Below are 71893 nucleotides of genomic sequence, written 5' to 3' on the forward strand. Positions count from 1 at the left end.
ATTTACTAGTATAAAGCCTGTCAAAAAGGACGGGTTGGAACAGTTTTTGAGGGTACAGCCATGTGAGCATGCCAAAGTCTGAAGTGTGTGCCCAGTTTCAGAGGTGCTTATTAGTCCCCTACCGATGTACACCGGAGGGGCTTAGGTTTGCACGCCGTCCCTCCATCTGTCAGTCTGTCAGTCTGTCCTTCCGTCAGTCCGTCACGCAAAGAACAGTTTTCCGGACTTTTTTCTAAACGCTTAATGGTAATGATTTCAAACTTGGTACATGGTTTCCTCATGATAAGTTACAGATCAAGTTCGAACTTCACGACGTTTCGATCATTTTTGACAAAGTTAGGGCACTTTGAATTTTGGGAATTCTGATAATTCTGATGATCCTTAACTCAGTGCCATTTAAAGTTTTAATTTCCTTTAAAAAAGATTTTCTCTGCAATAATAGGACCGATTGAGATCAAATTTTCACCTTAGGGGGGACTCGGTCTGTAGAATATTTTAATGGTAACTATGACATCACAGGTCACGTGGTTCGGCCGCCATATTGTTTCTCTCTCGGCTGGCGAGGTTTCGTTTATTCGCAGCTCTCCACTCTCTCCATCGAAATCGAAGTTAAGTAATTGTTCCCATTTGTATTTTCGTTATAACTGTATTTATTTTATGGTGTTGTACGTATAGTGTGTCCCGTGGAAGATTTCAGTGCAAATCTTTCATACCTGTATAGAAAATGAGTTAATTTTGTCTTTTGAGGCCTTGTACAGTGTCCAACCTTGAGGCTTTGTTTTTCTCTCAGCGGTCCGTCGTTTTGTGTTCCAATAACTTTTGTTCTCTGTTTTCCCAGTCTTTTCACCCCATAGCCTACTTCCTTGTTAAAAATCTCATCTAAAAAAACAACTAAAAAAAAACAAAAACATTTCCTTCTCTGTTCTTATTTGTTGTTCTCATTCGTTTATTTGTTCTTATTCGTTCGTTCGTTCTTCGACCACGTGTTTCTCCCCCATTTCCCCAGATAGTTTTCACTGTCAAACTTAAAAATGTTTACACTTTCCCCTCAAGTTCTGTATTCCGTCGTATATTATAACACCTTTTTCTTCTTCTTCTTTAAAAGGCTGCTTTCGACTTGCTCACCAAATCTATTCATCCCCAAAAAAAATTCCATCTCTTACAGTGCCTGTTTTCTACATTCCCTAAACTCTCCTGCACTCCATCCTCCCTCCAGCGTCCTTAAACTTATTTTTGACTCGAAGGTCACAAGAAACTCATTTTTGCAATAAATGTTCGTTTCCCATTAATCGTACACTTTCAAAAATCCAATCTCACCCCTCCCCTCCAAATCGTCCCCATCACCCCTCCCCTCCAAATCTTCCCCATCACCCATCCCTTTCAAATCTTCCCCCTTGCCCCTCCCCTCCAAATCCTCCACATCACCCATCCCTTTCAAATCTCCCCCCTTGCCCCTTCCCTCCTAAACTCCCCCCACACCCCTCCCCTCCAAGACTCCCCCTCGCCCCTCCCCTCCTAGACTCCCCCCTCACCCCTCCCCTCCAAATCTCCCCCATATCCCATCCCTTTCAAATCCCTCCCCTTGTCCCTTCCCTCCTAAACTCCCCCCTCGCCCCTCCCCTTCAACTCTCCCCACCCTCATTTCTTCTCAATTTCCCCCCTCTCACTCCCCCTCCTCAAAGCGTCCTCCCCGCTTCTTCCCCCTTCCAACTCTCACCTCCATCTCCCCCAACCTTCTGCCTCGCTCTTCCCCCTCCTCAAATAACACCTCATTGTGCCTCACCCAATCACCATCAAACCTTTTGTCCGCCCCATCCTTCCCTTTCTCCGAGCTATTCTGAAATCTCTGACACACCTTCAACAGCTCTCCCTACCTCTTCCACCTCTTCCACATCTTAGCCTAACCCTCCTCCCCCCTGTTCTGTATCCGATGCTCCCCCCTACCTCTTCATTAACGGTATGGACCTCAAACATCCTGGGCCTTCGTTCAAACTTAACTGATTTTTCCATACAGGTTGCTTCTGACAAACCAGACGTGATCTGCTTAACAGAAACTTTCCTCCTTCATGATGTCTCTGATTCCTTAGTATCTCTCCCGGGTTACTCCCTCCTCCGGTATGATAGACCTGAGCCTCGTCCTGGAGGTGGGGTTGCTATCTTTATCAAAAACTCTCTTCCTCACTCGCCCTGCACTGCACTCTCTCCACCTCACCCCCAGGAATACCTCTGGCTACGGCTTCCCCTTCGCCCCCACCTCTTGTTCATATGTGTGTTGTACCATCCACCAAACAGTGATGACTCCATCTACATCTCGCTGTCTGATAATATGGACCAAGTTCTATCGACTCATCCCAACTCTCTCTTCCTCATATGTGGTGATTTCAATTGTCACCATGCCAGTTGGCTGGGTGTGGGTACCTCTCTCACCAGCCATGGCTCCTCAGCAAAGGACTTCTGCGACTCACTGGGACTGACACAATCTGTCAATTTCCCGACCCGGATCTCAGTCAACGGAGCATCTTCTCTTCTGGACTTGGTTATGACTAACTTCCCTGAAAATGTCTGCTGCTCTTCTTCTGCTCCAATCGGCTCATCTGATTGTGTGCTTGTTAAAGTGGACATCTCTCTGACCATTCTCAGCGAGCCTGCTCACTGCTCAGCATCGCCGAGTCTGGCATTTCACTCAGGCCAACTGGCACGGTCTTCAAGCAGCCATCAATCATCTGGACTGGTCTCCCATCTCTTCCACCTCTGACATCAATTCATCCTGGGAATTCTTCCAAAGTAAATTGCTCTGTCTCATGCACAGATTTATCCCATCTCGTCTTCAGTTGTCATACCCTTCCTCCTGTCCATGGTACACGGAATCTTGTGGTGAGGCTGTTGCCCAGAAACAACTTGCCTTCGTCTCCTGGAAAGCAAATCCAACGGAAGGAAATCTCATTTCCTTTCACAAAGCCCGAAACAAGTGTGTGTCCACCCTCATGAGAGCCAGGAAACAATATCTCTCCATTCTCAAGACCGAACTCTCTTATCTGTCTCCCTCTTCCAAATCCTGGTGGCATCTGGTCAAATCTGTTTCTGGTGTTTGTTCCCCCTCCATCCCCTCCCTTACCTCAAACGGCTACACAGCTGACTCCGCACGTGAAAAAGCTGAATGCCTCAACTCTGTGTTTGCCTCTAAATCTTGTGTCCCAAACCCATCCCTCTCTGTACCCACCATACCCAGTCGTACCCAGCTGCTCCTGGACTCCGTGTCCTTTCCTCCTGACAAGGTGGACAAAAGTTTCTGTCAACCCTCGACTCTGATTCTGCAACTGGACCTGACGGCATCAGCCCACGGGTCCTAAAATCCTGTTCTTCTGCTCTTTCACTCCCTCTTTCTGTTCTCTTCACCCTCTCATTTGCTCAAGGTCAACTGCCATCTGCTTGGAAATCAGCCAACATCACTGCTTTGCACAAAAAGGTGCAAAAACAGATCCTAGCAACTACAGACCAATCAGCCTTCTCACAATTATCAGCAAAGTCATGGAATCCATCATTGTTTCGGATATGAAATCTTTCCTCTTCTCCAATGGCTTGATCTCTGATCATCAATTTAGTTTCAGACCAGGTCACTCTACTCTGGACATGCTGCTTCTGCTGTCTCAACAATGGATGGAGGTCCTCAATGCCAAACAGGAAATTAGAGCTGTCTCCCTCGACATATCATGTGCCTTCGATACGGTCTGGCACCCCGCTCTGCTCACCAAACTCTCCTCCTTTGGTATCCATGGAAATCTCCACGCATGGCTGGCGGACTTCCTCTCTAGTCGTAGTCAACGTGTGGCCCTGAATGGGTTTCTCTCATCTCCTCTTCCTGTTCAGGTTGGAGTTCGCCAAGGCAGTGTTCTGGGCCCTGTGCTTTTTCTGGTCTTCATCAATGATCTCTCTGACTCTCTTGAAAATCCTCTCTATGTCTTTGCTGATGACTCCACTCTCTGTCGCTCCATTCCTCATCCCTCAGATCGGCAGTCTGCAGCCTCCTCACTCTCTGCAGACCTGGACAAAATCACAGACTGGGCAAACAAGTGGAACATGTCTTTCAATCCTGACAAATCTCACACTCTTACGATGTCTCTCCGAAAAGACCGACTGGACAACCCTCCCATCTACTTTCTGAATAATCCTCTCCAAGAAGTTCTGTCACTCAAGCTTTTGGGTCTCACTATCTGCCATGATCTTTCCTGGGAAAACCACATTTCCAAACTGGCCTCCAAAGCCAGTCGCCGACTGGGCATCCTCCGTCGTGCGAAGTCCTTCCTTGGCACACCTGAGCTCCTCACCACATACAAGGCTTTCATCCGCAGCTCAATGGAGTACTGCTCTCCCCTCTGGGCTGGTGCTCCTGCCTCACACCTAGCTCATCTTCACGCTGTTGAAACCAAAGCATTCAGAATCATTGGAATCTCCCGCGATGACGCTATCTCCGAGGGCCTTTCACGTACTCACCGCAGGCAGGTTGGTGGTCTTTCCGTCTTCTACCGACTCCTCTCTGGCCTTGCTCCCCCAGCTCTCTCTGGGCTCTGGCCCCCAAATATTCCTACAGGTCGCACAAGATCTGCCTGCAACCCTCTTATGGTTAAACTGCCAAAATCAAGACTCTCTGCTCACCTTCACTCCTTCATTCCTCTTTTCTCCCGCCTCTGGAACAAACTCCCTCACTCTCTTCAATCCCACTCCTCCCTCCAAGTCTTTAAAACGGCTGTTCACCACCATCTCTTATCTTCCCTAATCCAAAACCTTGATCTTTTCTACCCCCGCTAATTTCACCCCAAATCCACTTTTTGAGGTGCCGACCTCTTTCCTGGAAGTCCTTGGTGTCCTTGCGTTTTATACCTATCATGCCCCCCCCCCCGGCCCTCTCCCTCCCACACACCTCCCGATGTCCCTGCTCTCAAATGTTGTGGTTGTGTGCTTCCTCCCCTTCTCTCCCCATCTTGTCGACCGCTCCCCTTTTTATATACTTTGTTTGCTTGTTTGTTTGATTTGTTTGTTTGATAAATGTTAGCTTTTTCACGAGCCTCGAATCTGTATACAACAACAACAACAAAAAAAACACGAAAACCCCTTTTTCTCTGCAACGGCTGAACAGATCGAGGCCAAACTTTGCAGGTAGAATCACATACCCATGACGAACAAAAAAGTCAATTAGCATGACGTCATGCGTCACATGGTTTCAGAGTTATGACGTTTTTAAGCATGAACCTTTAAAACCGAGCTACTCCCTCATTTTTGATCCAATCGAGGGGAAACTTCACAGATCTGTTCAGCACTAAAATGTCCTTTTGGAATTTGCGATAGGGCACGTGGTTTGGCAGATATCGTTTATTAAACGAAAATATTTTAAAAAATGGATATCTCTTGAATCGCTAGTACCTCAGACTCTGAGTTGTTAATAATTTATATAATTCACACAGTGCAATACGTGTAGGCCGTTCCACGGAGCGACCTTGTGGGCTTATCAACGAGGCGAGGCATGACACACGTGTCTCAGCACACCTCAGATCAAGTTTGAAAACCAGCATCAATCGTGCATAAATTTGCATATTCGATCATTTTTGACAAAGTTATGGCACTTTGAACTTTGGTATTGGACATGTATTGCAGCGCAATACTCAGAATGCTTGTTTTGATTAAACAAATACCGCCTCTGTACACTGACCTTGAGGCTCAGTTTGCAAGCCACCGTCTACAATTCCAATCTAAGAGGCATAATTACTCTTCTTTTGGGTCTTCGGAGTCCTTGGGGTCTTTTGTGTCCGTGGGGTCTTTTGTGTCATCTGGGTCATTTGGGTCCTTGGAGTCTTTTGGGTCTTCAGTGCCTTCAGCATATTTTGTGTATTTTGGGTCTTCTGGTTCATGGGTGTCTTTTGGGTCATTTGAGTCTTTTGGGTCCTCCGTCTGGATCTTTGGGGTATTTAAGGGTCTTTGGTGTATTTTGTGTCTTTCGGGTAATTTGGGGTCCACTGGGTCCTCAGGGTCTTTAAGGGGCTCTGGGGTCTTTTCCCTCTTTTGGATCTTTTCAATCTTTTTGGTCTTTGGGTTTTTTGGGACTTCTTTGTCTTTAAGGGTCTTTTGGATATTTTGGGTCTTGGGGTCTTTTGGGGTCTTTTCAGTCTTCTGGGTCTTTTTGATCCTTACAGTAACCGGGATATTTTGGGTCTTCAGGCTTTTTTCGGTCTTCAAGGTTATTTGGGTCCTTTGGATCCTCGGGGTCTTTTCGGTCTTCAGGTTCTTTTTGATCTTTTCGATCTTTAGGGTATTCAAAGTTCTTTGGGGTATTTTGTGTGTTGATACCGGATCATATGTCATGATCCTGGGGCCAGCTTCCTGTTGTTGTAATTGTTGTTGTACTATTTTCCTACTCTCGCGAGATTCAATAAAGCGGTAGTGAGACTTGGCACGATCATGGCGTACGGTTACTGAATACGATCGCAACCTTTTGGGTTTTTGGAGTATTTGGGTCTTCGTGGTCGTTTGGGTCTTTAACAGTCTTCAGAGTCTTTTGGGTCTTTGGGGTATTTGGGGTTTTCAGGGACTTGTTGGTCTTTTAAGTCCTCTTGGTCATTTGGGTTCTTCAGGGTCTTTTAGGGCCTTTGGGGTATTTTGGGTCTTCAGGGTATTTAAGGGTCTTTGGGGGTATTTTGGGTCTTTGGGGGTATTTTAGGTCTTGGGGGTATTTTGGGTGTTCAACCGTCTTCACGGTATTTTGGGGTCTTTGGGGTATTTTGGGCCTTCGGGGTGTTTATGAGTTTTTGGGGTCTTTAAGGGTCTTTAGAGTTGGTTGAAGTCTTCAGAGTCTTTGTGGTATTTTGGGTCATTTCGGTCTTTAAGGATTTGGGGCCTTTTTGGGTTTTTGGGTCTTTTGAGTATTTTGGGTCTTTAACAATCTTCAGTGTTTTCAGGGCCTTCAGGGTATTTTGGGTGTTTGGGGCCCATTGGGTCTTTTTTTTTTTTTTTTTGTATACAAAATCGAGGCTCGTGAAAGAGCTAACATTAATCACACAAAAAGTCAAACCGACACAAACCGACGCATAAAACACAAAATAAGGGGAGCGGTAGACAAGATGGGGAGAGAGGGGAAGGACACAAACACAACATTTGAGAGCAGGGACATCGAGAGAACTATGGGAGGGAGAGGGCTTGGGGGGAGGTGGGAGGGGTATAAAACATATGGACACTGTAAGGACTTCCAGGAAAGAAGTTGGAATTTCGCAAAAGTGTATCTGGGATGAATTAGCGGGGGTGAAAAAGATCAAGGTTTTGGATGGGGGAAGATAAGAGATGGTGGTGAACAGCTGTTTTAAAGACCTGGAGGGAGGAGTGGGATTGAAGGGAGTGGGGGAGTTTGTTCCAGAGGCTGGAGAAAAGGGGAATGAAAGAGTGAAGGTGAGCAGAGAGCCTATATTTTGGCAGTTTAACCATAAGAGGGTTGCTGGCAGATCTTGTGCGAACTGGGAACAGAGCACAGAGAGAGCTGGGGGAGCAAGGCCGGAGAGGAGTCGGTAGAAGACAGAAAGACCATCAACTTGCCTTCGGTGAGGGAGCGAAAGGCCCTTCGAGATAGCTTCATCGCAGGAGATTCCAGTGATTCTGAAAGCTTTGGCTTCAACAGCGTGAAGCCGAGCTAGGTGTGAGGCAGGAGCACCGGCTCAGAGGGGGGAACAGTATTCCATTGAGCTGCGGATGAAAGCCTTGTGTGTGGTGAGGAGCTCAGGTGTGCCAAGGAAGGACTTCGCACGATGGAGGATGCCCAGTCGGCGACTGGCTTTGGAGGCCAGCTTGGAAATGTGGTTTTCCCAAGAAAGATCATGGCAGATAGCGAGACCAAAAAGCGTGAGCGACAGAACTTCTTGGAGAGGATTATTCAGAAAGTAGATGGGAGGGTTGTCCAGTCGGTCTTTTCGGAGAGACATAGTAAGAGTGTGAGATTTGTCAGGATTGAAAGACATGTTCCACTTGTTTGACCAGTCTGTGATTTTGTCCAGGTCTGCAGAGAGTGAGGAGGCTGCAGGCTGCTGATCTGAGGGATGAGGAATGGAGCGGCAGAGAGTGGAGTCATCAGCAAAGAGATAGAGAGGATTTTCCAGAGAGTCGGAGAGATCATTGATGAAGACCAGAAAAAGCACAGGGCCCAGAACACTACCTTGGGGAACTCCAGCCAGAACAGGAAGGGGAGATGAGAGAAATTCATTCAGGGCCACACGTTGAATACGACCAGAGAGGAAGTCCGCAGGCCATGCGTGGAGATTTCCAAGGATACCATAGTAGGAGAGTTTGGTGAGCAGAGCTGGGTGCCAGACCGTATCGAAGGCACGTGATATGTCGAGGGAGACAGCTCTGATTTCCTGTTTGGCATTGAGGACCTCCATCCATTGTTGAGACAGCAGAAACAACATGTCCAGAGTAGAATGACCTGGTCTGAATCCAATTTGATGATCGGAGATCAAGCCATTGGAGAAGAGGGAGGATTTGATATCCGAAGAAATGATGGATTCCATGACGTTGCTGATAATTGGGAGCAGGCTGATTGGTCTGTAGTTGCAAGGATCTGTTTTTGCACATTTTTTGTGTAAAGCGGTAATATTTGCTGATTTCCAAGATGCTGTCAGATGACCTTGAGCAAAAGAGAGGGTGAAAAGAACAGGGAGAGGATGAGATAGAGCGGCAGGGCAGGATTTTAGGACCTGTGGGCTGATGCCGTCTGGTCCAGTTGCAGAATCAGAGTCGAGGTTTGACAAAAACTTCTCCACCTTGTCAGGAGAGAAGGACACAGAGTCCAGGAGCAGTTGGGTTCGACTGGGTAAGGTGGGAGCAGAGAGAGATGGGTTTGGGACACAGGATTTTGAGGCAAACACAGAGTTGAGGCATTCGGCTTTGTCACGTGCGGTGTCAACTGTGTAGCCATTTGAGGTGAGGGAGGAGATGGAGGGGGAACAAACACCAGAAACGGATTTGACCAGACGCCACCAGGATTTGGAGGAAGGAGACAGGTTTGAGAGTTCAATGTTGAGTGTGGAGAGATAGTGCTTCCTGGCACTCCTGAGGGTAGACACACACTTGTTCCGAGCTTGGTGGAAGGAACTGAGATTAACTTCAGTTGGATTTGCCTTCCAAGAGGCAAAGGCAAGGTGTTTCAGGGCAACTGCCTTCCCACAATATTCAGTGTGCCATGGACGGGAGGAAGGGTAAGACAACTGAAGACGAGATGGGATAAATCTGTGCATGAGAGAGAGAGAGAGCAGTTTGCTTTGGAAGAATTCCCAGGAAGAATTGATGTCAGAGGCAGTCGAGATGTGAGACCAGTCCAGATGATTGATGGCTGCTTGCAGCCCGTGCCAGTCGGCCTGAGTGAAATGCCAGACTCGTCGATGCGGAGGAGGCTCTCTGAGAATGGCCAGAGAGGTGTCCACTTTAACAAGCACATGATCAGAAGAACCGATTGGAACAGAAGAAGAGCAGCAGACATTTGCAGGGAAGTTAGTCATAATCAAGTCTAGAAGAGAAGATACTACATTGACTGAGATCCGGGTCGGGAATTTGACAGATTGTGTCAGTCCCAATGAGTCGCAGAAGTCCTTTGCTGAGGTGCCATGGCTGGTGAGAGAGGAACCCACACCCAGCCAGCTGGCATGATGACAGTTGAAGTCGCCACATATGGGGAAGAGAGAGTTGGGATGAGTTGATAGAAGTTGATCCATGTTGTCAGACAGCGACATGTAAATGGAGTCATGACTGTTTGGAGGACGGTACAGAACACATATGAACAAAACGTGGGAGCAGAGAGGAAGCCGTAGCCAGAGGTACTCCTGGGGGTGGGGTGGAGAGAGGGCAGTGCAAGGAGAGTGAGGAAGAGAGTTTTTGAGATAAAGATAGCAACCCCACCACCAGGACGAGGCTCAGGTCTATCATACCGGAGGAGGGAGTAACCAGGAAGAGATATTAAAGAATCAGAGACATCTTGAAGGAGGAAAGTTTCTGTTAAGCAGATCAAGCCTGGATTGTCAGAAGCAACCTGAATGGAGAGATGAATCAGGTATGAGCGAAGGCCCCGGATGTTTGAGGTCCATATCGTTAATGAGGAGAGAGGGGGGGGGCATCGGGTGCAGGAGAGGGGAGGGGTGGGGTAGGGGCAGATGAAGGATGGGCGGGGGAGGTAGGAAGAGCAGTTAATAGTGTGTCAGAGATTACAGAAGAGTTACAAGAAAGGGAAGGATGAGGACGAAAGGTTTGATGGTGATGGGATGAGGCACAGTGAGGGGTTCTTTGAGGGGTGGCAGAGGAAAGTAGAAGGTTGGGGGAGGTGGAGGTGGAGGTATGAGATAGAAGGGAGACGAAGTGGGGAGGAGGCAGCTTTGAGAAGGGAGGGGGGGAGAATTGGAGAGGGATGGTAGGGAGAGAGATTTGAAGGGGAGGGGTTGGGGGGAGTTTTGAAGGGGAGGGTTTAGGGGGGAGTTTAGGAGGGGAGGGGCAAGGGGGAGTTTAGGGGGGGAGGGGCAAGGGGGAGATTTGGAGGGGTGGGGCAAGGGGGGAGTTTAGAAAGTGGATGATTCATGAAAGACAAACATTTATAACAAATTGGGTTTATTGTGATTTTCAAGTTAGTGATCTGTTTAAGAACGATGGAGGAGGGTGGAATGAATGTGAATTTAGAGCATGTCGTGATTTAGAATTATAAGAGATTGAATTTTTTTTGAAGTGGAATGAGTTGGAGAGGAAATTGAAAAGAGCCTTTTAAATAGGAAGAAAAACAGCATGTTGTAATATACCACTGAATAAAACACTGCAGGGGAAAGTTTAAACATCTTTAAACAGAACCGTGAAGAACAATCTTATATTCACAAAAATACCAACGGGGAGAGGGAGCACAGAGGGACAACCACGAGTCACGTGAACAGGGCAAAAGATGTCAGCAAAAAGAACAGGGCAAAACAGATCTGGGGAATGGCGTGAAAATGGGGGTGAAATGGGGGTGAAACATGTGGTCGAAGAACGAACGAACGAAAAGAACAAAGAAGGAAATGTTTTTGGTTTTTTTTGTTTTGTTTTTTGTTAAGATTTTAAAGAAGGAAGTATGGGGTGAAAAGACTGGGAAAAAACTGAGAGAACGGGAGTAGCAGGACCACAATCGACCGCTGAGAGAAAACAAAGTCTCCAGGTAGGAAGCTTAAAGAACAACAAGGTTGCAATATGTCGCGGCACGAAATACTCGACCACTCTATACACGTATGAAAGATTAACACCGATTAATCTTCCAAGGGACGCACTATAGGTACACACACGTAAGATAAATACAGTTTCGACAAAAATACAATTGTGAACAATTACTTAAATTCGAGCGTGCGTGAAGGTCGGGAAAGCTTCGAAAAACCGTCAACCGTCAACGGAAAACCGTCATTTTGGGTTTTCGGGCATCTTCAGGGTCTTTTGTGTCTTTGGGGGTATTTTGGGTCTTCAGAGCCCTTGGGGGGTCTTCCAAATCCTTGGCGTCTTTTGGGTCCTCTGTTATTTGGGTCCTTGGGGTTGTTTGGGTCTTTTGGATCTTTGGGGTCTTTGGGGTATTTTGGATCTTCAGGGTATTTTGGGTCTTCAGAGTCCTTGGGGTCTTCTGGGTCCTTGGGGTCTTCATGGTATTTTGTGTCTTTAACAGTCTACAGGGTATTTTGGGTGTTTGGGGTCCATTGGGTCTTCAGGGTCTTTTCAGTCTTTTGGGTCTTTGGGGTATTTTGGATCTTCAGAGTCCTTGGGGGTCTTCTGAGTCCTTGGCGTCTTTTGGGACCTCTGTCATTTGGGTCCTTGGTGTTGTTTGGGTCTTTTGGATCATCGGGGTCTTCTGGGTCCTTGGGGTCTTCATGGTCTTTTGTGTCTTTAACAGTCTACAGGGTATTTTGGGTGTTTGGGGTCCATTGGGTCTTAGGGGTCTTTGGGGTATTTTGGGTCTTCAGAGTCCTTGGGGTCTTCTGAGTCCTTGGAGTCTTCATGGTCTTTTGGGTCTTCATGGTCTTATTGGTATTTAACAGTCTTCAGGGTGTTTTGGGTCTTTGGGGTATTTTGGTTGTTTGGGGTCCATTGGGTCTTTGGGATATTTTGGGTCTTTGGAGTCCATTGGGTCTTCAGGGTCTTTTCAGTCTTTTGGGTCTTTTGGATCCTCAAGGTCTTTTAGGTTTTTTTTTTTTTGTATTTTTTTGTATACTAGATCGAGGCTCGTGAAAGAGCTAACATTAATCACACAAAAAAATCAAACAGACAGGGGTATTTTGGGTGTTTGGGGCCCATTGGGTCTTCGCGGTCTTTTCAGTCTTTTGGGTTTTTGGGTATTTTGGATTTCAGAGTCCTTTGGGGTCTTCTGAGTCATTGGCGTCTTTTGGGTCATTTGGGTTGTTTGGGGCTTTGGGATCCTCGGGGTCTTATGGGTCCATTGGGTATTTTCAGTCTTTTGGGTCTTTGGGGTATTTTGGTCTTCAGGGTATTTTGGGTCTTCAGGGTATTTTGGGTCTTCAGAGTCCTTGGGGTCTTCTGGGTCTTTGGGGTCTTCATGGTCTTTTGGGTCTTCATGGTCATTTGGGTCTTTAACAGTCTTCAGGTTGTTTGGGGTTTTGGGGGTATTTTGGGTGTTTGGGGTCCATTTGGGTCTTCGGGGTCTTTTCAGTCTTTTAGGTCTTCGGGTATTTTGGATCTTCAGAATCCTTGGGGGTCTTCTGAGTCCTTGACATCTTTTGGGTCCTCTTTTATTTGGGTCATTGGGGTTGTTTGGGTCTTTTGGATCCTCTGGGTCTTTGGGGTATTTTTGGTCTTTGGGGTATTTTGGGTCTTCAGAGACCTTGGGGTCTTCATGGTCTTTTGTGTCTTCAACAGTCTACAGGGAATTTGGGTGTTTTGGGTCCATTGGGTCTTCAGGGTCTTTTCAGTCTTTTGGGTCTTCAGGGTATTTTGGATCTTCAGAGTCCTTGGGGGCCTTCTGAGTCCTTGGCGTCTTTTGGGTCCTCTGTCATTTGGGTCCTTGGGGTTGTTTGGGTCTTTTGGATCCTCAGGGTCTTTGGGGTATTTTGGATATTTTCAGTGTTTTGCGTATTTTGGGTATTTTGGGTCTTCATGGTATTTTGGGTCTTTAACAGTCTTCAGGGTGTTTTGCGTCTTTCGGGTATTTTGGGTGTTTGGGGTCCATTGGGTCTTCAGGGTCTTTTCAGTCTTTTGGGTCTTCGGGTATTTTGGAATTTCAGAGTCCTTGGGGGTCTTCTGAGTCCTTGGCGTCTTTTGGGTCCTCTGTCATTTGGGTCCTTGGGGTTGTTTGGGTCTTTTGGATCCTTAGGGTCTTTGAGGTCTATTGGGTCTTTTCAGTGTTTTGGGTATTTTGGGTATTTTGGGTCTTCATGGTATTTTGGGTCTTTAACAGTCTTCAGGGTGTTTTGGGTCTTTCGGGTATTTTGGGTGTTTGGGGTCCATTGGGTCTTCAGGGTCTTTTTAGTCTTTTGGGTCTTCAGGGTATTTTGGATCTTAGGAGACCTTGGGGGTCTTCTGAGTCCTTGGCGTCTTTTGGGTCCTCTGTCATTTGGGTCCTTGGGGTTGTTTGGTTCTTTTGGATCCTCGGGGTCTTTTGGGTCTATTGGGTCTTTTCAGTGTTTTGGGTCTTTGGGGTATTTTGGGTCTTCGGGCTATTTTGGGTCTTCAGAGTCCTTAGGGTCGTCTGGGTCCTTGGAGTCTTCATGGTATTTTGGGTCTTCATGGTATTTTGGGTCTTCATGGTCTTTTGGGTCTTTAACAGTCTTCAGGGTGTTTTGGGTCTTTGGGGTATTTTGGGTGTTTGGAGTCAATTGGGTCTTCGGGGTCTTTGTAGTCTTTTGGGACTTCGGGGTATGTTGGATCTTCAGAGTCCTTGGGGGTCTTCCAAATCCTTGGCGTCTTTTGGGTCCTCTGTCATTTCGGTCCTTGGGGTTGTTTGGGTCTTTTGGATCTTTGGGGTCTTTGGGGTATTTTGGGTCTTCAGGGTATTTTGGGTCTTCAGAGTCCTTGGGGTCTTCTGGGTCCTTAGGGTCTTCATGGTATTTTGTGTCTTGAACAGTCTACAGGGTATTTTGGGTGTTTGGGGTCCATTGGGTCTTCAGGGTCTTTTCAGTCTTTTGGATCTTTGGGGTATTTTGGATCTTCAGAGTCCTTGGGGGTCTTCTGAGTCCTTGGCGTCTTTTGGGTCCTCTGTCATTTGGGTCCTTGGTGTTGTTTGGGTCTTTTGGATCATCGGGGTCTTCTGGGTCCTTGGGGTCTTCATGGTCTTTTGTGTCTTCATGGTCTTTTGGGTATTTAACAGTCTTCAGGGTGTTTTGGGTCTTTGGGGTATGTTGGTTGTTTGGGGTCCATTGGGTCTTTGGGGTATTTTAAATCTTTTGGGTCTTTGAGGTATTTTGGATCTTCAGAGTCCTTGGGGGTCTTCTGAGTCCTTGGCGATTTTTGGGTCCTCTGTCATTTGGGTCCTTGGGGTTGTTTGGGACTTTTGGATCCTCAGGGTCTTTGGGGTATTTTGGGTCTTTGGGGTATTTTGGGTCTTCAGGGTCCTTGGAGTCTTCTGGGTCCTTGGGGTCTTCATGGTCTTTTGTGTCTTTAACAGTCGACAGGTTATTTTGGGGGTGTTTGGGGTCCATTGGGTCTTCTGGGTCTTTTCAGTCTTTTGGGTCTTTTGGGTCCTCAGGGTATTTTGGGTATTTTTGGTATTTTGGGTCTTCGTGGTCTTTCGGGTCTTAAACAGTCTTCAAGGTGTTTTGGGTCTTTGGGGTATTTTGTGTGTTTGGGGTCCATTGGGTCTTCGGGGTCTTTTTAGTGTTTTGGTTCTTCGGGGTATTTTGGATCTTTGGAGTCCTTGGTTGTCTTCTGAGTCCTTGGCGTCTTTTGGGTCGTCTGTCATTTTGGTCCTTGGGGTTGTTTGGGTCTTTTGGATCCTGGGGATCTTTGGGGTATTTTGGGTGTTCGGAGTAATTTGGGTCTTCAGAGTCCTTGGGGTCTTCTGGGTCCTTGGGTTCTTCATGGTATTTTGTGTCTTTAACAGTCCTTGGAGTCCTTGGGGTATTTTGGGTGTTTGGGGTCCAATGGGTCTTCTGGGTCCTTGGGGTATTTTAGGTCTTCTAACCGGTTGACACAGTCGTGTGTTGGCATAAAGATTGCCCCTTAAACCCCTCCCCCTCCCACTCAAATCCCTCCGAAAGCACTATTCAAATCCTTTAAAACCTGAAAACTAGCCTTATGAAGGGGGACAGACAGACACAGACACACGCACAGAGACGCACACACACACACACACACACACACACACACACACACACACACACACACACACACACACACACACACACACACACACACACACACAGACAGACAGACACACACACACACACACACACACACACACACACACACACACACACACACACACACACACATACACACACACACACACATTGTGTTTTATATGGTTGATTTTAATTACGAAATTAATCAATCAATTATTGCACACTGCTCCCTCCCGATACCGGCTCCATGTGGTGCACGCTGGATGATATGTTATTTATTTATTTATTTGCCTTGGGGACGGGGTACTTTGATTGCATCTGTACTTGTTCGAGTCTTGGTTTGAAATTGAAAGAATTAAAGATTAAGATGTCGAACTGACAGCCTCATTTTGGTTGGGTGATGTCGATCTTTTTGGGAGAAGTTTCACACTTTGGATCAATGGCCGCCCCCTTCCTTCCCAAACAAACGTGCGTGATCTTCCTGAGACATCGTTGAATCCTTCGCGCCGATGTGGGTGGAGTCGTAATACCTTGAGCCCTCCAGATGCCCACGTCTAGCCGTCTCATACCAGGCAATGACGTGGCGATCATTTCATGGGGTATTTGAAGAAAATTTCGATATATATTGTGGTATTGTAAGTGAAAGACCATGGTGGAGCATGTTGAGCAATCACGCGGAGGAAACATCCACGAGCCATTGTTACGAGAATGTGAATTATATTGAAATTCGGAGATAACGAACAGAAATATCTTGGTGTGTGTCGATCCTGGGTTCCCTTGTGCAGATAATACCACGACCCTTGTTTGACGAAACATTATTTCTCAAAGGAACCGTTTTCTCGTGTTTGAATAACTGCAGGAGCGGAAAACGTCTGGAGGTCGCCAGGCACGTGCTGCTCGCAATCTCAATTAAAGTTACACTTTCTGGATCATTCCACGGTGCGTGGAATTTTACAACTCCCACCCTCTGACGTTGCCATGTGGGGAGGGGTACGAGGGGGCGTCACCTCGCGTAGCTGAGTCTCCGCCCACTGGCGGCCTCCGTTATAAAGCTGCCTGAGACGAGCACCCTTTTGTTGTTAACCTCGAGGGGACCAAACGGACAAGAATCAGCCCGAGGAGACGAAGCGGCACCAGGACTATTCTCGGATTGGAATTCTTGAAGTGCATTGGTGTGTTTGCCATTTGTCTTCTTCGAGTCTTTGTGCGTTGGTATTGATTGATGGTGGTGGTGGTCGCGGTTGTGTTCCTTTCCCGTGTGCGCACATTTTTCGTGAATTGCGTTTGTCTGTTTGAATGAACTGTGTTTGCTCCACGGTGAACTCTTCCCGCATGTCTGTGCATTGGTGCGAGTTAGACGACTTCTGGAAAAAAATCGTCCTTTGTGTTCGGGACGATTCCACCTGGGCGGGATTTCATTGCTGTCGATAATTAATATCCAGACCGGCTTTCCATCTGTATATAATATGCAGGCAACAAGGGCGGAGTATGTAGTTCTTTTTTTGGTCCCCCCACTCCTCTACCGAAGCCGACCCCACGTAGACCCAACTCCGCCCCTCTTCCCGTATTTCCACTACTCCTCCCTTACCCCGGCCACTCCCACCAGACCCCCATTCCACCACCCCCTACCTAACGGACTCGCATATTACCCCCCTCCCCCTACCTACCGGACTCATACGACCTCCCCTCTACCTACCGGACTCTCATACCACCCCCCCCCCCTTATCTACCAGACTCCCATCCCACCCCCCCCTCCTCCTAGCCCCCGGACTCCAATCCCCCCCCGACCTACCGGACTCCCATACCACCCCCCCTTCCCATAGCTACCGGACTCCCATCTCACCCTCCCCCTACCTACCGGACTCCCATCTCCCCCTCCCCCTACCTACCGGACTCGCATCTCACCCTCCCCCTACCTACCGGACCCCCATCTCACCCCCCCTTATCTACCAGACTCCCATCCCACCCACCTCCTAGCCCCCGGATTCCAATCCCCCCCTGACCTACCGGACTCCCATCCCACCCCCTCCTCCTAGCCACCGGACTCCCATCTCACCCTCCCCCTACCTACCGGACTCACATCTCACCCTCCCCCTACCTACCGGACTCCCATCTCACCCTCCCCCTACATACCTGACTCCCATACCACCCCCTATCTACCGGACTCCCATCTCACCCCCTCCCTTCTATCTACCGGACCTCCTTAACACCCCTCCCTTACCTGCCGGATCCCCATACCAGCCTCCTCCCCTACCTCCATACCACCGATGGACGATTGTTTGAATATGTTTAACAAATGATTTGTTTCCGTCAAGTCGGTTTCCACTTCTGGTGACATTGGTTATGACGTTTCTCCACACGTCCTGCGCTGCTTCCCAAATCCCTGGTAGAGACGGCGTCATTGCATCCTCTACCTCGTCCGCTCAGCACCTGCCAGGTTTGCCTCTTCCTCTTCTTCCCTCAATCATATCCAGCATAGTGGATTTCTCCAGACGTTCGTTTTCTGCTCGTGTGGCCAAAGTATGAATTTCTGTTTTAGCATCAGCGCTTCCAATGTACGTGATGCGTGTTAGTTACCACCTACAACTAATACAGGTATTGTATGCATGCTTACAGGTATTGTATGCATGCGGTACAGGTATTGTATGCATGCGGTACAGGTATTGTATGCATGCGGTACAGGTATTGTATGCATGCGGTACAGGTATTGTATGCATGCGGTACAGGTATTGTATGCATGCGGTACAGGTATTGTATGCATGCGGTACAGGTATTGTATGCATGCTTACAGGGAGGGGCGGTGATCGCTATTGGAAAGTGGGGGAGAGGAAGTTTTCTGGGAAAATAATTTTGAAATGTCTGAGAAGAAGATTGTTTTTGTCATTTTAATTGATTTGATAAATCGCATAGTGACCAATTTTAAATGTGATATCAAATTTAAAATTTAATTGATATATCAGGACGTTGGAAGACTTCCTATGTGGGGATGACGCACAATTCCTCAAAAAATAAAACCTACCAAGATATGAACTTGTAAACCTATAAAGGTACCGATCGATACCCATCAGTCTGGAGAATTTCACATCAAATAACACATTAACCCTTTGTGTGCTGCATCATTTTGCTTTTCTCTTATTCAAAATTTTCATGTAAAAAAAATAAAAAATACATTTTTTGTCATTTAAAAAAATTTTTTTTTCATCTAATGACAAATGTGCGACAGCAGCACACAAAGGGTTAAACGTTTGGACAGCATCACTGAACTACAAAATTAACAAAAATAGCCCGTTTGTGATTCCTCGACAGTAACTCAACATTGGGTTAAGCTCAGTACTTTGTTCAAAAGCGAATCCACTGCATTTTAGTGTGAAGGTGCATGACCCCTCAAATTTCATAACTTCAAAGGATTTCACGAAAGGTAGGTGTAACTGAATATTTCCATATTGGGCAATGAAGTGTCAAGAGGTGGGTGGGGCAACGACTGTCAATCAGCCTGACGGGGGCGGAGCCACAACACATTTCACCATATGTACTATTTAAAATGTTAATCATAAGGTATGCACAGTGCTGTACCATTACAATGTGGGTACGTTTATAAAGTATGCACAGTGCTGTACCATTACAATGGGTATGTCTATAAAGTATGTACAGTGCTGTACCATTACAATGTGGGTACGTCTATAAAGTATGCACAGTGCTGTACCACTACAATGGGTATGTCTATAAAGTATGTACAGTGTTGTACCATTACAATGTGAGTACGTCTATAAAGTATGCACAGTGCTGTACCATTACAATGTGGGTACGTCTATAAAGTATGTACAGTGTTGTACCATTACAATGTGGGTACGTCTATAAAGTATGCACAGTGTTGTACCATTACAATGTGGGTACGTCTATAAAGTATGCACAGTGCTGTACCATTACAATGTGAGTACGTCTATAAAGTATGTACAGTGTTGTACCATTACAATGTGGGTACGTCTATAAAGTATGCACAGTGCTGTACCATTACAATGTGGGTACGTTTATAAAGTATGCACAGTGCTGTACCATTACAATGGGTATGTCTATAAAGTATGTACAGTGCTGTACCATTACAATGTGAGTACGTCTATTGAGTATGTACAATGTGGGTACGTCTGAGTATGAACAGTGCTGTACCATTGCAATGTTGTCTATAAAGTATGTACAGTGCTGTACCATTGCAATGTGTGTACGTCTATAAAGTATGCGCAGTGCTGTACCATTACAATGTGGGTACGTCTATAAAGTATGCGCAGTGCTGTACCATTACAATGTGGGTATGTCTATAAAGTATGCACAGTGCTGTACCATTACAATGTGGGTACGTCTATAAAGTATGCACAGTGCTGTACCATTACAATGGGTATGTCTATAAAGTATGTACAGTGCTGTACCATTACAATGCGAGTACGTCTATTGAGTATGTACAATGTGGGTACGTCTGAGTATGTACAGTGCTGTACCATTGCAATGTTGTCTATAAAGTATGTACAGTCCTGTACCATTACAATGTGGGTATGTCTATAAAGTATGTACAGTGCTGTACCATTACAATGTGGGTATGACTAAAGTATGTACAGTGCCGTACCATTACAATGTGGGTACGTCTATAAAGTTTGGACTACAACATTTATAAACTAGAGCATACATACCTCGGCCAGGGTGAACAGTTTACTTTGCCGTTTACCGCAAAACGGAGCAAGAACATGACCGAAACCTTCGCTTCACCACCTCATGAAAACAGCTGCCACATTCGGCCTGCAGTTGAACAGCGACGAGACTGGTGTGTGGGTGTATCTAGGCATAAGGAAGAACGCTATAGAAAATTGGGTCGCCACGTCAAAATCCAAGATTGCCGCCACCATATATATGTCTGAATCGTGAGCGAAATATCTTGAAAAATAAACGAACTACAAACTTCTAATCTGGTGTGTGGGTGTATCTACGCATAAGGGAGAATGCTATTGAAAATTGGGTCGCCACGTCAAAATCCAAGATGGCCGCCTTGCGTCTTCCACTTTGTCAACTCACATCACCAACGACGGGGGACTGAGGCGTAATGCTTGTTTGTTTTTTTGGGGGGGGGGGTTTTTTGGGCATCTTTGACCAACAAGGTGCCCACCCAGACCCAGGAAAAGTGGACGCAATCCAGAGCTTACCGGACCCGAAAGACCTCTGCGAACTTCGCAAGGCACAGGATGGCCGGAAAGGCGCCAGGATCTGCCCAGTGAACTGAGGCCATACTGGAATTATCGCGATGAGCTGAGTGTTGACTAGTCATGTGGAAGTGAGGGCCGGCTTATTATCCCTGCTTTCCCCTCTCGCTGTCTGCTCCACACAGCACCCAGACGACGCACCGACGTCTCTCCGGTTCACCTGGCACGGCCCTCAGCCAAGCTACGTGCCAAGCGCACCAGAGTCCAAGAGCCGCGGCCATGCCGAGATCAGTCCTTCCTCCTCTCTCTCCTTACTTTCTTCCCCCCCTCTCCCCTCTCCCCCTCTCCCCTCTGCTCCTTCCTGTCTCCCCACTCTCCTCCTTCGTCTCCCCCTCCTCTCCTCCTTCCTGTCTCCCCTCCCCCCCTCTTCATTTCTTTATCTCCCCTCCCCATCCATTTTTGTCTCCCCTCTCCTTCCTTTCTTCCCCTCCCCTCTCCTTCCTTTCTTCCCCTCCCCTCTCCTTCCTTTCTTCCCCTCCCCTCTCCTTCCTTTCTTCCCCTCCCCTCTCCTTCCTTTCTTCCCCTCCCCTCTCCTTCCTTTCTTCCCCTCCCCTCTCCTTCCTTTCTTCCCCTCCCCCCTCCTTCCTTTCTTCCCCTCCCCTCTCCTTCCTTTCTTCCCCTCCCCTCTCCTTCCTTTCTTCCCCTCCCCTCTCCTTCCTTTCTTCCCCTCCCCTCTCCTTCCTTTCTTCCCCTCCCCTCATTCCTTTCTTCCCCTCCCCTCTCCTTCCTTTCTTCCCCTCCCCTCTCCTTCCTTTATTCCCCTCCCTCTCCTTCCTTTATTCCCCTCCCTCTCCTTCCTTTATTCCCCTCCCTCTCCTTCCTTTATTCCCCTCCCTCTCCTCCCTTTCTTCCCCTCCCTCTCCTCCCTTTCTTCCCCTCCCTCCCTTTCTTCCCCTTCCCCTCTCTCTCCTCTCTCTCCTCCCTTTCTTCCCTCTCCTCCCTCTCCTCCCTCTCCTCCCTCTCCTCCCTCTCCTCTCCTCCCTCCCTCTCCTTCCTTTCTTCCCCTTCCTCCTTCTCATTCTTTCCCCCCCCCCCCTCCTTCGTTCCCCCTTCCCACTTCCCCCTAGATGCATTGCAAGTGGTACTAATCGACTCATTAAATAACATGTATAGTTTGCCTGATCTTTCTCACTGCTTTGAGGACATCTTCCCAATGTGGAAATTCACTTGGGTGTGCCAAGTGATCTCTACTGCAGCAGTTTATACTGACAACGTAGCCATGATTCTCATTAGCTGGGCTATATTTAGATAGGTTGTGGCAGAATGGTGCACCAGTGTTGTTGCCATTGCATTCTGTGACCTTTGTCTATTTGAAGGGCACCTGTCAACTTGAGTAGCAACCACAGTGTGCTGTCTGACACCTGACAGATTGATACACCTGCAATTACAGAAAATGTTGCCGCAGAAGTGCAATTTACTTCAGGTGCCTTGAAAAAAAAACACATACATCAAGCGTTTTGTTCAGGTGTGCAACTGAAATGATGAACCAGCTAAGATGAACCTGTTCAAAAGCCAAACACAAAAATGTAAATCCTTTTCATTTTTAACGAATGGCTGTTTTAGAGCAAGAGCAGATACAAAGAGAACAAGTTCCAGGATTACAGAGCATAAAATGTCCTTCACAGATTCATACCAGGGTATAATTAAATAATTTGTTCCTAAATCCGGTTTCTTTGCAAGTTGGAGTGGTTTGCTATTGCCTTCCGGGCACCAGTAGTCCAGGCAGGAATTTGATGTGTTGAAGGTGCCGGTAAGAGCTCGCCTAATCTTCACGAATGGGAACTTTAACGGCCGCCAAGTAATGCTGGCGGACGGGACACCCAGTATAACGTCTTTTCGAGCGATGGCATCCATTGATGAATCGCCCTGCCTACGAAACACTGGGATAAGAGTTCATAGCTGGGTCGGGATTCAAACCCAGGCTGGACAGCTTCAAGGTGAGTGTGCGTACCTCTATGCGAGCTCGGCCACCCTTCCAGCCATTGTGAATATATACTTTTGACAAAACCCATTTCCATTTTCAAATTAGTCACAACTTGCAAGTTGCGCAATCCCTTACCTCGACTAGCTCCATTATTGATTAATCAGAAGATTAGTCAGGTGTTTATGCAAGAAGCACCATGTCTGTAGCGATAAAGTATCCTCACTTCTGGAGATGCTGATGACAAACTTCCCTGCCAATCTTGCTCTTCCTCTGCCCCCAATTGGTTAATCTGATCACGTGCTTGTGAAGGTCAAGTCTCTGGTCGTTCTCAGAGAACAGCCGGCGAGTCTGGCAGTTCACTCGGGTAAGCTGGCACGGACTGCAAGCTGCCATCACCCTTCAGGACTGGTCTCCTATATCTACCACCCCTGATGTTAACTCAGCCTGGGAATTCTTCCACAGAAACCTGCTCTCTTATGCACAGATTCATCACGTCTCTTCTTCAATTATATCTTACCCATGCTCCTGCTCTTGCTTCTCTGAATCCTGTGGGAGGATACTGCAACTTGAGGGGGTCAGGCGTTGTGGACTCTGATGTTCCCCCTATGGGACACAGTATAGCACTTGGTGATGGTGACATAATGTTTCTGTAGGTTTGAGAACAGATTTGTGATGCCATGTTGGGAGCCATACTTGCGTGGTGCTGACTTCACTCCATCTTCGTCCTTCTTATGTTTTGTTTTTTTTGCAGATATTTCCACATGGCAGAAACGATAAAGGTGAACAGTCCAAATGTTGTGTATACGCCCGAGTACATCGAGGCAAAGTACACGTATCATACGACCCAAGTGGAGAGTGACGGCGGATGCTATATCGTAAGTATAATGTGTTTTTGTTCCTCTGGGGGGTTTTAAGATGGTTTGTTCTTTTTCTTCCATTTCCTCACACTGCTTTTCGATTTCCACTGATCTCTCAGGCAACGCCACGATCTACAGAGTTTGTATTTCACACAGAGCGGCGTGTGCCTCGTCTGGGTGTCATGCTGGTTGGATGGGGCGGCAATAATGGTACGACCGTCACAGCTGCGGTCATCGCAAACCGCCTCAGCCTGAGCTGGCCCACCAAGGAAGGCACAAAGGTGATTCCAGAAGCAACGTTTGCACTTAGCAGCACCTTGAGGGCCATTGGACGTTTTACAAGATAGGCCGAGTTGCATCAAAACAGGAAAGCTCGATTGCAGCACCGCTCTCCTCCTGGATAGTCTTTAGTTGGAGCATGGCCTATAGCTAGTGATTGAAAACGGTACTGTATATCTTTTAATTGGGGTCTTTTCAATTGGGATTTCTCTTTTGAGGTAATGGTGGGGCTGAAAAAGCTTGCATTGGAAAAGCTGATCACTTTTGAAGGCCCATACTGAAGCAAAATGTTTCATGGTGATCAACAGCCTTGCTAACTTTCATCTACATAACAATTTAATAATGGTGTGTGCACCATGATTGGATTGCTACATGATTTTGCTACCTCGGAGACATGCTGAATGGAGAAGGTGGATCAGACTCGACAACGGTTGCTGGAGTGAGATGTGCATGGAAGAAGTTTCGGGAACTGAGTGGCGTGCTGATGAGGGGAGTGTCGTTGAAGCTGAAGGGAAAGGTGTATGCTGCATGTGTGAGGTGTTATGATTTATGGGAGCGAGACATGGGTAATGAACGTAGAGCAGCAACGAAGGCTGGAAAGGGTGGAAATGCGAATGGTTCGATGGATGTGCGGAGTTCGTTGAGAGAGAGGAAGACAAATGATGAATTGCGAAAGATGATGGGAATAGAGCCTGTGATTGATGTTGTGAAGAGGAACAGGTTGAGATGGTTTGGTCATGTGTTGAGGAAGTATGAAAGTGACCGGTTGAGAAGAGTGATGGAAATGAATGTAGAAGGAAGTAGAGGATGGGGAAGACCGAGAAAGACTGGGCTAAAGATGGTGGAAGAAGAAATGCGGGCAAGGGGTTTAACAAGGAGATGCAGAAAATAGGGCAAAATGGAGAAGATTGTCATGGGGACCGCAAGGCTAACCCCCGCTCTAGCAGGGAAAATGGCCTTAAAATGCATGTTGTTGTTTGTTGTTGCACCATGATTGGACGCAATGACGTTTTGAAAACCAACGTGTTGCAGAAGCGGCTGAACATGACATTTAAGAGGTAGCTTATTTCCCTGATGCTGCTTATGCAGCCAGCGGGGGCATGGAGTGCTGACCATAGTGGTGGGAGAGGAATGATTGATTGACTTTTTCCTTTGACAGGATGGTGGGAGAGGAATGAATGACTGACTTTTTCTTTCAACAGGAAGCTAATTATTTGGGATCGCTGATGCAGTCGTCCGTTGTATCCCTGGGTACGGGTGAAGAGGGTGATATATACGTCCCATTTCGAAACCTCCTGCCCATGGTTCATCCCAATGATATCGTCTTCGACGGTGTGTTTGTGTGTTTCCTCAATTCTATTCTTCAGACTATCAGCACTAAATGCTTCGTTTCTTGCTTATTTGTGCCAGATCCATGCATAAAGTATGTACAACCGTTGTCCTTGTTTCTTTTCACCGCAGCATCTCCAAGCCAACGAAGAACTGCTAATAGTTTTTATAGTCAATAGTCAAACTTGTGAGAATGTTCCCCTTTTGCCATCCCCATTACTTGCACATGATACCTTTGGAGCACACTTGTGCTGGATCTGCTTTTTTCTTCTGCTGCTCCATGAAAACGTCAGATCTGCTTTTTTCCTTGTAATCTCATTTGGCAATCGAATGCCTGTCTGCAATGGAGCCTAGAACTTCCATACGGAAGGAGGAACCAAGCTGTTCATCTCCTGCGTTAGCAAAGGCCAATTCTCAATGCAAAAGCTATTTGCTTTTGGTATTGTTAAAAATAAATAAAGCTTTGACATTGAAGCATGTTTGGTACAGAAGTAATTTTTGAGGCACTCCGAGTACAACTGGAAAAAAAACCACGATAGCGGATCGGTATTTCTGTTGATTGCTTTATAGGAGGTCAAACCATGAATGGTGGTGGATATTTGAAACTTTTAGAGAACACATTTTGGAGGCTAAAGGGGTAAGATCTGCATTGGTGATGTCCTTCTTTCCTTGCACAGGAATTGCAGCAAACGCCACATCCGCCGTCTTTGGTTTCAGTGTAATGTATCCTTGTATTTGTTGAAGTGGCTGATATTGTGGTCTTCAAGTTGCATGATGCCATAATGCTGTGGCCTTCTGCAACCAAGGATGTGATGACCTTCAAAACTTGTATCGATTCGGTTTTGACATCACGGTACTCATGCTCTGGGAAATTTTGGCCTGAATTATCTTATTTTTTGTATTTTCCCACAATTCTCACACGGCAGGTCATCGGTGGCTTGACGTTATTGATGCTCATACTTGTAGAATGAGAATCCACAAAGTTAAAATTGCACTTTGTACCTGGGTTAACCTGAATCAGGCTGTGGGTTGGTGGTGGTGGTGGGGGTCGGGGGGGGGGGCGGATTGGGAGGAAAGGAGGAAAGGAGGATGGCGTATAGATTCAACCCACCCTATCCCCCTCCTTTTTTTTTCCTTTTTTTTTTTCTTTTTTTTTTGCCATATTTTCACAAATTTTATTGTGCTGAGCTTTCATGACTTTTTGTTCAACTCTGATAAAAATCGTGACTTTCTGATAAAAACGGATCTATGGATTATTGGTTGCTGTGGAATCCACCCTTCAGACCCAGCTTTGAGAAGGTCCAAAATAACCCAGCCTGATTAGGGTTAAGGAGATGCCCAATGACTAAAGTAATAGTTGTTATAAAGTGTGTGCGTGCGCGCACTACGGGTTATTCCTAATGGAGTGCTTGTTTATGGAGTTTTTTGTTGGCCATTTGTTTCCAGGTTGGGATATCTCATCCATGGACCTGGCCTCTGCCATGGAGCGAGCCTGCGTGCTCGATTGGGGACTCCAGCAGCAACTGAAGCCACACATGGCTGCTATGCGGCCAAGACCCTCCATTTACCGTGCAGATTTCATTGCCGCTAACCAGTTTGAAAGAGCAGATAACGTCCTGACTGGCACAGCTTCTGAACAGGTTGGTTCCTGATTATTGCGAGTGTTTGGGCCTAATTTTAGGAAACGAGGATATAATAAAAGGCTTTTACCTTTCAAATTCAAACCTGCTTTGCACCCTTGTCTAAATTATCCCACAAAATAGGTTTCTACAGTTTGTACATGTAGTGTATGATATTGTAATTGCTTGTTGGTTATCTTCAATTTAACACACAAAAACATTTAATCCAAATCTTATTGGTTTCAGTGTTCCCGATTCCAGCAAATTGAACTTGGGAATATCTGGAAAAGTTCATAAAGGGGTGCCTATTTGATTAATACAGCTGCATGAAGTAAATGTTTTATTTGCCAGATATGGAGCACCCCTTTATATGAACTTTTCTGGAGCATTACTTGGTTCTTCCTAAGAACACTAGGGTAGTACAGCATGCACACGAGATTTTTAAAATTCCCCTTATTTTGTATTGTTTGGCATTTTCTACAAGCTTTGGATTGTCCATTCTTTTCTATAGTTTGCCACATGGCACGTACCATATAAAGGGGCCTTTTCTATGCCTCGGGCATTTTTCCCAAGATACATTTTAAATATGAACAAAATGCATTTGTTCATCGTACAAGACCAAGACGATATAAAAGACTTGGAAAAAGTAAGGGGGGGGGGGGGGAATTCAACCCAGACAGGATTCGAACCCACAATCCCAAACTTGGGAGTCTGATAAGATCCATTGAGCCAGCACATTAGAATTATTTTTAAAAATATTTTAAAGGGGTATAAAGTGTGTTTATATGTATTTATATATACAATATACCAGTAGAAGCCGAGAAACGAATTTTCAGTCCCAATGTTAAAGTTTCATACAGAGAAACAGTCCCAAAAAAGGAAGTGGTGCTTTGCGCCTCCCTTGATTTCCATACAATAAGCAATTTGATGTGGTACAATACTCATGATGCTGAAATTCAGGTTTAAGAATAATTACGTTTTAAATAGGATCAAAATGCATTTGCTCATTGTACAAGATGTTCAATTGTTCATTATTCAAGACTATATAAAAGACTTGGAAAAAGTAAGGGGAAAAAAAATATTCAACCCAGATGGGATTTGAAACTACAACCACCAGTTTGGGAGTCTGATGCTTTATCCATTAGGCCATTGGGCAGCACATTGGACTATTAAAGCAAAAACGATCGCACTTTGGTGGAATTTGTTTTGAAAACCATTAACTATACCTATTGGCCGATGTATATTCCAGGTTTCAGCTAGTTTCAATGTATAGTCCTTGAGATATAAGCGCCAACACATTTTGGATGGATGGACAGACACCGTGATTTCGAAATAAAATTTGGGTATGCAGGTGTCTCCTGATACTTCAGGGGGATGGATGCCTCTGTCCTGCATGATCCCAGGTCACCTGTGGGCAAGGTGAAGTACCTGTCAGCCATCCTTACCAGGGTAATGGTCCGCAGCCATACGGTTTAAGTGGCAGATGGCTCTGCACATCTGGTGGATGAGAGTCCGGTCGACTCAAACGGCACGGGCCGAAGAGTGTGAATTCCCCAATGGCAGCAGAGGGACAGGAGTGGCGACCCCCGTCTATACTGCACACTTACCCATGTGTATCAGCCATAGAAAGGCAATATGATGGCACACGCCATCATTGCCCGAGGAGACTAGACATCAAAGAAAACTCAAGAATGCATAAACGGACGTTGCTGAAATTTGGAACATATAACCTCAACGTAGAAAGCATTTACTTCTGAAATTTGCAGCAGATTTCATCCAGTAGAAGCCGAGAAACGTATTTTCAGTCCCCATGTTAAAGCTGCATACAGAGAAACGATCCCTTGTATAAAGGGAGGGGTGCTTTGCGTCTCCCTTTGATTTAAGTATTTGCCTTTGTTTTGCATCATTTTGATGGTGTGGAAGTAGCACAGGCCTAATGTGCGAAACGTCCTGTGTTTGTTGAATTTTCAGTTTGTTTTTCCTTTATATCCTGGCAATAACCTGAATTGCCCTGGATTTCCGTGGAGGTTTTGCTGGGTACTAGCTGTCGAGGTTGTCTGTGCTTAGCAAACCGAATGCCTTTGTGTGACAGCTGGAGCAGCTGAGACGTGACATCCAAGACTTCCGCTCCAAGAGCGACATCGACAAGGTGATCCTTCTGTGGACAGCCAATACAGAGCGATTTGCGCTTGTCCAGCCGGGTGTCTCTGATACGGCAGACAACCTTCTGCAAGCCATACAGGTATAGATTTTACACTGACTTTTAGGCCTTCCTTGGTAATGCATTTTCTGCCAGGTCTGAGGCTTCACATCTTTTCTATACCCAACAAGGTTCACATTACCTTTCCTTGATGGCTGCTGTTAATCTATTGTACACCGTTCCTTTCCTATTCCATCTGAAGGTGCTGCATGACGTCATCGCCGGGCACTGAAGGGGACCCGGTGATGACGCATGCCAAAAGGGAGTACTCTGTTTTCACTCCGGTTGTTGCTTGCAAAATGGAAGATTTTTCAAGTATATTTGTCAGTTGCTTTTGTTATTCTGTCTTGTTTGTCGCTTGCCTGCAGGTCACAATTCCAAAACAATTGTCATGAAACTTCAAGTTGTAGTGGTCGTCACAATTGAGAAGCCTATTGATTTTGAGGTCAAAGGTCATCTTGAGTAGGATGGTTCTTCAAAAGGAAAGTTAGCCATACTCCTAACACTTAAAAAAATTCATATGTATGAAAACCCTTGTGGTGAAATCAAGTCATTTGGACTAAATTTAGGGGTTGCACACAAGTTTTTAAATTTAACATATTTGGCTCACATAAATGTTTGGAGTTGATTTTATTACTCCCGCCAGGGAGTAATGCATTCGATCGTGTCCGTGTGTTTGTGAGCAAGATATCTGGAAAAGTTCAAAACGGATTTGGATGAAACTTGGTGGGATAAAGGGCCCTTGCCCTTGGGATAAGGAAGAATTGATTAGTTTTTGGTGAAGCTCAGGATATTATTCTGGATCCAGGAATTTTTTGAAGGATTTTTTACCATTGGAGATGGGGCTCATTTTTTTTAAACATTATTTTCTATATATTCTATATTTAACATTGTGATATGAAAATAGTTTTCATATTTGTTGTAAATGTAGTTTAAACTCGTGGTTATGTGTTAGAGCGGTGTATTTTGTTAGCAGCGTCTTCAAGGTTCTTTTTTTTTCTTTTTCTAATAGACATATTCTGTCATTTTAAAACCACAAGTGTATTAGGTTTCCCCGTTTCATAAAATGTATCGTTTGATACGTATAATGCTTTAAAACTTTTTTTTTCTTTTACCTCAGAAGAGATATCAACATTTACCTCTGCGAATGTCAATCGCGGTGTCAGTATTTGATGAACTTATAAAGACTTAGGTGACTTATAAGTGTGACCAGCATGTGCACGGGATTCTTCCCAGAAGAATGAGTGGTCGCATTAGCTTGTACGACTTAAAATGAGCGAGTTTTGTTTTCACGTTTGGGCCAGTTTTACATGTATCCCTAAGGAATGAAACGAACGTTTTTCCTGGTTTACAATAATTTTATTTGAAGTCACACATGCCTCAAAATACACCCAGTTATATAGAATTGAACGCTGAATCCGAAAATGTAAGTGAAATTGCCTTGTTTTTTTTTAACATTATCTTCTATATATTCTAAATATATATCTGTGCAGTCTGTCTTGTGTTTTGTCTTGTGTTGTCACTGAACTACTCGCTCAAACTTTTGTGAAATCGTACTATTCCAACTTGACCCACGGCGGGAGTATGCGCTCTTCTGAGTGGCGTTCTAGTTCTCCACTGTTATACTTGTGATTTTGACAATTACAGTTGACCTTGCTATGTACTGCACATTTTGTAGTTTTTAAGTTAATTGAATACAGTACAGCTGTACTCTGGTGTATGCAGTTGCTCTCATTGAAGAGTCCAATCGTCTACTGACAAGGGATGAACAGCAAACCCAGTATATGCTTCAAGTGTGACAGAACATCGCACGAGGTTTCCCGATTGCAGGAAATCGACGCTTATTTGGCAACAATGAGTGGCTGGCAACCATGAGTCACTGTGCAACCCCGAAAACTTGATGTATTAAAAAAAAATAAAAAAATTCACATGCAGAAGTTTTAGTTCAATACCAAAATAATTATAGGTTAGGAGTAAAACCTTTTTCTTTTTTTTTTTTTTGGATGGGGTCGGGGTCACCCTAATCTGGAGGTCGGATTTCTAAAATCGCCATTTTTCATCCTATTGACTTGAAAATTGAACAGCATTTGTATATTGTCACAATTGGAAAACCACCGATCTTTGGTCAAAAGGTCAACTCGAGGTCAAACTTCCAAAATCATCTATTTTCATCTGCAAAACAATCAATTTTCATCCGATTGACCCGAGCTTGATTTAGATCGGCAATTTTAATCTTGATGAAATGGCCAATTTGATGTATCTGACTTTCTTTTTTGGAGGGGAGGGGTGAGGGGTGTATTTTGCAAGTATCATGCTCTGCATGATGTCTTCTTGTTACTTGCAGAAAAGATTCCGGCAAGTATGTTGATCTGTTCGTTTGTCTGTTTGCAGCACTACGTCTACACCGTTGCACGTAGAATCGCCAAACTTTGCACACATATTGGTCTTGCCCGGGAATAGAGTGTGCCAAATTGATGACGTCATCGGTCACGTTGTTCGGCGGCCATCTTGGAAAAACTTTGCACCTCTATCTCAAAGTGCTGAACAGAAAAAATTGAGACATGGCTCATTGTAATGAACTCTCCATGGGGAATAAAATATGTTAATGATGACATCAATCATGTGGTTCTGCCGCCATCTTGGGAAAACCGAAAAACTTTGCACCTCTATATATCCGAAAGTGCTGAATAGAAAAAATTGAGACATGGCTCATTGTAAAGAACTCTCCATGGGGAATAAAATGTTAATGATGACATTATTCGTGCCTCCATTATGACGTCATAATTTGACAAGTACAAAACTTCATCCGATCAAGACGCCATTTCTTGAGCATCATCAAGGAATAAATTAGTTTAGAAAACAAATGATGTCATCGGTCCCGTGGTTCGGCCACCATATTTGTCCAAAATGGATGATAAAGTACATTCCGGCAAGTCCTCGGTCTCTGATTTTTCGTTTGTCTGTTTGTCTGTCTTTGTCTGTTTGCAGCACTACGTCTACACCGTTGCACGTAGAATCGCCAAACTTTGCACACGTATTTGTCTTGCCCTCTAATATACTGTGCCCAAATGATATCGGTCACATGGTTCGGCCGCCATCTTGGAAAAACCGAAAAACTTTGCACCTCGATATCTCCGAAAGTGCTGAACAGAAAAAATTGAGACATGGCTCATTGTAAAGAACTCTCCATGGCGAATAAAATAGGTTAATGATGTCATAGGTCACGTGGTTTGGCCGCCATCGTGGAAAAACCGAAAAACTTAGCACCTCCATATCTCCAAAAGTGCTGAATAGAAAAAATTGAGACATGGCTCATTGTAAAGAACTCAACAACAACAACAACATGCATTTTAAGGCCATTTTCCCTGCTAGAGCGGGGGTTAGCCTATTGTAAAGAACTCCATGGGGAATAAAATATTTTAATGATGCCGTCATCGGTCACGTGGTTCGGCCGCCATATTTGTCCTAAATGGCCGATAAAAAAAAGTAAATTCCGGCAAGTCCTCGGTCTCAGATTTTTCATCTGTCTGTTTGTTACTTGCCGGAAAAGATTCCGGCAAGTATGTTGATCTGTTCGTTTTTGTCTGTCTGTTTGCAGCACTACGTCTACACCGTTGCACGTAGAATCGCCAAACTTTGCACACGTATTTGTCTTGCCCTGGAATAAACTGCCCAATTGATGTAATTGGTCACGTGGTTCGGCCGCCATCTTGGAAAAACCGAAACACTTTGCACCTCCATATCTCCAAAAGTGCTGAATAGAAAAAATTGAGACATGGCTCATTGTAAAGAACTCTCTATGGGGAATAAAATATGTTAATGATATCAGTCACGTGGTTCGGCCGCCATCTTGGAAAAACAGAAAAACGTTGCACCTGTATATCTCCGAAAGTACTGGACAGAAAAAATTGAGACATGGCTCATTGTAAAGAACTCCATGGGGAATAAAATATGTTAATGACGTCATCGGTCACGTGGTTCGACTGCCATATTTGTCCTCGATGGCCGAGAAAAAGTAAATTCCGGCAAGTCCTCGGTCTCTGACCGATTTTTCATTTGTCTGTTTGCAGCACTACGTCTACACCTTTGCACGTAGAATCACCAAACTTTGCACACGTATTTGTCTTGCCCTCTAATATACTGTGCCCAAATGATGACGTCATCGGTCACATGGTTCGGCTGCCATCTTGGAAAAACCGAAAAACCTTGCACCTCAATATCTCAAAGTGCTGAACAGAAAAAATTGAGACATGGCTCATTGTAAAGAACTCTCCATTGCGAATAAAATATGTTAATGATGACGTCATATGTCACGTGGTTTGGCCGCCATCTTTGAAAAACCGAAAAACTTAGCACCTCCATATCTCAAAGTGCTGAATAGAAAAAATTGAGACATGGCTCATTGTAAAGAACTCCATGGGGAATAAAATATTTTAATGATGCAGTCATCGGTCACGTGGTTCGGCCGCCATATTTTTCCTAAATGGCCGATAAAAAAGTAAATTCCGTCAAGTCCTCGGTCTCTGACCGATTTTTCATCTGTCTGTTACTTGCCGGAAAAGATTCCGGCAAGTATGTTGATCTGTTCGTTTGTTTGTCTGTTTGTCTGTTTGCAGCACTACGTCTACACCGTTGCACGTAGAATCGCCAAACTTTGCACATGTATTTGTCTTGCCCTGGAATAGACTGTGCCCAATTAATGTCATTGGTCACGTGGTTCGGCCGCCATCTTGGAAAAACCGAAAAACTTTGCACCTCCATATCTCCAAAAGTGCTGAATAGAAAAAATTGAGACATGGCTCATTGCAAAGAACTCTCCATGGGGAATAAAATATGTCCATGTCATCAGTCACGTGGTTCGGCCGCCATCTTGAAAAAAACCGAAAAACCTAGCACCTCCATATCTCTGAAAGTGCTGAATAGAAAAAATTGAGACATGGCTCATTGTAAAGAACTCTCCATGCGGAATAAAATGTTAATGATGTCAACAGTCACGTGGTTCGGCCGCCATATTTGTTCTAAATGGCCGATAAAGTACATTCCGGCAAGTCCTCGGTCTCTGACCGATTTTTCATTTGTTTGGGCGATATCTCAGCCACCCTTCGAGCTAAGAAGCTGGAATTTGGTCGCAATCGTGCGCACCTGCTTTGGCAAAAACAGTTTTTTATTTATTGATCAATCAATTAATTGATTATTTAATTACTATCGATTTATTCAGTACTTGTTTATTTCCTTTCATTTTGGGCATTATCCCGGGCATCTTTTGAGCGATGAAGCTGATATTTGCACACCACAATGACCAAGTGATTTGGCTGTAAAAGGATTTATTGATTAATCGATTAATTTAATTTTTTGATTAATTACTTTATTTTCAAAATTATGGATTCGGATGAAGGTGGTGGTTTAAGCATGCCATTAGCCAATTGATTAAGAAATTTATTATTTTACGATTATTTATATATTTTAATTAAACAATCAATTATTATACACTGCTCCCTCCCAAATGCATCTCCATGTGCTGCAAGGTGGCATCACTGGACGAGAAGGCGCCCTGGCAATGTTAACACTGGAGGATATGGATCTCTGGTAGCTTGTAACTGTTGCTGCGTTTTTGCCTGAGGAAGAAATGCTGAAATCTGAGTTCTTCCCAACATCTTTGTTCCTTTCACATTTATTTTTACTTTTTCATATTTCTCTATTCATTCCAATTCTTGCTTCTTCTTTATTTATCTTTTGTTATCTGTCTTGGGAGAAGTGAATTTTTGCATAATTTTTTTTCTTTCTTCTGAAAGGCTCACTTGTCTGCGCCTGGATGGGTTTGAGGGCAGAGGAGCAGCGGCCCGAATCCTATCCATGTTCCTCTTGATGACTCGATCTTTGCTCTTTACTTTTTCTGGTTCCTTCTGATGACTCCAATGCAGTATTTGGTTTTCTGTTTCATTGTTTATTTATTTGGCATGGGGGAGGTGTATGTTGAATATAGCTCCACTTGTTTCCCTTTTCGTCCCGGCAGCGTGATGAAAAAGAGATTTCTCCTTCTACACTCTTCGCTGTGGCATCCATACTGGAAGGCTGCCCTTACATCAACGGCTCTCCGCAAAATACGTTCGTGCCGGGCCTGGTGGAGCTGGCTCTTAGGCATGATGTACCCCTGGCTGGAGACGATTTCAAATCGGGCCAAACCAAGCTCAAGTCTGTCCTCGTTGACTACCTTATATCTGCTGGTCTAAAGGTTGGTTTAATGGATTGTGTTAACCCACTCTTGAACGTTGAGTGTGGTGATTGCACGGTTTTGGATCTCCCTAATGCCCGTTTTTGTTTTGTTTTCAGCCGGTGGCCATTGTGAGCTATAACCACCTTGGAAACAATGATGGGAGAAACCTTTCATCCCCCAAGCAGTTCCATTCCAAGGAGGTCTCTAAAAGTAACGTGGTGAAAGATATGGTTGCTTCGAACCGGATAATGTTCCAACCTGGAGAACATCCCGATCACTGTGTACGTATCATGCATACCCAGAGAGGTTGATGTTTGTCTGCCTCGGTACCTTAAGTTTGATCATTGAGGAGTTGGAGATTTGCATTTGTGCAATTTGAAGGATTCCTAATGTTTATACAGCAATGGTTAATGCTTATGGAGAGGGGGGGGGGAAAAAAAGAAAAGAAAAAAAAAGGGCCTGTTTAAATAAATAAATAACATTTAATTGTGTGCGCATGTGCAGTGATGTTTTTGTGGAGTTTTACTGGAGCATTCTGATGTGATGCCTTGAAATGATCATCATGATCTCCTGAGTTGACGTTTTACAACAATGAATTTGGAAGAATTCCCATGTTTTTAAACGTGTGCCATTGTTAGGGTGTATAGAACGGTTTAATAGGTGGCCTTCCATGGCATTACAAAATTAGTAACAAAAATGATAGTGTTGTAACAAATCATTTATTAATTAATACTAATATTAACAACAACAATAATAATCTCATTTGGTCATAATAATAATGAACATATAACCCTGCCCTGGGCTTGGTGAAAGGTAAGCTTATACACAAGTAGTACAACAGGCAGGTATGTTACAAGGCCGTGAAGACCAATGACAATTTGGTCCAATGGACCAACGGGCCTACTAGTAATTAAAGCATGGTTACAACTTGAATTAAATTGTGAACTGTATGCTTGGTGTTTTCAAACCTGATCCAATATTTCGACCTGTAAAGAGAAGTGGCAGCTTGAGAGAAATAGTGGAGTCTGTAAAGACGGGTAAAGAGGAAGTAATCGCTTCTGGGCACGAAGGCATCCGATTGGCTGAACCACTTAGCGCATTTAATATTGCAAGCAGGATGCAGATCAGCTGTTTGTTTTGTTCGTTTGCTGGAAACCCCTTTTTTATAGTAACCACTTCAGGAAGTATGATGGCAGTCTATTAATGTGTTCTTCCTTCCAACCATTGCTGCTTCCTGGTACTGTGAAACACCACAGCATGTAAGGCCTGCGATTGAACATTTGATTTCTCAATAGATACATTCTGCACGTATGGCCGTGCACAAGTTGAAATTAATTGTGGGATATGCGACTCCCAAAGCGCATCACAGATCGAGCACAATGGGCTGGTGATCAAATGCGTGCATTAGTTCGGCAGATGACGCATTCCACAACAGAATGAATGCTACTAAACGCAGACCTCATCTCAAGTTACCAAATGACCTTGTGGCCGAACGTCAACGTGAAATGTTCTTGATCGTTGCCCAGCAATGTTTTGCTTGCGATTCCTATCATCGGTTCCAATGATGCCTTCTAATTTTTTTTTCCAATGATGTCTTCTAATTGACCCAGGTTGTCATCAAGTATGTTCCCTATGTGGGAGATAGCAAGCGTGCCATGGATGAGTACACCTCTGAGATCATGATGGGAGGTCTCAACACTATTGTGATCCACAACACATGTGAGGTCTGTGCTTGTGCTACCTGGTCCAGTTAGTTTATTTATTTATTTATTTTCATTATTATTACTGTAACTTGGTACTTTACATTTATAACTTTTCCTTGTGAATGGATTGTAACAGAAAATGATGGAGTTTGGCGGCATTCCTTTAAATTATAACTGTGACCAAAATGTCGATTGGTAACAAACCCACATGAGTTGCTCTCTCCCCCTCTCTCCCCCTCTCTCCCTCTCTCCCCCTCTCTCCCTCCTGTCTGACACAGGACTCCTTGCTGGCGAGCCCACTCATCCTCGACCTGGTAATCTTGGCTGAGCTGTGCACTCGCATCAAGTTTCGTGCCATAGGTACCAATGAGGAGTTTGAGCCCTTCCATCCAGTACTCTCCATACTGGCCTACCTGTGCAAAGCACCGGTTGTTCCACAAGGAGCACCTGTCGTCAACGCTCTCTTTCCTCAACGGGCTTGCATCGAGAATATCATGAAGTGAGAATGCCGCGGAAGTCTAAATTGTGGCGCAGGCTTTTGTATAAGGTCATAAGATTGTGGGGTTCATTCCGATGTGTACCCAGAGCCGTGTTGGTATGGACCTCGTGAGTCGGTCAAGGCATACAAGAAATGTTTGAGCATAAACTGTGGATCCAAAGAGGTTTTATTACCCTGCGCTCGGGAAGCGAAAAGCACGGTTAAGCAATTGTCTGAGTACGTGTGCCGTGTCTGCATTTTTTAAATTCATTTTCTTGGCAACCATTGATCCGATTGACGTGAAATTTTTACCGTAGGAGCGACTCTGCCTGTAGATTTTTTTTTTTTTTGCTGATAATCATGACGTCATAGGTCACGTGGTACGGACGCCATCTTGGAAAAACGTTACTCTATCTCCCAAACTGCTTAATGGAAAAAAAATTGAAACATGGCTCATTGTCAAGCACACCCCATGGGGAATAAGATATGTTAATGTCATAGGTGCCTCCCTGGTGTTGTCCCATATCCCTGGTGTTGGGCTAGCGGCTAGGGTGCCGGCTTAGGATCCTAGGATCCTGGGTTCGAATCTCGGTCGATCGCCGAATTAATGCCAGGGGGGTTGACTCAGCCTGTCATCCTTCCGAGGTCGGCTAATTGAGTACCAGTTCACTGGTAATTCCCTGTTTGTCGTTGAAGGCGGCAAAAAGGGTTGGCGTCAGGAAGGGCATCCGGCCGTAAAACATTGCTTCAAAAAGGGGACCAAAAAACAACAACTACCACGGTCCCCGAAAAGGCCAACCCCCGCTTTGCGGGGAAAAATGGCCTCTAAACGGTGGTTTAATGTCATAGGTGCCTCCATTGTGACATCATAATTCGGCAAGTACAACGCTTGATTCGATAAGTAATGGAATATATATATATCTTTTTTCAGCAACTGTGTCCGATGGACACTAAATCTTCACCATAGGAGCGCCTCCTCAGGTATAATTTTTTTTTTAATGATTCATAGGTCACGTAGTACAGGCGCCATCTTGGAAAAAACGAAAAACTTCATGCATCATGGTTTGGATGGACAAGTAGATACGATTTAGATTTTAGATACAAGTAGAATAGCACTACAACTGGCACTTTTTGGATTTAGTCGATATGTACTACTCCGATCATGTTGCAACCTATGTTTCTCTACCTATATAGTCCATCACAGTCAAGACAAACCACCGAAGGATAAATTTCCTGCCACAGCCGAAATAAAGGTTGATAAAAGTGACAGTCACTGGTCTGGCAACCATGTTGGATCATAAAAAACCCCTTAAACAAGTTGGCTTGCACCAAGTCCTTCTCAAGACTGCACAGGGTAAGTATTCCATGAATACTGTCTAGTTTGAGAAGCTTTTGTGTGATTGTTAACATCACTCCAGATTTTTATTACCACACACACACAAAGCAAAACGTGGGTTTAAGCACAGGGTGTATTCTGAAGCCACAAGCTCGGCCCTGCCACTCTCTGTCCCTGAAGCCACAAGCCATGGATAACTCTGTGGCCCGATTGGTTAAGTAACCTAGGATGCCGGTTGAGACAATACTTGCACCCACAATTGCGCTGCCCCAGTCTATGATTTGATTACCCCAACTGAGGAACTGCTGTCCCCACTCCACCCTGTCTTCTTATTAAGTACGGCCAAACAAAACCATTGGTGGGAGTCTGCTACCGGAGGGAGCAAATTGATGGGGTACTCATCCTGTCTACTTATTACGTACACACTATACCGGACCAATGAAGGAAAGACAATGTGCAGGTTTGAAGGAGTTTAACAAATTCCAACAAAAGGCACGTATCCACAGGCGCAGTTCATAAAGCAGGTATTTACATTCACAAAGCATATACAGAAATCTGCCACAAGAAAAGCTTACCCCAGAGCGCAAAATATCCCTTTACACGCTCTTCATTACCGGTTTTAGGACCGGCAGAAAAGATAACTGAGAAGGAAGTTCAGGAAGCGATAAAAGCAATGAAGAGTAGAAAAGCGGGAGGGCCGACGGGAGTTGTGGGAGATATGTTGAAGGCAGCGGGAAATTGGGGTGTGAAGAGAATGACAGAGATCTGCAATCTGGTGGTGAAAGAAGGCCGCATTCCAGTGGATTGGGAACTGAGTACCCTCGTCCCTTTATACAAGGGGAAAGGTGACCCTCTGGACTGTGGCTCGTATCGAGCGATAAAGTTATTGGAGCATGGAATGAAGGTATTGGAAAGGGTGTTGGAGAGGAGGATAAGGAAGAAAGTGAAGATTGATGAAATGCAGTTTGGATTTATGCCAGGAAGAGGAATGACAGATGCGCTCTATTGTGAGGCAGTTGCAGGAGAAGTACATGGAGAAGAGGAAGAAGTTGTTTCTTGGGTTTGTTGATTTGGAGAAACCATTCGATAGGGTTCCATGTGAAGTATTGACATGGGCATTGAGGAAGTTAGGAGTGGAGGAATGGTTGATCAGAGTAGTGATGGCAATGTACAAAAGAGGGTGCACAGCTGTAAGGACGAAGGATGGGAACAGTGGTGAGTTTGAGGTGAAGGTGGGAGTGCATCAGGGGTTGGTACTAAGTCCACTACTATTTGTAGCTGTGATGGAGGTGCTGGCTCAGAACATAAAGGAGGGTTTACCGTGGGAGTTGTATGCAGATGATCTGGTGGTGTTTGCGGAAAGTATGGATGGACTGAAGGAGAAGATGAACAAGTGGAAGGAATGTATGGAGACAAAGGTCTGAAGGTGAATATCGGAAAAACGAAGGTGATTGCAAGTGGTAAAGCATGTGGTGAGGTGGAAAGAACTGGGAAGTGGCCATGTGCTGTGTGCAGGAAGGGTGTCGGAGTGAATTCCATTCAATGTACAATGTGCGCTGAGTGGGTTCATCAAAAATGTAGTGGTTTGAGAGGGCCATTAACCAGTGTGGCAGCTACTCAAGTGTAAGGTGTGCACAGAGGGAGCTGCAGATGGAGGAAATGTTGAGTTGGATCTTGGAGATGGCGTGAAGCTGGAAGGTGTGAAAACATTTGGTTACCTAGGATACATGCTGAATGGAGATGGTAGGTCAGACTCCAATGGTTGCTAGAGTGAGCTGTGCATGGAAGAAGTTTCGGGAACTGAGTGGTGTGCTGACTAGGAGGGGAGTGTCGTTGAAGGGAAAGGTGTATGCTGCATGTGTGAGAAGTGTTATGATTTATGGGAGCGAGACATGGGTAATGAATGTCGAGCAGCAACGAAAGCTGGAAAGGGTGGAAATGCGAATGGTTCGGTGGATGTGCGGAGTATCGTTGAGAGAGAGGAAGACAAATGATGAATTGCGAAAAATGATGGGAATAGAGCCTGTGATTGATGCTGTGAAGAGGAACAGGTTGAGTTGGTTTGGTCATGTGTTGAGGAAGGATGAAAGTGACTGGTTGAGAAGAGTGATGGAAATGAATGTAGAAGACGAGGAAGACCGAGAAAGACTTGGCTGAAGATGGTCGAAGAAGAAATGCGGGCAAGGGGGTTAACAAGGGGAGATGGAGAAGATTGTCATGGGGACCGCAAGGCTAACCCCCGCTCTTGCAGGGAAAATGGCCTTTAAATGCCGTTGTTGTTTTGTTGTACACGCTCTTCATTACCCAAGGGATGGACGGGCACTCTTCACAATTGTACCAAGAGAGAAGATGGAAGATCAGGGCTTTGGGTTGGCCCCTTGCTCACCCTATGGAAATAGGCTGGCTTGCGTTGGTCCAAAGTGCATGGAAGGAAAGCGAATGTTGTACATGTTGGTGCAGTGTATACAGCATAGGTGCTCGAGGAAAGGTTGAGGTGCAGATGAATACATCACCCAGACAGGTCAAGAGGCAATTCGTTGATAGCTTCGTCAACTCTTTTGTGCATCTCAAGTAGACAAATTAGAGGGGCTTAGAGACAGCACAGATAGTGTTTGTCAGTATGGAGCCACCGCACACCCTAGGATTTCATGCATGCAATCTGCCCTTGAGACCCCTTTGGTCCGCACCACTTGGTTTCTCCCCCAGCACAATGCGTAACAGGCTGTAATTCCTCACTCCTATAGACCATAACTCCTACAGACAGACAGGCAGACAAAAACTGGGGTGACAGATGTAAAATCCCCTATTCGGAATCGCAATCAATCGTATCTATCCAATCTTCATTCACATGGGAACACGTGACAAACGTGTATACAGATTAGAGAAAAAGGTTGATGTTAAAACAAGGTTAATGAGACAGATAGGAGAATGTAAGCTGAGCCATGAGGTAATGTTCCCCCCCCCCCCCCCCCCTCCACTTCCATTGCCTGAAATAAAACAAACCTGAAAGGCACAAAACAAACCTGAAAGGTGTTCAGTTACGGAAGAGCTAGCTCGGGCTTGCCAAGCCAGGTGTTTCTTAACAGTTTTGAATAGAGTGCTTGCTTGAATGCTTAAGCCACTTGGTGGGTGCTCTGCAAGAAACTTGGTAACTGAACAAACACTCCTGATGTTCTTGAAGCCATATCCTAGATCTACTGTAATTTATATATACCAGAGAGGATAATAACATGACTCTTCCCTGCTGCTCCTGCATGGAGTGGGTGTACTAGTTGCCTGAAACCAGATCCAGCTGTCCGTCACTCATAATTGGTTTTGAACCAAACCATGAAGACCCTCTGATATTTATTGTATAATCTTACTTCAATTCACCAAATGTCTGTCCGTCCGTTCGAAGGTACCGCAAAAACGGCTCAACCGATCCCAACGATATTTTGTGTCGGTATTCCTGGGACCCCTGGGAGTAAAATAGGCTATATTGGTTTTCCGGGTTTTTCCAAACACGATGGAATAATATTTACCGATATGAACAGTGATGTGGCTTTTGTTGAAATTCTACAAATAATGTTTATTCTACGTACCAGGAGAGAGTAGATCGACTCCTGACGAACATTTCCCTTTTTAACGTGCGGCTCCGAAGTAACACGGCAGCGTGTACAAAGCGACTGAGAAACAGGTGTAGCGGCCGCTTCCATTTTGCAGAATTCAATCTTTTTTCAAAATGGGCGCCATGTACTGTTTAGATTTTGATGATTTGCGTGCGATATGATTCAACGGATGTTTATATGAATCGTTTAAAACCAAAAAAGCCTTCAATTTCGGATATTTTGCCTTTTCATTTGGGCTTCCCAATTGAAGCCCTGCCCATAGGGCAGGTACCGTTGCAAGTACTTGAAATAGGAAGGATGAGCGAGTTGAGTGGACAGAGGAGGTGAAAATATATATTTTGTTGCAGGTTGTGACGACAGTACATTCGTGTTTTTACTCTGGAATGGTTTTCAATTTTGTTTGACTCCCAGCCGAGCAGAAAACTTGGTTTTTAAGGATGTCAGAAGGACATACAAGCATGAATAACTAATTTAATGTGTTTCATAGAGTGATGTCTAATAGACATAACGGTGGTAAAATGGCTTGACTTTCAGATTTATTACTTGCAAAATCGAAGATTTTTCAAGTATGTTGGTCGGTTGCGTGTGTCTGTCTGTTTGTCTCTGTTTGTTACCGGCCTACAGGTCACAATTCTAAACTGATCGTTATGAAACTTCAAGTTGTATGGGTCGTCCCAATTGAGAAGCCTATTGTTTTTGGGGTGAAAAGGTCAACATAGGCCAAAGGTCCCCAACTTTGCCAAATTTCTAAAATCCTCAATTTTCATCCGATTGACTTAATTTGAAAAGGACTTGCATATCTGGTCACTGAATTAAACCACAAATTATATTTTAGGTGAACATAGGCCAAAAGGTCAACATAGGCTGAATTTCTAAAATCACCAATTTTCCTTTGACTTGAAATTCTAAGAGGATTTACATATATGGTCACTGAATTCAACCACCAACTGTTTTTGAGGTCAACATAGGCCAAGTTTTTAAAATCCTCAATTTTTATCCGATTGGAAAATTGAACAGCATTTTCAGTCACTAAATAGGGAAACTATTTTTGAAGTCAAAAGGTCAACTCAAGGTCAACCTTCCAAAATCGTCATTTTTCATCTGGAAAATCGTCACTTTTCTTCCTATTGACCCAACCTTTGACCAAGATTGTCAATTTTAATCTTGTTGAAATGGACAATTTGCTGTATCAATGGAATTTTTTTTTCTTGGGGTTGGGGGTGGTGGTTGATTTTGCAAGTATCGTGCTCTGCATGACGTCTTCTTGTTTTTATTTTTGTATGTCATGACCTCCCTTGTGCGTAGTTAAAGTATTACTTGAAAACTTATACAAACGCAGGTTATCTTGCAATTAGACTGGAAGGTAACAATACTCCAACGGTATATAAACAGGTTATTGTCTAACAAACAGCATGACTTAACTTTTGCTTTTCAGACAGACATTTATAGGCACCCCTCGTATGAAAACCGTAGAATGTTATCCGGTTGTGTTTTCAAACTTTTATCAATCACGTCCCAGATGCTCACATTTTAAACTCTTATGAAAACTTTTCAAGCTTTGATTTTAACCACGTGCTTTGCCTTGTGTGCAGAGCATGCATCGGTTTGCAACCGCAGAACAACATGCAGATGGAGCACAAGATGCGGAATCCTCCAGACATGGGCCTGCTCGCTCCTGGGCGAGCGGTCAAGCACAGCAGGACTATCCCTCGCACCATCGGTCAAATGAAATGCAACAAGCATGATCCCACTGAGAGTAATGGATGTGCCCTGGTCGAGACAAACGGTGACTGTAGCCGTTAAACCCGACATCGTATTTGGCTGATGAGCACTCGTGCTCCCTTCTTTCATATCGATAGACTGATCACTAGTAGGGTTCATTTTGGTTCACAACCACATTTTGTACCTGGTAGTTTTTTTTTGGTTTGAGGGATCAACTACTTCCTTTTTTTAAAGGCCTTGTGCGGTTGGTTTGTTATTGCATGTTCACAGTGACGTTTGTAGTTTGAATAGTCTAGTTTTCCAAACCCGTGAAAGGATTTCAAGTTTTTCTTTCATTTTGCAAGTGGTGAAGTTTGACCTTTTGTCCACGATGTTTAAAATGATTCTCAGTTCTACTTCGTGTTGGTGCTCAATATCTCGTTGGAATATAAAATGGCTTCAGAACATTCCCAATATACAAATCTGTTTTAGGACGATGTTCATCTTTGTTTGAATGAGGTAACACTACAGGAGGAGATTGAAGACTTACTTGGAAGAAGAATCATCAGGTGTTACTAATGATGTATATTTTCATTCGTGATTGATATTAAATATTCTATCCGATGTCTAACTGACTGCCTTTGTGACTGTTGTACACAAAACAACTTGGGCCTGTCGGTTGAAGCAGAATACTGCAGGATTGTGGACTAGTGGGATTCCAAACGGGGTAGGGATTGAGACGGCAAAAATGCAAATGGTGTCTTCTGTCAAGCCGACAAGCTGGGAGCAAAAATTCACATTTATTGCCACATCTGATGCAATTTGAATCTTTGTTCGATATTTGTAGCTTTTTGATGCCTCGGGTCCATGATAAAAATTTGTATTGGCATCCCAGCTCCAATAACCAATTTCAAATTAAGAGTGGAGTATGGAAGTTGGTAATGAGCACAGCCAGGTGATTGGCATCTTAAGACGGGTTAATGTGGTGTACAAAAGCTGACGGTGGGTTTGGAAGAGATTGCAATGAGTTGTTCCTTTTGGTCTCTTGCAGGAAGTGTGGAATTGTTGGCAAAGGGAGCTGATGCTATAGGTGGGAGAAAAGGTGAACAAGTTAAGGTTAGCAGAAAGGCTGAATTTAGGATGGTTAACGAGGTGAGTTTCACAGGCAAGACCATTCATCAATGTGTGTGCCGTCCCTCGGATAGATAGTAAACTGGACGTCATTGGTGGACGATAAATACCCTGAAGTGTCTAATGTAGAGTAGATAAGCTATCGTTATCGATAACCTATCGTTTATGGACGAATTCCAAATTCATGGCCTAATCAGTGGCTCAGCCATTGATGCTACACCATAGCCTTGTGCTGCTTACAAACGAAGGAGGCCATTTGGACAATCGAGCCTGAAATGGATGAGACGAGGAAGTCCTGCGACTTGAGTGGTGTTGAGAAATTATTGCGTTGTCCAGGAATGAGACATTGGGCTAGTGTAAAAAGATGAACATTGTTCTGCTGTCACAAATGAATGGTTTGTTGGTTGAATTTCAGATGCCGAGGAAAATAACCTTCTCTGTGGTTGGAGGCCATCTTGGGAATGTGGTTTTTCCACTAAATTCAATGACTGATGAAATACTTTATCGGTGTCTGATTAGGTCTCCCAGTGCTTGGAAATCCTTTTCACCACACCATGAACTCTCGTTCTCGTCGCAACTGGTCCCGGAAACCCGAGACCCAATATATTTACACCACGAGAAAGGCAAAATGATGCTGCTACAGTACTCCCACTCCTAATACGTTAATCAAACTAAAGGAACAAACAAAAGAATAGGTGATGCTTGTCGTAGGTGTCACTACCGGTCAGGTGGAGAGGGTCAGCTTTGGTGCTGCATCAAGAAATGCTGGCTTCAAGTGATCTATGGAGATCGTCTCCTGACCACCGTTGATATCAAGTATGAAGATTTTCTCTGAGTGTAAGGTCCATCAAATGATTGTTGTAAGGGTCATATATGTGGGTACACTAGGAAAACTCCTGGGGGTGGAAAAAATGGGTGTGCCAAAGGTGTACGTGTTGGTGTTGCCCAGAGACCCTGCAAGGCCATACAAAGTTGGTTGGGAATAGTGTCTGGTATTGGGCAAGGTGTCATCGGATGCTGAGAAGAATTCTCCTGGGAGATGGAGCATTGCACCGAACACCTCTGCAGTGGAGCATCCAAGGCCATCTTTCAGAGCAGCTCGTGCACCAAGCAAGACCATTAGTATGACGTCTGTACAGTGTGTGAAGGTGTCATGTACTTTCAGGGAAGATTTGAGTTGGCAGTGGAAACGCTCCACCATGCCATTCGCTGCTGGATGGTAAGAAGAGGTTCGCACACGGTCGGTACTCTGGAATTGTCAGCTTGCGAAATGGAGCCGATTCTAACTGGCTACCACAATCCGTAGTGATGGTTGATGGAACACCAAAACGTGCGATCCAGGTGTGGACAAAAGCACTGGTGATGTCAGCTATCGATGCATACCCTCCGGCTAATGGGTGAAACGTGTTGTTCCACCGAAAGAACCCCAATTCAGCTCAATTCAGTGGCTTTTATTGTGCGAGCAACAAGCACCACTTCAGTTCCGGGCCAGGCAACCTGGAAGTGACGTGTCCATCCGTATCCGCTTGTTGTATGTTGTCGACAGTGAGAGGTCTAGATGTTGCATACATCACATCTCCCCCCTTTTAGCTGGGTGACTACCAAAAGTCCATACACAACATTTTTGTATCAAATGTGAAAACCATGAGCAATATTTTGGCAAAAGTGAATCAACACAAAACGGTGCTAAGTTTAGGAAAACTAGAATAACACAACTTGAAGAGTCAGGGGCGAACTATGTTTCAGACGCTCGTATAAAAGGACACGGAGCCGTTAGTAGTTCGAGCAAGCCATGTTCCGCGTCCGGCACTCCCGGCCCGGAGGTCACTCCGGAAGTACATGTGCACAGTATTGTCATGCCACAGTCATACACTAGGTGGTGTTATCAACACAAGCTAACACCTGTAACATCTCCCTTTTTCAACATTACTAATATGTGATGCAATTTATTCTACCGAAATTTCGAAAAGAGATGTAAACTGGTAACACAACATAACAATATTCTGGCTAAATTATAACATAGGATTATGCCAGGAGCTGAACATTTCAACCAATCAATGACATCAAATCAAGAACTAAGTGTCCTTGCTGTTACTTGTAACAGTTCACAGATCAAGTCTGTTTGGGGGTTTTGACAGTCTTCCACTGCGGGAGAAAACAGGGCTCCTGTGTGAGAGAGGCTCTTTGACTACGGCTGGTGTTGAGGGTGTGCTGCAGGTCCTCCCTGCTGGTGTGCTCACTCTCACCAAATTCTTCTTAGCATTGCAGCCCTCAGGCTCAATGGCAGTTTTGTCTTCACTTTGCACATCCGGTCTTGTGATGCTCTGGTTGTGCCTTTCCTCCGCCAGCCCATCCGTGGGCTGTCCATAACAGGGAGGTGGTGCTGACTCAGCTACTCTCAGGTCCACACGATTGCGGTGATACAGGGCACCCTCCACATCCACGAGATAGGAGCGTGGGGCAACCTGTTGCACGCAGGTTCCTATTTTCCAGCGACCAGTTCGGTCTCCAGGCAGTGGTTTCATACGGATGTACTCACCAACATTTAGTTCAGGTAAGTCTGGCTGACCTGTCATAGCTGAGCTTCGATATCTGCTTTTTTGACGCAGTTTCTCCAAAACACCTGGCACGACACAAGGCTCGAGCAAGTTGTTTGTCACAGGTAAAGGTGTTTTCAGCCTTCTTGACATCAAGCGCTGCGTTGGGCTGCTATCCATGCCCTCCGTCGGTGTGTTCCTCCACTGGAGTATGGCCTTCCAGGGGTCATTGCCATCACATGTAGCTTTCTTGCACAGGTTCTTTACGATTTTGACTGCAGACTCAGCTTTGCCATTGGCTTTTGGGTGTCGTAGAGAGGATGTGAGATGCTCGAATTCCCATTCGATGGTAAAGCGTCTGAATTGCTCGCCTGCAAACTGAGGTCCATTGTCAGAGATCACACGGTCCGGTTGACCGTGACGTGCGAATTGTGCCTTGCATCGCCGGATTGTTGTCTCAGCAGACAGGTCTGGGAGCAGCTCAATTTCCCAGAAGTCAGAATAGTGATCGACCATCAAGAGGAAGTCTTTCTCAATGTACTTGAATAAGTCCATGCTGATGATCTGCCAGGGCCGTGTGGGCAACTTGTGCGACATCATCGTCTCCTTTTGCTGCTCATGTGCATATTCATTGCACACGGAACATTTACTGACAAAGTCTTTGATCTCTGCATGTTTGGCCACAAGAGAGTATCGCGTGCTTGCCTGCAGCATGCTTCCCCTCCAATGTGGCTGGAGTGGATTCGTGCCAGCATCTCTGGGTGCAAAGACTTGGTTTTTTTTTTGGTTTTTTTTTGTATACAGAATCGAGGCTCGTGAAAGAGCTAACATTTATCACACAAACAAATCAAACAGACAAACAAACAAAGTATATAAAAAGGGGAGCGATAGACAAAATGGAGAGAGAAGGGGAAGCACATAAACACAACATTTGAGAGCAGGGACATCGGGAATGTGTGGGAGGGAGAGGGCTTGGGGGGAGGCGGCGTGGGAAGGGGGGGGGGGGGGGAAAGTATAAACACAAGGACACCAAGGACTTCCAGGAAAGAAGTTAGTATTTCAAAAAAGTGGATTTGGGCTGAAATTAGTGGGGGTAGAAAAAATCAAGGTTTTGGATGGGGGAAGATAAGAGATGGTGGTGAACAGCTTTTTTAAAGACCTGGAGGGAGGAGTGGGATTGAAGAGAGTGAGGGAATTTGTTCCAGAGGTGGGAGAAAAGAGGAATGAAGGAGTGAAGGTGAGCAGAGAGTCTTGATTTTGGCAGTTTAACCATAAGAGGGTTGCAGGCAGATCTTGTGCGACCTGTAGGAATATTTGGGGGACAGAGCCCAGAGAGAGCTGGAGGAGCAAGACCGGAGAGGAGTCGGTAGAAGACAGAAAGACCACCAACCTGCCTGCGGTGAGTAAGTGAAAGGCCCTCGGAGGTAGCTTCATCGCGGGAGATTCCAATGATTCTGAACGCTTTGGTTTCAACAGCGTGAAGACGAGCTAGGTGTGAGGCAGGAGCACCAGCCCAAAGGGGAGAGCAGTATTCCATTGAGCTGCGGATGAAAGCCTTGTATGTGGTGAGGAGCTCAGGTGTCCCAAGGAAGGACTTCGCACGACGGATGATGCCCAGTCGGCGACTGGCTTTGGAGGCCAGATTTGAAATGTGGTTTTCCCAGGAAAGATCATGGCAGATAGTGAGACCCAAAAACTTGAGTGACAGAACTTCTTGGAGAGGATTATTCAGAAAGTGGATGGGAGGGTTGTCCAGTCGGTCTTTTTGGAGAGACATTGTAAGAGTGTGAGATTTGTCAGGATTGAAAGACATGTTCCACTTGTTTGCCCAGTCTGTGATTTTGTCAGGTCTGCAGAGAGTGAGGAGGCTGCAGACTGCCGATCTGAGGGATGAGGAATAGAGCGGCAGAGAGTGGAGTCATCAGCAAAGAGATAGGATTTTCAAGAGAGTCGGAGAGATCATTGATGAAGACCAGAAAAAGCACAGGGCCTAGAACACTGCCTTGGGGAACTCCAGCCTGAACAGGAAGAGGAGATGAGAGAAACCCATTCAGGGCCACACGTTGACTATGACTGGAGAGGAAGTCCGCCAGCCATGCGTGGAGATTTCCATGGATACCAAAGGAGGAGAGTTTGGTGAGAAGAGCGGGGTGCCAGACCATATCGAAGGCACGTGATATGTCAAGGGAGACAGCTCTAATTTCCTGTTTGGCATTGAGGACCTCCACCCATTGTTGAGACAGCAGAAGCAGCATGTCCAGAGTAGAATGACCTGGTCTGAAACCAAATTGATGATCAGAGATCAAGCCATTGGAAAAGAGGAAAGATTTCATATCCGAAGCAATGATGGATTCCATGACTTTGCTGATAATTGGGAGAAGGCTGATTGGTCTGTAGTTGCTAGGATCTGTTTTTGCACCTTTATTGTGTAAAGCTGTGATGTTGGCTGATTTCCAAGCAGATGGCAGATGACCAAAAGAGAGGGTGAAGAGAACAGAGAGAGGGAGTGAAAGAGTGGAAGAACAGGATTTTAGGACCCGTGGGCTGATGCCGTCAGGTCCAGTTGCAAAATCAGAGTCGAGGGTTGACAGAAACTTTTCCACCTTGTCAGGAGGAAAGGACACAGAGTCCAGGAGCAGCTGGGTATGACTGGGTATGGTGGGTACAGAGAGGGATGGGTTTGGGACAAGATTTAGAGGCAAACACAGAGTTGAGGCATTCAGCTTTTTCATGTGTGGAGTCAGCTGTGTAGCCGTTTGAGGTAAGGGAGGGGATGGAGGGGGAAAAAACACCAGAAACAGATTTGACCAGATGCCACCAGGATCTGGAAGAGGGAGACAGATAAGAGAGTTCGGTCTTGAGAACGGAGAGATATTGTTTCCTGGCTCTCCTGAGGGTGGACACACACTTGTTTCGGGCTTTGTGAAAGGAAATGAGATTTCCTTCCGTTGGATTTGCTTTCCAGGAGACAAAGGCAAGTTGTTTCTGGGCAACAGCCTCACCACAAGATTCCGTGTACCATGGACGGGAGGAAAGGTATGACAACTGAAGATGAGATGGGATAAATCTGTGCATGAGAGAGAGGAATTTACTTTGGAAGAATTCCCAGGATGAGTTGATGTCAGAGGCGGTAGAAATGGGAGACCAGTCCAGATGATTGATGGCTGCTTGAAGACCGTGCCAATTGGCCTGAGTGAAATGCCAGACTCGTCGACGCTGAGGAGTCTCCCTGAGAATGGTCAGAGAGATGTCCACTTCAACAAGCAAGCTAGGCACATAGCTAGGGGGGACTGGGGGCATGTTCCCCTATAATGTTTTTGATTTCTAGGTGCTCTGTGGTGCATTCTGAGGGGTGTTTTTACTTTAATTACCTATTTTTTTGGATGAAAATTGGTAACTTATTACCCAGAAAATGGGCCAAGTTTGGGGATCCATGCCTGATTACCAGTCCCATTAGCTTCCAGTGTGACTTCAAAATATCTCAATAGCTTCGTTTTACATATGGATAATTAGGAACAGAACAGGAAAGAAAATCATTAGGATTTATCCCCATTTATTTCTTTGCTTGTTAACAAAGAAACAAAACAAACTAAACTAAACTAAAACATGCAAGTTTTATGCAAGCCGTTTTACTAATTTAGTGAGATTGTTGCTGCTGTTTTCGTGCAATCAGAATATGGAATCGGGGCACAGTTCCTGACAACGCCACTCACATATCATCGGACACATCAAGTCGATTTCTCCACTTTGATTTCAGGTTCAATAATGCAGAGAAACATGTTTCACAGAGATACATAGTTGTGAAGGGAACCAACACATTCATTGCCCTCTTCGCCAAGCTAGGGTAAGCTGCTATCTGCTCACACCAAAACTGCTTAAAACCCAGCCCAGCCTATCCGAAATCAGCTTTCTTTCTTTGATCTTCTTGGCAATCGATCAAATCATTGACCACTAAATCGTTGTCACTCATCGTAGAAATATCAAACGAGAAAGGGTTCTGGATCCAAACGGATTCCATGCTAAGATCATCAATATCTGAGAAGTAACCCTCAAAATTGGTACTTAGGACTTTCAAATGGTCCTTGACTTCTTGAAGTATTTCCCCAGGCAATGCCTTTTCATCTTCTCCATCAAGAAGGATATCGCCAAGGATTGGAAAGTTCGCCATGTTTCCGCTTTCAACACGGCGACTCCAAATAGGTAATTTCTTTGTGAATGCCACTAACTTTCCCCTGGCTTGAATAATGTCCACATCCCTTCCCTGCATCGACATGTTCAAGTCATTGAGGTGACTGAAAATATCGGCCAAATATCCCAGGCTAACAATAAAATGCTCATCTTCAAAACTGTTCGCAAGAGGGGATTGTTGATGCCGGAGGAATTCGAGAATTTCTTCCCGAAGTTCCACTACACGTGCGAAAACACGACCACGAGATAGCCAACGTACCTCTGTGTGGTCCAGTAAAACACAATGTTCCGCCCCAATCTCATCACAGAATTTTTGAAATAGCCGATGATTTAATGCCCGTCCACGAATAAAGTTGACTGTCTGCACGACTATTACCATCACTTCATTCAGTTTCATTGACAACGTTTTGAATGCCAAGGCTTCGCGATGTAGAACACAGTGTGTGGTCAACACATGTGGAGCGTTCTCCTTGACCAGAGCGACGAACCCAGATTTCTTGCCAATCATGGCAGGAGCTCCGTCCGTGCAAATAGACCCAACCAAATCCCATGTTAACTCATGGCGATCAAAGAACAGTTCGATCAACTTGAACACATCAGCTCCTTTAGTTGTTGTTTTGAGTCGTTTGCATAATAAAAATTCTTCCTTGAGTTTCATTTCATGAACGTAGCGGACGAACACGAGCAATTGACAGTGATTTGAAACGTCAGTCGACTCATCGAGCTGCATGCTAATTTTTGCTGAACTGTTTTTAATCTCGCTGACAACTTGTGTTGCTATGTCCTGACTCATGTCTCCAATTCTCTGGCGTACAGTGTCGTTGGACAAGGACACCTGACTCAATCGCTTCACGGCATCCTCCCCCAGCACGATTTTAACCATCTCCAACGCACAGGGCTTCACGAGGCTTTCTCCGATTGTGTGGGGCTTCTTTTCCTTGGCAATCATGTACGAAACTTTGTAGGAGGCTTCCAGAAGAGGCTTGAAAGCACATTGAAAGCATCAATGGAGGTGTCAACATGATCCCTGTGTTTGCTTTGGAGGTGCTCTCTCAGTCCTGATGGCTTCAAATTTTCATTGCTCGTTACCAAATTGCAAAGCATGCATTGGGGTTTATCAGTTCCATCTCCTTCTTTCACACAGGTGAAGCCAAAGCGAACATAGTCATCATTCCAATTCCGTTTTTTGGCACTGGCAGACGACATCTTGCAACAAATCTGTAACAGAATAAGAAGAAAACAATTAACAAACGCCACAGAAGATAAAACATTAGTCCACATGAAATAAAGTGTGGGCCACTAACACCGAAAACAACAGAAAGAGATGTACAGAGGATTAAGAAATTCCTCACACAATACTACTTCAACGTACCCAATCAATCAACTTTCGCAGCTCAATCAATTTTCACGGACCGGATGTTTACGGACGCGGATATCCGGGTGTTTTTCACGGACACGGATATCCGGCCGCCCCATTTATGTTATTGCATTATAATGAATGTGAATGCCCTATTTATATTTAAATATACTTTGAAAACTTTTTGAATATCTTCAGATAAGTGGGCTTACTACTCACTTGTTTTGCAAATGTTTTCACTGGAATCAAATTGAGAATGAGGTCGTAATTGCCGTTATTGCCGATATTCCGTTCTTCACCTGATGTCCTAGTGGCCTACAATCTCACGTAATGTAGGCCCTACATTACGTGAGAGCACATTGGCTCAGTGTGAACTTTGACCCACCCTAATCGCTATGTAAATGTTCTCATTGTCATGTCAATCATGTATTGTAATGACATGCATACGCCCGGGGCGTATAGTTGATTTATTCGAATTTTATTAGAAAATTGATTTTATATTTGTTTGAAATATAATTATACAAATATAATTGGTTTTGAAATATATATATATTTATATTTAAATATATATTTATTATATATTTAAAGTTGATATTTCATTGAATTTATTACAATTTATTATTATAATTTATTACGAGTCCCATACCCCCAGATTTTGGTCCCCATACCCCCAAGGGGTATGGATACCCCAGGTTAAAAACCCCAGGTCTAGATGAACTCGATGCCACAGTTCGGTGGGCCATTCCCAGGGCTGCAGCGGTGCCTTCGCTGGTGCATTCCTGGTGCTTTGGCAGGGATAGCAATGTTGAACACACTGTTCAATATTAGTGTCTAGATTTGGCCACCATACATAATTCCTAGCCAGTGACTTCATCTTGACTATTCCGGGATGACACTCATGAAGTTCCTCCATTACCCTGGAACGCAGATGTTGCAGAATCACTACGTAGCATCCCCACAATATGCAACCGTTGTCCATGCTAAGTTCATTTTTACGTACCACATAAGGAACATAGATAGGCAGGATCCCCATCAAGTAGCGATTGCCATCCAAGCTGTATGGCTTGGAGAACTCTCAAAAGGACTGGACCACGTCTTGTGTAGGTGCAAATATGGTTGGCATCGATGGGACAGTCCTCCAGATGATCCATCAAGGCGATCACACTGCCAGGTAACGGTGGGTTGGCAACCAAATCGGCAATGGTAGACTGCTCATGGCATCCGCGTTGGCAATGGCATGTCCGGGTTTATACTGAATGCGGTAGTCGTAAGCAGCGAATAGCAACGACCATCGTATAATCCTGGGTGGTAGTGTGTCGGTGTCGGATGTTGCCTTGGTTGGACCAAACAGGCTAATCAGTGGTTTGTGATCAGTATAGACAACAAAGTGTCATCCAAATAAGTATTGGTGGAACTTTTTGACTCCAAAGATGATTCCTAAACCTTCCTTGTCCAACTGACTATAATTCTTTTCTGCAGGAGATAATGTCCTGGAGACAAATGCCACTGGTTTCTCTGAACCATCAGGCATAACATGAGACAGCACTGCCCCCACACCGTACTGACTAGCATCACACGTCAGTACGATGTCCTTATCAGGATCATAGTGAACGAGTACATTTGACGCTTGGAGCAGGTCCTTTGACTTCTGGAAAGCTGCTTGTTGTGTCGTACCCCAGTTCCATGAGACTCCTTTCTTCAGCAGGTGATAGAGAGGACCCAAAACATTGGATATGTTTGGAATGTAGCGGCTGTAGTATTGCAGCATGCCGAGGTAGGCCTTCAGTTCCGTCACGTCTCTTGGAGCTGGTGCATCCTTGATTGCTCTGACTTTATCCTTGGTTGGATGTAGGCCTTGAGCGTCAATTCTGTGGCCCAGGGATGTTACTGATGGTGCCATGAACCCACACTTGTCGAGTCTTAAACGGAGGCCGGAGTCCGATAGCTTTTTCAAGACTCCCTCTGGGTTGTGTAGATGCTCGGCTTCTGTTGAACCGGTGACCAGGATATCATCCTGATAAACCGCAACGTGCCGTTCTGCATCAAACAAACTGTCCATACAACGCTGATATATCCCTGGGGCAGACTTCACCCCAAAACTCAGTCGGTGGTATTTGTGCAGTCCACGGTGCATGTTGATTGTCAGGTATTTCTTCGATTTTTCTTCGAGAAGTTGAAGATATGCTGACTTGAGGTCGAGTTTGCTGAAAATTTGGCCTCCACTCAACTTAGCATACAAATCATCAATCCGTGGGATTGGATAGTTGTCTAGTGCTGAGCATCTGTTGACTGTCATTTTATAGTCACCACAAAGATGAATAGACTCATCAGCTTTGACAACGGGGACAACGGGTTCAGCCCAATAACTTGAGTATTGAACTGGCTCAATGATCCCAAGTTCCTGGAGTCGATCAGGATGTTTGTCAACCTTTTCGCGCAGAGAAAAAGGAACTGGTTGAGCATCTTTGTCAATGTTGAGTTTAGTGGAGTAAACCCGCAAAGTACCGAGATTATCATTGAAGATGTCTACATATCTGGCCAGGACTGCTTTAAATGGTTTTGATGCATTGGTTGCACAAAATTGATGAATCTGCTTCCAGTTGAGTTCAATTACCTCCAACCAGTTCCTACCGAGTAATGATGAACCATTAAAAGAACACCAATTCAGCTCAACTCAGAGTGGATTTTATTGTGCGAGCAGCAAGCACAACGCCGCTTCCCCGACCCGGCAACCTGGAAGTGACGTGTACATCCGTATCCGCTTGTTATATTTTGTCGACGCTGAGGTCGAGCTACATCACAGAGGTCACCAATTTAACATACAAGGAAAAGATGTCCAAGGCCTTCGGAATCCGAGTCAATACTTTTACTCACGCTCTCTCTCTCTCGCATCACTTCCGGTTGCAACCAGTACCGGAAACCCAGATCCACCATATTTACATATTACCACAAGAAAGGCAAAATGATGCCGTTACACATATCCATCCACTGATCCACATCATCGAATCGTCGTTCAATTCCGTTAAATATCTCATGCGAATAGGTGCATTTCATAAATCTGTAGTTCCACACTCACACAAAAGATTATTATTTAAACAGAACAGGATAACTGACATTCACATCGGCCTGATCACTCAGTGCTACGGCAACCTCGATCAATCAGAGGCTGGCGGATGAATTTACGGTGTGGGAGCTGTGCTCGCACGATAAAGCCAGACAAAATGGACGACACAGGAACGAAGTTTCACCGAGCTATTTATTAAGCTCAAAACCAAAGAACTCAAAAGCACACTGAGTCCGCCCCTCGAACGGGCGGCAATTTATAACGCAAACCCAACACACAAAAGCCACGCCTCTCAGGCGGGGCGTGGTATGCAAAAGAGGTAAGTCATGCCTCTCAACGGGGCGTGGTATGCAAGGCAAGTGTTCGCCCGAGAGGGAATGTCTGGGCACGCCCGGGCGAGTCCGGACACGTGACCGCTCGCCGGTTGCGTCATCGGCCGGTGCACGGTAACGGTAATTGTGTCATGCTTCCGGTAACCGCTACAACGGCACGATTTTATAATCGGATTGTTGGGAAAGGGAACATAAATAATGTGAATAAAAAATAGTGTAAATGTGAATGAATTCAACGCGCAGAGCTGGGAAGGAGTGCGAGAGATCGCCTCAAAATGTCCTGAGGTTGATGGTGACGAACCCGCCATTGCTTCTCGCGAAATTTTCCGGGGTGAAGGTACGTACGTACACACAAGGACTACAACCTTTCGTCTCGGCTAGTGGTTGAGTTTGAGTCGAGTTCGTTACGTAAGATTGCCTTTTAGGTGATGGTTTATCTCTTCTCCCGCTCGCATTGTCTTGAGGGCATTTGGATGTCGATGGACGTACGTATTGTATGAACTGTGAAGAAGAAGCAGGGACTGTGTCGTCATGATAGTCATATCATCAACTCCTGATTGTTATCATCCTAATAAATTATGTCGTACCTGTTATGCAGTAGTCATCAGATCAGTCAGCCGAACAGTTATTGGTTTGAGATTAAATTTGTTCTTGTTGTCATTTTCGTTCTGATCCTGTTCAATATGAGAATGACGACTGTTGTACGCATGTTATGATGTGCATTGTGCGCACGCATGTTATGATGTGTATCGTGTGCACGCATGTTATGATGTGCATTGTGCGCACGCATGTTATGATATGCATTGTGCCCACATGTCAATGTTATGTGTATCATGTGCATGCATGTTGCGATGTGTATCATGTGCATGCATGTTGTGATGTGCATTATGTGTATGCATGTTATGATGTGAATTATGTGCATGCATGTTATGATGTGCATTATGTGCATGCATCTTATGATGTGCATTATGTGCATGCATGTTGTGATGTGCATTATGTGCATGCATGTTATGATGTGCATTATGTGCATGCATGTTATGATGTGCATTATGTGCATGCATGTTATGATGTGCATGCATGTTGTGATGTGTATCGTGCGCACGCATGTTGTGATGTATATAGTTTGCACGCATGTTATGATGTCCATTATGTGCACGCATGTTATGTGCATTGTGCACACACATGCTATGATGTGTCTTGTGCACACGCATGTTATGATGTGCATTGTGTGCATGCATGTTGTGCCTAACATATTGTGCTGTGTATTGTATGCGCCCATATCGTACATGTATATATATATGTGTATATATATTGTTGCTGTTTTGAGAATAAAGGCAGCCCCCCTTTAGTTAGTTGCACAACAACATGTAGCATCGCTTTAGTTCAGTTATTTCTATGTTAAATGTTGAGTATAGTCTCCTTCCCAGTGTTAGTATGCGTTGAGACAGGTAAGTAAGGGTAGGCCTCACTGGGCCTGGAATACCATGTGCTGGGCCTGGGCCAAGTCTAGGACGCCCGAGGGAGGAGCTAAAGGGGGAGTGGCCAACAACGGCAGCCAATGGGAGCTAAAGGGGAGTGGCCAGCAACGGCGGCCAGGGGAGGTCCTTGGAACATTCTAGTGGGACTCTGGGGGGGGGGGGGGGCTATAAAACCCGGCCCCGGACCCCCAAACTCTCTCTCAAGTCTGGGTCGAAGCGCGCGCTCTCGAGCCAAGCTCTCTCTCTCTCTCTGCCCCGAACTCAAGAAGCTCTCAGCGCTCTGCCCAGATCTCTGCGTTCTGCCCCTGCTCTCTGCTGCCCTGTTATAAACGCTCTCGCAGGACGATCTCTCCCGTGGCCCTATACTCCGGCGATCTCCCTGCCTGGGCTCCCTGCACGTGCGCGTTTGCCTCGCCGACTTCGGGACACGCTGCGGAGAGTCCCGTGCGTGCACGACTGGAGGCCGACGTCCTTGCCGCGAACATCCTCGAGGGACACGCCCAACGAGCCGTCCGGGGCGAGCAGCACCAAGCGCCCGCGCTTTGAGCGCGTTCTCTTCTTCCTTCCTTTTCCCCGCGTGAGTCAAAGGGCTCTTGTCTGGAGGTTAGGTTAAGAACGGTTAAGTTTCTGCCCTGTGTCTTTGCTCTGATCATTGTACAAATTGTAATAAACCTGTGTTCTTTGCTTCCAACTTGGCCGTATACGTCTTTTCCACCATTGGCCTCGCATTGTACGAGATAAAACCGCTCGATCGGGTTCATAATAATTAACGACACGAGTCACGTGACACGCAAACCGCTCGGGCGTACCAACCCAGCGTGACTCGTGTGAGGTGAGGTTCAGCCCCCGTCCTCGCAGCGGCACGTGTATCGAAGGTACCAGGGTATTTGACCGGAAACCCTTCCGCGCGCTTGCTGCGGGGTTGGCGGCTGGAATTGCTACGCAATCCGCCCCCACGAGTGTAAAGTGGGTGGTGGCCTCGTGGACTCGAAACTCGAGGGGGAGAAGGGTTTAACCCCCCTTAGTACGTCGACGGGCTCGAGAGCCGCAACAATATATATTGTTGTGGATATGAGGATTGTGTTTTTTATTGTGTTTTTTTAATTGCTGTATTCTGGACCCTCCTGCCTCCAGTCTGTGTATAAAGGTCAAAGGGCGTTCCCGTAGTTAATTCCATAAAGCATACACGAAGGACACCATATATCCCTGTTCAATAGTTATATCCTTATTATGTGTATTAGTGTAAGGCTGTGTCTCCCATTAATTTAAATACTCCATTGCACCAAGTGAAATAAGAGTAGATCCCCTTTCATTCACATTCCCCTTCCAACAATTGCCAACTGTTCCCTCCGCGACTCCATTCGCCACGAGGTCGGCTTGGAGAAGAAGGGGGAGGAGCTGCCGACTCCTGGGCGTGCCCGCCCATCGTCATCAAGGGCGGAGCCAGAGGGCCGTGCCGACCAATCAGGGCCAAGGCGAGCTGACCGATGGGCGTGTCCTGGACACCAGCGGCTTGATCGCCTGAGGCGCTACATAAAGCGCGCGCAAAAGCAAGAGAGAAGTTGTTGTTGGACTAAGCAAGAGAGGACTGAGTTGGACTAAGCAAGAGAGGACTGAGTTGGACTAAGAGTTGGACTAAGCAAGAGAGGAAGTTGTTGGACTGGGTTGGACTAAGAAAGAGAGAGGAGAGAAGGGGCGAAGCGAAGCAAAGAGAGAAAGAGTCCTGGAGTTTGTGAGAGAGGGAGAGAGAACCCGTCACGCCAGACCCCCCACCAGCAGCGTTGGCTCCACCAAGCAGCTCCGACCCGTTACCCCGCGCACACGACAGGATCGGTGGCATCGGCGGCCGTCGAGGTCCAGCCCGACGTCCCGTGCGGGATCAAGCTTCAGCCAGCTCCGTGCCTTCCTTCCCCTCCAGCCACCCACCTCCTTCCAGCCAATCCATTCTGCAATTCCCCGTGTGAGTCCGTCTTGTTTGTTCTGTCCAGGGTATTAATTAAGCCTGTTTAGATAAGCTAGCGATTTTCACTGTCTCTTTGATTCTTCTGTAAATTATTTTATTATCCTTCCTTCTCCTTGGTTACTTTTGGTTGTAAATAGCAAATAAATTATATCCGTATTCCCTACTTCTGTCTTCTTCTTCTTCTTCACATCCTTCGCTTTAGTCTTTTCCCCATTGAATATCTGTGGCGCGATTTTGGCCAACGTTCAGGAATCGGGTTAGTCGGGGTAACTGTTCGGGCGCGGCGGCCATCCGCTCGGCAAACAACATCTTAGCCGTGTCCGTAACAATTGGTGTCGGGAGCGGGATTGGACCCGAAGCGCGCCTAACGCGCTCAAAATTACGAGCTGCCGAAATTTGTTTTGTTTTAGAAAAACCCGAACTTTGAAATCGCGCCATGGCTAGTCAAGGCGATCGGATGCAGGTGGGTGAGCTAGAAGAGGGGTTAGGGGTAACCCAGGACGAGAGGGAAGAAAGGGAGGAGAACAATGAGGAGGTGGTTGAGGAGGTTTCAGGCGCGCAAGATGGCGCCCTCGCGCACGAGGTTTCAAGCGCACAAAATGGCGCCTCGCACAAGAGCGCGGTAGCCGCGCCCGCTGCACCAATGGGGGTGGTCCAAATGCAGGCCCTCATGGAGCAATTTATGGCGCAAATGCAGGCGTCCCTCAACCTGCAGAGGGACGAGACGAGGGCTCAGGGTGAGCGAATGGAAAACAGAGCGAGGGGTACTCGTGAGCAATTAAGAGACGGGTTAAACAATATGGGAAATAAATTTAAGGGGTTGGACAATAAATTTGAAGGGTTAGACAACGGGATAAAAGAGGTGAAAAATGGGTTAACGGGGGTGGAAAATAGAATGGCTGCCCAGGAGAATCAGATAGAGGGGGTGAAAAATGGGTTAGAGGGGTTATAAAACAAGATGGAAAACAAATTGCGGGAAATAGGGGAGCAATCGGCCCGGGAAATTAAACAAATGGGGAACCAGATAGAGGAGGTGAAAATCGGGCTAGAAGGTAAATTGGATGCTCAGAGGGATGAATTAGAACAAATGAGGGCGCATCTACTAAAGAGATGGAGGAGATGAAGGAGGAGATGAAGGAGGAGATGAAGGAGGAGATGAAGGAGGAGATGAAGGAGGAGATACGACGAGGTGTAGGCGAGGAGGTCTCGGGGGTACGCGAGGAGGTAAAGCAAGGTGAGAAGCGTATGGAGAAAGAGGTGAGGAATAATACGGCAAGGTTACAAGGGGGCATAGAGGACCTGACGCAGGAGGTGGAACAGCTGACGGTGGGACAGACGGAGTTAGTGGAGCAGGTACAAAGGAACACTGCAGTACTAGGAGGGTTAAAAGCGACACAAAAAGAAATCAAGAACGAGTTAATAGCGACACAGAGGGAATGTCAGATGGTACGTGAGGGACTGACAACGAGGTTGGATGAGGTGACAGAAGTAATGGAGACAAAGGACCGGGAGGTGAGGACGCACATAGAAACGGTTAAGGTGGCGTTAGAGGAAGAAATAGAGGGGGCGCACCGGGAAATGAAGGAGGTAAAGGAAAAATTAGAGGAGGTGGAAGAGGGGGTGAGTGAAATTAAGAAGAGACGGAGGGAAACTAAAAAGGAGATAAAGGAGGAAGTGATGGAGTATGTGCAAGGTCTGTGTTCAAATCATGAGGATGTGCTTACTAACCAAATAAAGAGTTTGCAGGTGGCAGAGGAGGTGCGACGACGAGGTACCGAGGTGAGTGGCGATATACGCGGAAATGTATATGGTGTGAGGGGAGCTTCAGTCGGCTTGGGGGTTGCTTTGGACCCAGGTGTTCGTGAGAGGCCGTTGGTGAAGTGTGCGACAGGTACGGTGTGCGAAGGAGGAGGTGTGCGAGAATGTCCGACTCTGGGGTGTGTGAGGAAAAAGTGCGCGCCGAGGAGTGAGTGTGCTGTCGAGAGTGAGTTGGTCGTAGCGCGTGTGTGGGGGGGCACATGGAAGCGCGTCGTAGGGAGTGTTACAAGGGATGTAACGGAAGCATGCACGCCTGTGGTGAGTGTTACGGAGGATGTAACGGGAGAGTGTGCGCAAGAGGATGCGCGAGAAAGGTGTGTAACGGACGGGTGCATGAGGAAAGAGTGCGCTGTCGAGTAAGGGAGAATGCACACCTGTGGGGAGTGTTACGGAGGGTGTAAAGGGAGAGTGTGCGTGAGAAAGGTGTGTAACGGACGTGTGCATGAGTGCAGAGTGCGCTGTCAAAAGTAAGGGTGAGGGCGCGACCGAGTGTGGAGGTGAGAGTAGTGAGAGTGAAACGGAGCGTGAGTTGGTTGTGGCAGGTGAGAGAGGATGTACACCTGCAATGGAAGGATGCACACCTGGAATGGTAGAGCGCGTATGGGAATGCACACTGGAATTGGTAGTGAGGCACGTGATTGGCTGTGCAAGTGAGAGCACACCTGTGGTTGTCACAGAGGAGGTGACCGAGGAAGGGGCGCGAAGAGGTGTGTTGGTGAGGTGTGCGAACGACGAGTGTGTGCAAAGGTGAGCGGTGGTCAGGTGTGTGACAAAAGCTGTAAGAGGAATGAGTGTACCTGGGTGTGTCAGGGAAGGTGCAATGACAAAGAGCATGGAGACGGCTGGATGTATGAGCAAGGAACGGGCTGCGGGGTGTGAGCATGCAAGTGGAGCATCGACGCTAACCGGGTTAGCGGTTAGAACGACGTTTAGCCGAATCGGGCCCTCGGTACGTGCCGGGCTTCGCGTGCCGCGAGGACCAGCGGGGATCCGAACCACGGCGGTTTCGAAAGAACCGCCGTACACGATCAACGCTGGGCCTCGCTCGGAGCGGCCGCGTCCGAGCTCCGCCAGGCGGAGCGGGCGGTCCGGTTGGAAGGGCCGACACAGCGACCCCTTGTGGTTGCCGCGCTCCGGCCGGCGGAGATTGGGGCATCGGACGGTCCCGTGCCCCGATGGTGCGTGGAATCTCGGGCCGGGTAGACCGCCTTCCCTGCACCGAATGCCGGACGGACCCATCCGCTGGCAACGAACCACCCGCATCCATTGCTCGGCTTTACGAAGCAGAGCCTTGGAAACGAATTGGCGCACCGAGAGGATCTAGTGAGTAGACGGGTGATGAGGATAGTGTTTTGGACCCGAAATTAGAAAAACAAAATTTGATGATTGGCAAAGGATTGGCAGAGTGATGATTGGCAGAGGATTGGTAGTGATTGGCAAATTTTTGATTGGCTGGAATTTGGTGTGCAAAATTGGTAGTGAGAGATACCCGATGTGGTGGGATGGCAACTCTGCCATCTCTCACAGCGGGGGCAAAGGAGCACTAGTTGTATGGGGTTTGGCAGTGAAAACTAGCCCGGGAGGGTTTGGATAATGTGTAGGGACTTAGAGATTGACAATAGGTAACGTTAAGGTTAGGTAGTGACAATGATACCTGTAGTGGGGACGCAGGTAGATTAGTGTGGATGATAATGACGTGGTATGTGCTTAGTTTAAAGGGAAGACGGGGAGCACTAAGTTAGCAGGGCAACAGGTAGTTCAGATGATGCCGTGTGAGTGTTGGAGGTGTATACAAGTGTATTGAGCAGGGTATGAGTAAATGATTGTGAGTTGTAGTGTGATTGCACAGGTGTGCAACTGAACAGGTGGATGGAGCAGTGTTTGAGTGAGTGATAGTGATGTGAGTGGTGCTGACCAAATGGTCCAGGAAGGAAGGAGGGTGCAGGTGGCACCAGGTGATTGCACAGGTGTGCAACTGTAGGTGTATGGAATAAATGGTCTGGAGTATATGGAGTATTGGAATGGATGGTTGTGGAGTGAGTATGGTGGAAACTGTGGAGTGGAGTGGATGGTGCGAAGGTGTGAATGGGGGAAGGATGGACCCCCATCACGAATACCCGGGGAGGGTAGTGTAAGTGTTAGGTAGAGGGTACAGGTAAATTGTGGTTGGATATTGGAATCTGTGGTGCGTGGTGGAAGAATGGTATTTGGATGGGTGCATTAGTGACGTGGAAATGGCTGGGCGTGTAGCCTGTTAGTGTGTGTAGTTGGTTTGGGCACTCCACCACTGTGAGGATGTCGGCCAGGTGAGGCCGCAGGTGGGCTCTGGGAGCCGGTAGTTGTTGTGGATGGGGCCCGAGGATCCGGAGGACGGACCCGGGTAGCCCAGTGCCAGAGGGCACCAAGGGGTGACAGAGCCAGGAGGGGCCTTCCCCAGTTAGATAGGTTAGGGTGAGGAGCTAGGTAGGCTCGGGGGAAACTACAGTGGTGGAGGTGTGCAGGTGGGTAGACCTGCTGGGAGAGCTGCACGACCCAGCCCGGAAATTGTGCAAGGGCACAGGGAGTTGCATCGGGGGAGTGAGACCCCAAATTGAGAAGCACCACAGTTTGGTCAATGGGAATTGGTTTTTAGAACCCATAGTGTAAGTTGGCCAATGGATTGGCAGGGAAAGACCCCGGGTAGTGTAAAGTGTGTTAAAGTCAATTAGAAGGTAGTTAGGATTAAGATCTCCTCGCACCATCTACATCCACTCACCTGAGGTGATGGTACTCCACACCATGCCAGGTTGTTTTATTATTTCATGATGCCAATGTTTTGGATTTGTGAGACGCATCATGACGTGGGTGTGACATTGTGCTGATGTTCCATCTCTCCCTCCTTATGAGGATTGATGATGAATTGGTGATGGCAAATTTGGTTAGAGGGATTGTGGGAACGAATTTGGTATAGGGGAAAAATGGGGAAGACGTGACGATAGTGACGAATTTGTAATGTGTAGATTTTGTACATATGGGGTAAGGGCAAGGGTAGAGTAGGTGACAGGGGGGGTGACGTACGGTAGGGACGAGCTTTTCTCCGCTCCTTCTCCATACGCACCTCGCCTTGCATTGCCTTGTTTGATGTGTACCCTTGAGACCTTACCCCTCGCTCATCTGTCTTTTCCCCCCTTTGTCTCCCACATGAGGACTGTGCGCCACCGGGCACTGAGGGGAGCGTGCGAGAGTCCGCCATTGGGCGCCCGAACCTCTCGCAGCCACAGCTGTCTGCATCGATGCACCACCTTATGGACCACATATCTGTGGCTGAGCACCACTTATGGACCCCATGGGTTGGGGCATGGCCCCTCTGCTGGAACCGGCCATGAAGGCCCGAGATCTTGCTGGCGGACCTTGGTCACAGGGCACCTATGCCCCACAGGTGAACCACACTAGTCGGCCCTGTGGGCCATAAATAAATAAAAATGGACACGTTGGGTGCATTTTATTATTGCAAATAGGCCGCCAGCAAAGAAGATGACAACAACTGAAAGAAAGCAAATAGCCAGCAGAGGGAGCCGAAGAGCAAGAGACCACCAGCAGGGTTAGGGGTTGTTTGGTGATTTTTATGAACTATGATGACTGTGCAACGATTGGTGCTTGAGGGTGTATTGGTGCGTTTTTGGGTGTTTTCATGGTGCATCGATGCAGAGCAGACTGTCTCTCCCCCCCCAAAAGAACGATCACAGGTCCTGGGTTACGTTTTGTAAATAAAAGTAAAGTCATTGTAAATAACTAGGACGTGCCCGTACGTGGGTGCCCGTTCCTTGCCAAAAAAAAAAAAAAAAATGGTGCATGGGCGTGCCCATGGGCCCATGGGCGTGCCCGTAAGTGCGTGATGTGACCGTACAATGAATGTATCGTCCCGACGCCGCAGCTCGGATGGCGCTGCAGTTAATCGGGCCTGTATCGGCAGAGTTATTATAAACGTGTACTACAATCGATCGTACCTTACAGCGTCTGCTCGCCACGTTCAGCATCAGTACGTCGTCACTATGACTATCCGTAAGTCCGGAAGTGACGTCCTCATTTGACTGTCCGGAAGGTCGCATATCGCAGTTACGATGAATCGCAAATTAGTTTTAATTAGTTTTAAAACATAGTTTAACGCCAACATAGCGCCAACATAGTTTGCCAACGTGAAATAAATGAATACGCTCTCAAATGTGCCGTCCGAGGCAGAGTCTGTTCGCCACGTTCGGCACACGTGATAGCTCGCTGCTCTCTGATTGGTTGAATCGTTTTTTGGACATAGCTCGGTAACTACTTCTCCGATTAATATGAAACCTTGAAAAGGCACATCCTCGGGTCCCCAGCAATATACCTGGCAAGTTTCAAGTATATCGGACCCGTGGTTGTCGAGAAACAGCGGTCACAGACAAACAAACACACAGACACACAGACACACAGAGATTACTGGAATTATAGATAGATGCGCCCCCACCGTAAATGTATAGTTTGAAGACCATTCTGCAATTCGGTTAGCTGTGGGCGTGAATCTGTTAGGCAGGGTGCAATGGAGCAGCGGGACATATTTATTTATGTTTTAAAACTGTCGCACTCAGGGTCAGGTTAAATGTAGAGGGAACTACACCTACGTGCCACACTAAAAGTTAAGGTAAGAGGCCCGGGACGTGCCTAAGAGGAGGAGGGTGCAGTGTTGTGGATATGAGGATTGTGTTTTTTATTGTGTTTTTTTATTGCTGTATTCTGGACCCTCCTGCCTCCAGTCTGTGTATAAAGGTCAAAGGGCGTTCCCGTAGTTAATTCCATAAAGCATACACGAAGTACACCATATATCCCTGTTCAATAGTTAAATCCTTATTATGTGTATTAGTGTAAGGCTGTGTCTCCCATTAATTTAAATACTCCATTGCACCAAGTGAAATAAGAGTAGATCCCCTTTCATTCACATTCCCCTTCCAACAATTGCCAACTGTTCCCTCCGCGACTCCATTCGCCACAAGGTCGGCTTGGAGAAGAAGGGGGAGGAGCTGCCGACTCCTGGGCGTGCCCGCCCATCGTCATCAAGGGCGGAGCCAGAGGGCCGTGCCGACCAATCAGGGCCGAGGCGAGCTGACCGATGGGCGTGTCCTGGACACCAGCGGCTTGATCGCCTGAGGCGCTACATAGAGCGCGCGCAAAAGCAAGAGAGAAGTTGTTGTTGGACTAAGCAAGAGAGGACTGAGTTGGACTAAGAGTTGGACTAAGCAAGAGAGGACTGAGTTGGACTAAGAGTTGGACGAAGCAAGAGAGGAAGTTGTTGGACTGGGTTGGACTAAAAAAGAGAGAGGAGAGAAGGGGCGAAGCGAAGCAAAGAGAGAAAGAGTCCTGGAGTTTGTGAGAGAGGGAGAGAGAACCCGTCATGCCAGACCCCCCACCAGCAACGTTGGCTCCACCAAGCAGCTCCGACCCGTTACCCCGCGCACACGACAGGATCGGTGGCATCGGCGGCTGTCGAGGTCCAGCCCGACGTCCCGTGCGGGATCAAGCTTCAGCCAGCTCCGTGCCTTCCTCCCCCTCCAGCCACCCACCTCCTTCCAGCCAATCCACTCTGCAATTCCCCGTGTGAGTCCGTCTTGTTTGTTCTGTCCAGGGTATTAATTAAGCCTGTTTAGATAAGCTAGCGATTTTCACTGTGTCTCTTTGATTCTTCTGTAAATTATTTTATTATCCTTCCTTCTCCTTGGTTACTTTTGGTTGTAAATAGCAAATAAATTATATCCGTATTCCCTACTTCTGTCTTCTTCTTCTTCACATCCTTCGCTTTAGTCTTTTCCCCATTGAATATCTGTGGCGCGATTTTGGCCAACGTTCAGGAATCGGGTTAGTCGGGGTAACTGTTCGGGCGCGGCGGCCATCCGCTCGGCAAACAACATCCTAGCCGTGTCCGTAACAATATATATATATACAGTCACATGAAAAAGTAAGTACACCCCATGTAAAGTTTTGACTTTTTCAACATATTTCAACATACAGCTATTTGATCTTCATTTCAACAATATTGATAGATAAAGGTGATATAATACAACAAATATCATGAAACATTTACATTTTGTAGTCCATTGTATAATTTAAATATACATAAATGCAAGTTTCGCATGTGGAAAAAGTAAGTACACCCCTACATTTATCACTACTTCAAATACCTAAAATTAAAATCAGGTGCACCAGCTCAGGTGCAAATGATTAGAACATCGTTAGAGAGGATCGTGGAGGAACCTGTCTTATTTAAACCTCAGACATTTAGTTTAGTTTGCTCTTTGTTGTTGAAGTGTGCGGCATCACCATGCCTAGATCAAAAGAGCTCTCTGAGGCCTTCAGAAAGAAGGTTATAGATGCCTTCGAGTCTGGGAAGGGATTTAAAAAGATCTCCAAACAATTTGAAATCAATCATTCGACTGTCCGGAAGATCATCTACAAATGGAGAAGATTCCAATCAACTGCCAACTTGTTCAGAACAGGCCATCCCAGCAAGTTCAGCCCGAGAGCAGACCGCAAGATGCTGAAAGAAGTCTCTAAGAACCCCAGAATGTCATCACGGGACCTACAGGTAGCTCTTGCCACTGTTGATGTCAAAGTGCACAAGTCTACCATTAGAAAGAGGCTGCACAAATTTGATCTACATGGGAGGTGTGCCAGGAGGAAACCTTTGCTGTCCAGAAAGAACATCAGGGCAACACTAAAGTTTGCCAATGAACACCGAGGCAAAGACCAGCACTTCTGGAACAATGTGCTCTGGACAGATGAGTCAATGGGAGAGCTATTTGGCCACAGTACCAGAAGACATGTTTGGCGAAAACCAAAGACAGCATTTGACCAGAAGAACCTGATACCAACTGTAAAGCATGGTGGTGGAAATATTATGGTTTGGGGCAGCTATGCTGCATCAGGGCCTGGGCAGCTCACCATCATAGAATCCACTATGAATTCTTCATTGTACTAGAGGGTGCTTGAGGATAATGTGAGGCCATCTGTCGGAAAGTTGAAGCTCAACCGAAGGTGGACCTTGCAACATGACAATGACCCTAAACATACCAGTAAATCCACCAAGGAATGGCTGAAAAGAAAGAAATGGAGGGTTCTTGAATGGCCAAGTCATAGCCCGGATCTAAATCCCATCGAGATGTTGTGGGGGGATTTGAAACGAGCTGTGCATGCAAGAAACCCCTCAAACATCGCACAGCTAAAAGAATTCTGCATGGAGGAGTGCGCAAAAATTTCTCTCAGTCGATTTCAGAGACTGGTGGACAGTTATAAGAAACGCCTACTTGAGGTTGTTTCTGCCAAAGGGGGCAATACCACCTATTAGAGCCAAGGGTGTACTTACTTTTTCCACATGTGAAATTTGCATTTATGTTTATTTAAATGATACAATGGACTACAAAATGTAAATGTTTCATGATATTTGTTATATTATATCACCTTTTATCTATCAATATTGTTGAAATGAAGATCAAATAGCTGTATGTTGAAATATGTTGAAAAAGTCAAAACTTTACATGGGGTGTACTTACTTTTTCACGTGACTGTATATACTGTATTATATATATATATATATATATATTATACATTGTATACATATTGTAACGGTTTTTGAGAAGTGTAACAATTTTGGAGGAAGTGTAACGAATGTAAAAAGTATGGTTTTGTTATGTGTAACACCCTGATAATGTAAATAATGGTCGCAGCCGTCCTACTAGTTAATTCCATGAAACTTACACGCAGGTCACGATATATCTTTTTAAATAGTGTATTTCCTTATTCCATGTAGGCTAAATATGTGTTTCCCACTAGATTGACTTTGCATTGTATCAAACAAAATAAGCGTAGGCCCTTGCAATTTCCCCAAACATCTCCGCTCTCCAAAGTTCCTTTCAAAAGGGTGCGAGTTGTGTTCAATCCCGCAAGCCGCCATTGCCCATGTGCTAATCTCGGAGAAGAAAGGCGTGTCTCCACCTCGTCATAGAGGGGAGGAGTGAGCCAGAGGGTCGCATGGCCAATCAGCATCGCGGTGAGCGACCCGGTAGGCGTGCCCTCGCAGCCGGCGGCTTGATTCCGCCCCGTTATAAAAGCGACTGTAAGGGACTGCTTTACGAGATGACCGGGGAGAGGAGCGAAGAGGCGGCACCAAGAGGAGCGGTGAGATGCGAAACGCTCCAAGCCAAAGAGGAGAGGTACTCGAAAAGGAAACCAGCTTTGGAGAGACGCGCTGAAAGGAGGGAGACGGCTCCACCAGAAGAAGAGGAGCAGGTGTGCCGAGCCAGCGCGTGACGTCTACAGCAGCGGATACGCGACGGAGGGTTTTCCCGCCAAAAACCGCGAGGAATTGAGAGCTGCTGCCTCCGACCCTGCCTTCCCTCTCCAGCAATCCACCTCAAGCCCTACCTGCCTGCAATATCCCCTGAGTAAGTGTGAACGTCGTCTGTCCTACTCGTTGTCTTGGGGTTAAGTAAAATGAATAGTGTAAGTTAACGATTCGCTGTGTGACTGCTTCTTCCATCCATTGCTTGTGTGTGTATAATACATCTGTTCTTCCTCCGTACTCTGTCTTCTTCTCTTTTCATTCTCTTTCGGTCGCTTTAGAGGTTTCCCGATTGAATATCTGTGGTGTGATCTGGTCAACGTCGGGTGGAATCGGGTTCTAATCGGGGAGTAACTGTTCGGACGCGGTAATACCAACCGCTCGGTAAAATAACATCTTTAAAACCGCGTCTGCAACAATTGGTTGTCAGGAGTTGGATTCGGACCTGGGACTAAATTTGTTAGGCCCAAATTTTGGGACACCAATTGTGTTATATCAGTAACAATTGGTGTTGAGGAGTGAGATCGGACCCGAAGCGCGCTTAACGCGCTCAAAATTACAAGCTGCCGAAATTTATTTTGTTTTATAAAACCCGAATTTTGAGATCGCGCCATGGACAATCAAGGCGATCGGATGTCGGTGGGAGAGATAGACAGGGTGGAATCGACCCAGGACCTCGGGGAAATGTATGTGGAGGAAAGGGAGGAGGAGAAAAATAGCAATGTGGTTGCGGAAGTATCAGACGCGCAAAGTGGCGTCCTCGCGCACGTGGGTGTAGCGGCACCAAATTTTGCCGCGCCCGCGACCGTAGCAGCGCCGTTGGTGGATTTGAACCTTTTTTTTTATACAAATGAAGGCCCTTATGGACAAGAATAGCGAAGAAATGGAAAGCAGAATGATGGGGGTAATGGGGAACCGGATGGATGCTCAGAGTGAGCAATTGGGGGTAATGAGGGACGAAGCGAGGGGTACCGGTGAGAAGTTAGACAATAATTTTGAGGAGTTAGACAAGAAATTTGGGAAGTTAGACAATAATTTTGAGGGGTTAGACAATGGGATAAAAGAGGTAAAGAATGGGTTAACGGGGGTAGAAAACAGAATGGCCGCTCAAGAGAATCAAATGGAAGGGATGAAAAAGGGGTTAGAGGGGTTAGAAAACAGGATGGAAGGCAAATTGCGGGAGATAGAGGAGCAATCCGCCCGAGAAATTAAACAAATGGGAGAGCAGATAGAGGAGGTAAGAATCGGGGTAGAAACCAAATTGGATGCTCAGAGGGATGAATTGGGACAGATGAGGGTGGCATCTACAAAGGAGATGGAGGAGATGAAGGAGGAGATACGACGAGGTGTAAGTGAGGAGGTTTCGGGGCTACGCGCGGAGGTAAAGCGAGGTGAGAAGCGTATGGAGAAAGAGGTGAGAAATAATACGGCTAGGTTACAAGGGGGAATAGAAGATCTGACGGAGGAGGTGGAACAGCTGACGGAGGGACAAAAAGAACTAGTGGAGCAGGTTCAAAAGAACACTGCGGTACTAGGAGGGTTAAAGGCGACACAAAAAGAAATTAAAAACGAATTAATAGCGACACAGAGGCAATGTCAGATGGTACGTGAGGAACTGACAATGAGGGTGGACGAGGTGACAGAGATAATGGAGACAAAGGACCGGCAGGTAAGGATGCACATAGAAACGGTCACGGTAGCCTTAGAGGACGAACTTGAGGAGACGCACCGAGAAATAAAAGAGGTTAAACAAAAATTAGAGGAAGTGGAAGAAGAGCTGAGTGAAATTAAGAAGAGACGGACAGAAACTAAGAGAGAAATAAAGGAGGAGATAGCGGCATATGTACAAGGTCGGTGCTCAACTCATAATGTGATG

General features: G+C 45.9%; 1 protein-coding gene and 1 pseudogene across 3 annotated transcripts; one reads left to right on the top strand and one right to left on the bottom strand.

Moving 5' to 3' along the window:
• Positions 1 to 16347: 16347 nt before the first annotated feature.
• Positions 16348 to 44439, top strand: ISYNA1 (inositol-3-phosphate synthase 1). Of its 3 annotated transcripts, XM_068100361.2 has the most exons (12): positions 16393 to 16489; positions 17708 to 17754; positions 23236 to 23359; positions 23461 to 23622; positions 24823 to 24952; positions 26396 to 26589; positions 28661 to 28810; positions 34782 to 35000; positions 35099 to 35263; positions 36593 to 36706; positions 36964 to 37184; positions 43700 to 44439. In XM_068100361.2, the coding sequence occupies exons 3-12, from the start codon at positions 23246 to 23248 to the stop codon at positions 43908 to 43910; spliced, it is 1680 nt and encodes a 559-aa protein (XP_067956462.1). In that variant the 5' UTR covers positions 16393 to 16489; positions 17708 to 17754; positions 23236 to 23245; the 3' UTR covers positions 43911 to 44439. The 3 variants fall into 3 exon arrangements, with proteins under 3 accessions (XP_067956419.1, XP_067956462.1, XP_067956421.1); XM_068100318.2 differs by lacking the exon at positions 17708 to 17754 and having other exon boundaries at positions 16348 to 16489; XM_068100320.2 differs by lacking the exon at positions 17708 to 17754 and having other exon boundaries at positions 23498 to 23622.
• A 6929-nt stretch (positions 44440 to 51368) lies between these two features.
• Positions 51369 to 52870, bottom strand: LOC137414828 (protein FAM200C-like; annotated as a pseudogene).
• Positions 52871 to 71893: the final 19023 nt, after the last annotated feature.

This window comes from Myxine glutinosa, chromosome 2 (assembly GCF_964187855.1).
Source record: "Myxine glutinosa chromosome 2, kmMyxGlut1.1, whole genome shotgun sequence".
Classification (NCBI taxonomy): Eukaryota; Metazoa; Chordata; class Myxini; order Myxiniformes; family Myxinidae; genus Myxine; species Myxine glutinosa.

Bases quoted from the DNA above. Each gene is read 5' to 3' on its own strand.
- ISYNA1 (XM_068100318.2), top strand. From the start codon at position 23,246: ATGGCAGAAACGATAAAGGTGAACAGTCCAAATGTTGTGTATACGCCC. The intron at 35,001-35,098 runs GTTGGTTTAATG...TTTTGTTTTCAG, and splicing joins TTATATCTGCTGGTCTAAAG to CCGGTGGCCATTGTGAGCTA. The intron at 36,707-36,963 runs GTCTGTGCTTGT...TGTCTGACACAG, and splicing joins TGATCCACAACACATGTGAG to GACTCCTTGCTGGCGAGCCC.